This window comes from Coregonus lavaretus (genome assembly GCF_964263955.1).
Source record: "Coregonus lavaretus genome assembly, chromosome: 37".
Classification (NCBI taxonomy): Eukaryota; Metazoa; Chordata; class Actinopteri; order Salmoniformes; family Salmonidae; genus Coregonus; species Coregonus lavaretus.
In genome coordinates, this window is record NC_140024.1 from 18,206,659 (window position 1) to 18,278,000 (window position 71,342).

Genomic DNA, 71,342 nt, shown 5'->3' on the forward strand with positions numbered 1-71,342 from the left:
GTTTACAAAGACATTTACAAACAAATCTTTTTTGGGTTATGAATAATGATCAGATAAGACATTTTAATAACTATACGTTAATATGTATAATTTAAATAACCATTGAAAAGCTGTAAATATTGCAGGTTATACATTTGTGACACCAAATTTTCTAAAATATCAAATAAAACATTAGTGATGTATGACTTCTCAGTTTTTCCCGGTTTGTGGATTGGGCACATTGACCGCATATTGCGCAGAGGGATTGCGTCGATTGCGTGTCCTTGGCGCAACATCAATCCCCGTCAATAAAGATCTAATCTGTGGTTTATAGCGGAGTGGATAGTTTGCTAGCCTGATCATTTCTCCTGAAGAGTGTTGGATTTTGGCTATTATGGCTTCATTGGGGGAACCTGTCCGACTGGAAAGAGGTAACACGTCAAACCACACAGATTGCTTGATCAATAATAATAGTTAAACCGATGAAAATACACATACTAGCCAAACAGATGGCTAGCTAGTTAACAACTAGCTAATCTGGAATTGAATTTAGTTAACTAACTGTTAGATAACTAGCGCTAGTCATTTAATCTTCAAATAACTAGCCCTCTCAAAAGTCGAAAGAAAAATAGATTATGCCAATATCATCGCTTTAGTTTTCTGAAAGACAGATGGGCTGAGTTGCTAATGTTGTAGCCAGCTAGCAAATTTAGCTAACAAGATAGCCATCCTCAAAGGCGGGTAGGTTGCTTGTAGCGCCTAGTAATGTTAGCAATGTTAGCACCCAAACAAAAGTTCAGCGTCCAGTAAGTACGTTAGCTAGCTAGGTTAGTTTGGAAATGTTGCGTCCGAAAACCCGGACTATGTTGCTGCAGTCGTGATGATACAAGTTGTAAAGTTATGTCCCTGTCCGTTGATTTCTACCATGTGTTTACAAGCGGTGTGATCAAGATTTGGTAATGATCAGCTATGCCTGTATCATAATACCCTGTGCAGTGACATATTTACTTCATCAATCTACAAAATCAAAAACCAACAGACTCAATTGCTCTTGTGCTGGAGTGTTAGATCCTCTGCATAAAGCAAGTATTTCCCAAACCAAAGTCTCTAAATCGATGTGGTTAGTTATTGGTAAGATTTCTGACGTGGGTGGTCTCCATGTTTTCTCCCAACAGACATTTCTCGAGCCATTGAATTGCTTGACAAGCTCCAGAGGACGGGGGAAGTGCCACCCCAGAAACTGCAGGCACTGCAAAGGGTCTTGCAGAGCGAGTTCTGTAATGCTGTGCGAGAGGTGAGCTGAGACTATGCCATTAAATGCCCATCACACCCTTCAAAGTTCAACTCAAATTATGTGGCCAAATCTGGACCTCAAGGCCAGAAGTACTGCTGATTTTAATTCCAATCAGGGTGAGTGATTCAGACCTGGGGCACCAGGTGAGTGAAAAAAAAAAAAAAACAGCAGTACTCTGGACCTCCAGGCTCTGATTTGTGTACTCTTGTGAGATGGGTCTGACACAGACAGGCCTATAAAAAAATGAATTGTTTGATTGCTGCCTATAGGCTAGTTATTTGACTTCTGATGTAAGATTTGTCATTCCTTCAATGTCAGTGTATCACAAAGCATTATTTTCAATGTTGTGATTGATTACAAAATTAGCTATCCAGTCTGAGGATTAATTAATAGCTTGGAACCCTGGACAGCAAGAACTACCACGATCTCAACATTTAACATGTCAGACTTTTTGAAGGAAGTAATTCAGCTTTGCAGTTTGCATTTGACTATCCTTCTTTCTGCCTTTTCTAAACAACTCCCTAGGTGTATGAACATGTGTATGAGACAGTGGACATAAACAGTAGCCCTGAAGTCAGGGCCAATGCCACAGCCAAGGTATGTCAAAACAACAACAACCAATATTAAACAAAAACTCTGTAGGCAACAATCTGTTTCCGGGTTAACAACCTCTCCTCTCTTGCCCTGTAGGCCACAGTTGCAGCGTTTGCGGCCAGTGAGGGGCACTCACACCCTCGTGTGGTGGAGCTACCTAAGACTGAGGAAGGACTTGGCTTCAATATAATGGGAGGGAAGGAACAGAACTCTCCTATTTACATCTCACGCATCATTCCTGGGGGAATCGCCGACCGCCACGGGGGCCTCAAGAGAGGCGACCAGCTTCTTTCTGTCAATGGGGTGGTACGTGTCATTTATGCAGTCTGGCTGTGTCCGAATACCCGTAATTGCGTTCTAAATAGTAGGCATTTTGTGAAGGCGAAAAATAAAGTTTTATAGTATGTGAAATTTTGAAAATTGAGTATGCTTAAAAAATTCCAGGATGTCATACTCATTTTGGCTTTTTATCTAGTAGAATTCGCTGCACAATTGAGGAAAATAATCGTATTTCAAGGCCCACATGTCTGACAACAGCTGATAATCAGCTGAGGGGACAAGCTGTACCAAAATGAACGAATGTAGGGAATCAACGCAATTGCGCATTAGATGATGTAGGATGAGCCTAGTATGCTGTTATATTTTTCTGACTGAATTCGTTTTTACTAAACAGTACGTTCTTAATAGTATGTAGTACGATTAATACACAGTATGCAGTTTAAGTAAATAGTAGGTAAGCCAGATTTCGGACACGGCCACTATCAATATACATTTATCATATGCAGTCACATAATTTTGTTTGTTATTGAAATGAATCCTCCTTTTATCTATCTCTCTTTCTTTCCACAGAGTGTGGAGGGGGAGCACCATGAAAAAGCTGTGGAACTTCTCAAAGCTGCCCAGGGCACTGTGAAGCTGGTGGTCAGGTACACTCCTAAAGTCCTTGAGGAAATGGAATCCCGCTTTGAGAAGATGAGGTCTGCAAAGCGCCGGCAACAGAACAGCTATCCCCAGTAGTGTTTTTCATCACTGGCACACAATTCCCTTATCTTTCACCCTCTTCCAGCTATCTGTCACAATTTTAACTTTCTCCTAAAACTTAGCACACTAAACCAAGTTTAGTTTGTATCCACATATATTATATTTATACCTTTTCTACACCCTACCCCTGCAACTTCTTACACTGTCCTCCACACTACGACTCATTGCAAACACTAGATTTATCATATTTCTACAAGTAGTTGGTCATTCACGCTTTACATGTGCATTACATTTTGGACTGACATATTGGATGCCGTTTGAGGACCTGTGAGACCCACCACAAAGGTTCCTTTGACTAAAGAGATGTTTTTTGTTTTTTTACAGCCTTTATAAAGTGCCTCAGGGCAATACATATGTATTTAAACTTGTACTGTCATTCAAATTACCCTCATTTTAATTTGGGTACAAAACTAAGGTCAGATGATTCAACATTTCAACGCCAGGTTTACTAAGCATTTGCAGGAATGCAAACTTCACATCTGCTATTTTTGAGCGCGAAAGGAAAACTGGTTGAAATAGAACACATTTCTGGGATATAAGGGGTATAGAATATATATATATTATCGAAGAAATTAGGTATTGTGTGTAAATTGATATAGACATTTTGTGTTTACCAGTATATGAAGGCTAAATGGAGGCGGGTATGTTTTACCATTGTCTCTGTTTTGTTTTTCCTCCTGAAAATAACAGGTGTGAACGTTAGGTAGATCTCTGTTTAGTTTTTCCTCCTGAAAATAACAGGTGTGAACGTTAGGTAGATCTCTGTTTAGTGTTCTAATCTTAAATTGTTAAGGAATTAAATAATGCATTCTCTGAATTTATTTTTAACCTCATGCTGATGTTTTCACTGTCTTACAAGCTTAAAAAAATGATTTTGCTGTCTCATAAAATATTCAGCAACTTCTAAGTTTTGCATCCCATGAATGATTTAGAGCCTTCAAATGCATATGTTTTCAGTGGGCTGGGAGAAGGCTTACTGAGATGCTGTGCTGTCTTTTACAATTCAGATAACCTTTTCCCCTTATGACAGTAAGGGGGGACAGTATACCATTTTGAGACCTGAGGCAAACCTGACATTTTAAATATTTCAAAAGAGCAATAAGTCAGAACCTTTTGAAACCAGAGGGGTATTTCACGAACCGGGTCAGCAGAATTTGAGATTCCCCAAGAAAGCTGCATTCACATAGCCACATTTTTTTGCCTCATTTCTTTGAGTTACTTTGCTCTAATCACACTTCAATGGTGTGGCCAACTCATTCAAGGTGGGTTTACAGTAGGTCGGCCAACTTGTCGCAGTGACGACAAAAACATTCCAATGTTTTCCAACATAAACTGATGTTTCCAAAAAGTATAAACGAGAAAACGACAGTATTGCACTAGGGTGCTACATGCGATCTTTCAACATGAGTAAACCCATTATTGAATGGCATTCATTAAAAAATGCATGTGATCTACCGGTATGTGAAACCCACCTTCACTAATACAGTTAATAATAAAGACCAATAATGTTGCTATGCTGTTGCTGCGCTGTGGTTAAGTAAACAAAGCCATATTTTCGGTTGCTGACTTTCAGGTTCGAATGATTACTTGTTGATCTATAAAATCAGGTAAATGTGCCATTTGGGTGAACTATCCCTTTAAGATGTGAACTTAATTTGGCATCACTGATTTCAATTTCAGATATGCTCGTTTTCACCTGAATAGTATAGTTTGTCTTTTTATCTTATGATGGTCACCTCATGAATGTACTGTGCAATTCCAGTTATATTGATAAAATAGAAAGCCCATATGTGTATCCTTAAAATATGGATGATCATGTTCAAGTTGTTGGCTACTTTCAGCTTGAGATTCATAATATTCAGATAAACAGTTATGTGGGAAAGATCTGGCTCTGATAAAGGGCACTGCAAGAGGAGGATATCAGATTTTTTTATACACTTGGGGTCTTTATTTACTAATGTTTTAACGTTTTTGCTTAATTGAATAAAATGTATTAATCTAAATCATGAAACCTTTTATATTTCCTTATCTCTAAAGTTTTCTTCATTTCATAAATAAAATATTGTATGTTCTATTCATTCTTTTAAAAATATGTTTAAAAATAAGCAAAGGCTTAGCAGATTTGGCACCCAATAGCCAAATGGGGTCCGCTTGCCCCTCAATATGATAACTGAAATGTTGTCCTTGTGACTGACATTAATGGTTTCATCAGAATGTTCAGGACAGTTACCTTGCCAATTCCTAGAGCTTCGTGAAACACCCCTCAGGTTTCTACCTTCTTATATTTTGGAAGGGTCAATGGAATATTTTTGTAAGTGTTTTCTTTTGATATTTTTATTTTTTACAAGTGATTTTCATGAGAGAAAAAAATCTAGAAATGATTTGTATTCCTTTTCTGACTGTGTTATGTCCTTGTTTCGAGTACCAAGACCAAACTTGCAACATTTATCAGAACTATTTGATATCATATTGAATGTTTGCTTGTTTTGGACTGTTAGGCCTACTTACAAAATGTGCTGCTCTCAGTTTATTATTTCCATTTGTATTGTGTTACATTTATTGTGGATGTATATAATTATTTAGATCAAAATTATTTAGATTGAAAACTGCACAAAATAAATTATACCATGAAAATCTGTTATGTTGTTTATTTGCTTATTTTTATTCTCAACAACAAAAAATATTACTATCACTTTTATTGTGCATTTCCTTTAATGCATAAGTAGTTTTAACCTTTTTGTTTAGGAAGCCTACGTTTTTTGTTTGATACCAACTTTTGAAGATGCCATATTATCTCATATTGCAAGAGGCAATAATGGTACTATAGTAAGGGCTCTGTGCCCGTTCACAGAGTATGGCACTATGTTGGTACTAATGTAGTCCGAATTACGTGTCCGTTCTAAGGTCACAGCACAGTACCAGCTCCATCTGTCCAGGACCGTTATGGACCACAGAGTCAATGGCACTTTGCTGGACGGGACAGTGGACCAATCACTTACATGGGGCGCATCATTATCATCATGTAGTGATTCCAGTTTCCCTAAATGTTTTGTATTTTTTTTATCTGCCTGTCGCTCACATTTTCCTGACATTTTTCATTGTGTTGACGCCGCCCGGCCTCCAGACCCTCTCCTCACTTCGCCTTGCAAATCAAGTGCACCCTGTTGGTAATTTTCTCCTCCAATCAAAATTCATTCGATTTCCCCGCCCATCGAGCGTTTTTCCGTTTCCTCCCTGCCTTGGAACTTCCTTTCCGCCTGTGTAAATCTCGTCGTGAACACGCGTCTGCCTTCTCCGTGTTAAGTGAGTGTCTTCTAAAGACAATTTAGTATATATATATACCCTGTGAAAATAAGTCCAACACGGCACCATAACGTAGGCATTCCCTTCAAATATTTTTCTTACCCTAACCTAAAATTGGACAGCAAATAATGTATTGGAGATGAGTATGCTAGGCAGTTAGCATGCTACCTAACAGCCATGACATGTCACCATGTGTACTCGCTCTTACTGTTTGCCGCAAAGAAATAAGGCCCAAAACTACAGCTAGCTCATTGATTGGTAACGTTATTCGCGAGGGAGTTCTTCAATGACACATCTTAAAATTCTGATTGAAGAAACAACATTTATCAGTGACAACCTCACTAACTGGATCTTTGTGGACAGTGTGCTAGCTAGCTCATTTGCTAACCTCTTATCTAGTTAACGTTACTAGATGCTCTGGGGGCATGACATGGACAAGTGTTAATTGTTTCTGCATGTTATAGGGTTATTCTGAGTTCCCTTTTGAGACATATGTACATGTGTACTACTTGTGTTTGTCAAAAGTAACTTAACTGTATTGGATATTTTATTTTTTAATGCCCTCTTTTTTTTTTGGCATATGATGTATAACTGCATCATGATCTGTATTGCAGAATGCGTTACGTTGCTGCATACCTGCTCTCTGCCCTTGGTGGTAATGCCAGCCCACAGGCTGCTGACATCAAGAAGATCCTGGAAAGTGTCGGCATTGAGGCTGACAACACGCGCATGGAAAAAGTATGTTTAATATCACGTTTTACCTTATCTTAGTGTTGAGTGAAAGAGAACTTGTGTGTGTTCTGAAAGTTGAGCTCAAACAAAAGACACGCTTGTAATCTATGGAACACTAATTCCAGACCCCTATTATCTTCGCCTTCAGGTCGTCACTGAACTCGGTGGCAAAAATGTGGAGGAGGTGATTGCCCAAGGTGAGGCGCAGAACTGTCCACTGTCAATGCATAATGAAAAGTCACTGAAGAGAACACATCTACTTAAAATTAGAACCTGATGGTCAGTCTGGACTGAGCACACTGGTGGTTTAATCTAATAGAAACTCTAGCAAGGCTTTTCTGCCACTGTTTTAGTGTTATTAGTTATTGGTATATACATCACTAACATTGTAGTTAAATCCATTAACTGTAATTTCTGACAGGCTATGGTAAACTGGCCAGTATGCCAGCAGGTGGTGCTGTGGCAGTGGCCAGCTCAGGTGGAGCCGCTGCTGCTGGAGCCGCTGCCCCCGCTGCAGGTGAGCATACATCAGAGCCCACATGAGTGTTCTCCTTTTGGATGTCCATTAAATTATAGATATTAATGTGTGGGTCAGCTCAATACCGATGGGGCACTTGGTCAGTCGAGCTAAAGCTTATTTGCCATTACTAAATACATGGGAAATATTGTAGTACTTACCAGCATTAAAACCGTTTCATTGCGAAATGCATGCGTTTTTTAATTGGTGGGGGGTCATTAATTTTAGTTACATCAAGGCTGGTAGTATGGGATCATTTAAAAACAGGTCATTTTCGGGTTTGATAAATTGTTGATCAGCGCATTACTAGTACATAAAGGGTAGTTTATTTTGTTTATGAACATGTAGTTTGGTAAACTCTTTATTAGATTATTACTTTCACTATAGCTTTGAATATCTGTGTTTTCAGACAATGTATTTGGTAAAGATGGTATTGTTAATTGATTACTGTGATCTCTTTACAGCTGTGGAGAAGAAGGAAGAGAAGGAGGAGTCTGAAGAGGGATCTGATGACGACATGGGATTCGGCCTGTTCGACTAAACTTGTTCAAAATCAGAAATAAACTTTGTAAAAAAGGAAAAGGCTAAATGTTAAGCGTATTTTCTGCGTTGGGTATTTTGCTTAATGAAAGGATACCATTTTGTTTCCATCTGGACACAGTTGGCCACTGAAGCAGTTGGGTGCTGCATAGCCCTTGATCATGACTCCGTTCCATTACATTACAAGTACAGTGGGGGAAAAAAGTATTTAGTCAGCCACCAATTGTGCAAGTTCTCCCACTTAAAAAGATGAGAGGCCTGTAATTTTCATCATAGGTACACGTCAACTATGACGATGCTCAGTTTGAACATTAACATGCATCAATTGCGGTACTGTTTTGGAAGTATAAGTACCTCATCTTTCATCTCAGCTAGGAATGTAATGAAAACGAATGGTTAAATTGATACACTTTGTTTGTAGGGTTAGTGTTGCCACACCAACATACAGTATCATGTTACAGCGTGTGATTACGGAAAACAGATGGAAGGTCTACTACCTGTGCTAATTTGCCATCTGCGTCTCCTAACGTGTGTAAATGGAAGCCACAAATGGGTTGTTGAAGGAAAAATACTGTCGGCTGCAACTGTTTACGGTGTACAGCAAGTGTGTTGCATTTGTGAAATTATTTTGATGTGATATGAAAGTAGGGATTTATGTTTATAGAATTGTACCACAATTGAGAATCGATTCACGTTTAGATGGAGTATTTGGCTGTTTAGGCTTCCAGAGCCAATTCGCCTTTAAACAGAACATGTAAGGTCCTAGGACTATATGGAGTAACGTTAGGCTCCTTTAGTCCATTTTAGGGCTTGGTGCTGCAGTGCAGCCATGTAGGGGTGAAGATGCAAGTAGTCATTTGCTAGCTACTGTACATTTCTTTGACTCAAATTCTATTTTGTGAATTCTAGTCAAGGTGTGTGATGGTGGTATTGATTGTGGACTAGTTTGACTGCTACGACACTCAATGTTTTCGGTATTTGCTTGTGTGGTAAAAACAGCAGATGGCGCCATTTACCCTGTTGATACTGGCCCTGTCCAGAAACAACCACAGCCTCCCTCGGCACTTGTCTGAAAGTCTTGAATGGGTACTATAAGAAATGTTGAGCTCATGAGTCTGCATTTGGTATTTTATTTAGGATACCCATTAGCTACTGCTAAAGCAGCAGCTGCTCTTCCTAAGGTCCACATAAAATATGACAGGCTAATACATAGCATTAATAGACAAGGACAGAAATACATACATTTAATGTAAGTATACAGGCTTTCATACATTTATGCCTTCATAATCATGTGATTCATAGACACTACTGAATGCAAGTGCAACAAGTAAATCAAAATACAAAAACGAGGTGCGTTGCAAATAGGCTGCTGACACGTTACTAAATTCCCCTGATGTGAATGAAGCTACCTTGTTTCTATAGTTACTGCCCTTAATGGGTATCCTGGGTAAATGCTTTTTACAGTTACCACCCTCAATGGGTTTCCTGGGGTAACATGTAATGTCTTAAAGGTCCAATGCAGCTGTTATTATCTCAATATCAAATAATTTCTGGGTAACAATTAAGTACCTTACTGTGATTGTTTTCAATTGAAATGGTCCAAAAGAAACATATCTTAATAGCAAAGAGCAATTTCTCAAGCAATAATTTAGCTATGACTGTCTGGGAGTGGTCTGAGTGGGGAGGGGGAAAGGGAAAGCTAGCTGTTATTGGCAGAGGTTTGGAATGCTTTCTTATTGGTCTATTAACTAATTTACCACCAGGTTATGTCACCAGGCAGGCCAAAACTACATCCCACCAAAACAGGCAGAAATTTCAGGCAGTCTTTTCAAACAACTCTTACACTAAAAGGGCATTATCATAATTTTCACAATTTCACAGTATTATTCCAACCTCATAGTGTGGAAATATATATAAAACACAGGAAAATCACGTTTTTCACTGCACTGGGCCTTTAAATTTGTGGGCCTTTTGTTACAGCTACCACCCGCTATGGGTTTCATTAGGTAAAATACAGCATTGGTACCTCCTCCACACTTGACTAAAGGCGTCTGCATGCTTCCCAGCCGAAACAACATTTTGTGATGTTTTTGTTCATTTTGGACTTCAGCAAGGTTTGTTTTTGGTTGTTCGGGCACACAACATTTTTTCTTGAGGCAAGCCGAAGTCTACACCCCCTGTCGGCAATTGGTCAACAGTAGGGATTCTTCAATGAAGTGCCTGTTGTCATTCAAAGAGACGACTCCTCATGCACATTTTTTCACTTAAGAAATACTGCACCAAACATTCTAGTCAGATGCAAAATGATGTGACTAAGATCTCCTCTGCAAAAAACATCAAAATTAATGACAGATTTTATCTTAGATTAATTCTGACTAAATTGACAAACAGTACTATTGCTGCTTTTTTCTCATTTGTCAAGCGAAAGTCTTTTAAGGGAGTATGCGAGCAAACACGTTAGGTTCGGCTAGGCGCCAGCCGAATTGAAGCATGCTGACGCCTTAACACATGGGCCCCAGCCCTCTGCTGTACTCCCTGTTCTCCCATGACACCAACTCCATTATCAAGTTTGCTGACGACACAACGGTTGTAGGCCTGGAAAACAACAATGATGAGTCAGCCTATAGGGAGGTAAGTGAACTGGCATTGTGGTGCCAGGACAACAACCTCTCCCTCAACATCAGCAAAACAAAAGAGTAAATTGTTGACTTCAGGAAGCAGAGGAGGGAACATGCCCCAATCCACATCAATGGGACTACAGTAGAGTCACCAGTTTTAAGCTCCTCAACATCCACATCACCGAGGACTTGACATGGACCAACAACACCAACACTCTTGTCAAGAGGGCGCAACAGCGTCTCTACTTCCTAAGGCTGCTGAAGAAATTCTGCATGCCACCCCAGGTCTTCTCCGAATACGACCGCTGCACCATCAGAGTGTCCTGACCGGTTGCATCACGGCCTGGTACGAGAATTGCTCCGTCCATGACCACAAGGCCCTCCAGCAGGTGGTAAAGACAGCCCAGTACAGGACATCTACTCGAAACGATGCCAGAGGAAGGCCCGCAGCATCATCAAGGAACCCACACATCCCAGCTATGAGCTGTTCACTCCTTTACTGTCGGGCAGACAGAATTGGAGCATGAGGTCTGATACCAATAGGCTCAGAGATAGTTTCTATCTACAAGCCATCAGACTGCTGAACACTTCAACTGGACTGACCACCTGCTCTGATTTCCACACCTTAGCACACACCCACACACACAGTCGTGTTTAACTAACCTTGTGGGGACACACAATTAATAACCATTCAAAATCCTATTTTCCCTAACCCCTAACCCTAAACCAAACCCCAACCCTTGCCCTAACCCAACCTTAACCCCAAAACCTAACCTTAACCTAAAATCTCTAAAACTAACCCTAACTCCTAAACCTAATTCTAACCCTAACATTCTACCTTAACCCCCTAGAAATAGCATTTCAACTTGTGGGAACTAACAAAATGTCCCCAGTTGGTCCAATTTAGTTAGTTTACTATTCTTGTGGGGACTTCTGGTCCCCCTAAGTATAGTTAAACAGGTCCAGACATACACCACATGACCAAAGGTATGTGGACACCTGCTCGTCGAACATCTCATTCCAAAATCATGGACATTCATATGGAGTTGGTCCTCCCTTTGCTGCTATAACAGCCTCCACTCTTCTGGGAAGGCTTTCCACTAGATGTTGGAGCATTGCTGAGGGGAATTGCTTCCATTCAGCCATGAGACCATTAGTGAGGTTGGGCACTGATGTTGGGCGATTAGGCCTGGCTCACAGTCGGCGTTCCAATTAATCCCAAAGGTGTTCGATGGGGTTGAGGTCAGGGCCCAGTCAAGTTTATCCACACCGATCTCAACAAACCATTTCTGTATGGACCTCGCTTTGTGCACAGGGGCATTGTCATGCTCAAACAGGAAAGGGCCTTCCCCAAACTGTTGCCACAAAGTTGGAAGCACAGAATCGTCTAGAATGTAATTGTATGCTGTAGCGTTAAGATTTCCCTTCACTGGAACTAAGGGGCCTAGCCCGAACCATGAAAAACAGCCCCAGACCATTATTCCTCCTCCACAAAACGGTACAGTTGGCACTATGCATTGGGGCAGGTAGCGTTCTCCTGGCATCCTCCAAACCCAGATTCGTCCGTTGGACTGCCAGATGGTGAAACGTGATTCATCGCTCCAGAGAACACGTTTCCACTGCTCCAGAGTCCAATGGTGGTGAGCTTTACACCACTCCAGCTGACGCTTGGCATTGCACATGGTGATCTTAGGCTTGTGTGCGGCTTTTCAGCCATGGAAACCCATTTCATGAAGCAACAGACGAACAGTTATTGTGCTAATGTTGCTTCCAGAGGCAGTTTGGAACTCAGTAGTGAGTGTTGCAACTGAGGACAGACGATCTTTACACGCTACGCGCTTCAGCACTCGGCGCTCCCATTCTGTGAGCTTGTGTGGCCTACCACTTCGCGGCTGAGCCGTTGTTGCTCCTAGACGTTTCCACTTCACAATAACAGCACTTACAGTTGACCAGGGCAGCTCTAATATGGCAGAAATGTAACAAACTGACTTGTTAGAAAGGTAGCATTCTGTGACGGTGCCATGTTGAAAGTCACTGAGCTCTTCAGTAAGGCCATTCTACTGCCAATGTTTGTCTATGGAGATTGCATGACTGTATGCTCTATTTTATACACCTGTCAGCAACGGGTGTGGCTGAAATAGCCGAATCCACTAATTTGAAGGGGTGTCCACATACTTTTGTATATATAGTGTACATACAGTGGTGTGAAAAAGAGTTTGCCCCCTTCCTGATTTCTTATTTGTTTGCATGTTTGTCACACTTAAATGTTTCAGATCAAACAAATTTTAATATTAGTCAAAGATAACACAAAATGCAGTTTTGAAATGAAGGTTGTTATTATTAAGGGAAAACAAAATCCAAACCCACATGGCCCTGTGTGAAAAAGTGATTGCCCCCTACAACCTAATAACTGGTTGGGCCACCCTTAGCAGCAACAACTGCAATCAAGCGTTTGCGGTAACTTGCAATGAGTCTTTTACAGCGCTGTGGAGGAATTTTGGCCCACTCATCTTTGCATAATTGTTGTAATTCAGCCACATTGGAGGGTTTTCGAGCATGAACTGCCTTTTTAAGGTCATGCCACAGGATCTCAATAGGATTCAGGTCAGGACTTTGACTAGGCCACTCCAAAGTCTTCATTTTGTTTTTCTTCAGCCATTCAGAGGTGGACTTGCTGGTGTGTTTTGGATCATTGTCCTGCTGCAGAACCCAAGTTCGCTTCAGCTTGAGGTCACGAACAGATGGCCGGACATTCTCCTTCAGGATTTTTTGGTAGACAGCAGAATTCATGGTTCCATTTATCACAGCAAGTCTTCCAGGTTCTGAAGCAGCAAAACAGGCCCAGACCATCACACTACCACCACCATATTTTACTGTTGGTATGATGTTCTTTTTCTGAAATGCGGTGTTACTTTTACGGCAGATGTAATGGGACACACACCTTCCAAAAAGATCAACTTTTGTCTCGTCAGTCCACAGAGTATTGTCCCAAAGGTCTTGGGGATCATCAATATGTTTTCTGGCAAAAATGAGATGAGCCTTAATGTTCTTTTTGCTCAGCAATGGTTTTCGTCTTGGAACTCTGCCACACAGAAAGCGGCACAGGTCCTAATCCAGGCACTTGTCATCTCCCGTCTGGATTACTGCAACTCGCTGTTGGCTGGGCTCCCTGCCTGTGCCATTAAACCCCTACAATTTATCCAGAACGCCGCAGCCCGTCTGGTGTGAAACAATTTTTCACACAGAGTCATGTAGGTTTGTATTTTGTTTTCCCTTAATAATAACAACCTTCATTTCAAAACTGCATTTTGTGTTTACTTGTGTTATCTTTGACTAATATTTAAATTTGTTTGATGATCTGAAACATTTAAGTGTGACAAACATGCAAACAAATAACAAATGAGGAAGGGGGCAAACACTTTTTCACACCACTGTACATCCACACACACACATATACATTCATGCTACACACACATCACAACTGCTGCTACCAGACTATTATTATGATTGTTAAATACTGCACAATTTAAACACTTGCCTCCCAATCTCCCCTTCCCCAAAACACCTGTAAATATTGGACTATAAATTGTGCCTTTCTGTATTGTACTTGTTTAAAATGTTTATTCTATTCTACTGAGCCATTTACTTTATGTTCATATTCTTATCTTTTAATATTTCTTATTGTTGTTGCATTGTCGAGAAGGAACCTGCAAGTAAGCATTTATTTGGAAGGTGTATACCATGTGTAACCTGTACATACGACTAATAAAACTTGAAACATTCATGAACATGAAATAATCAGGCCTTGAATATTGAGGCTTGTTACAGTCTATCGCCCTTAACGGGTTGGCTGAGATATAGTGTAATGTGTTACAGTCTACCACCAATGAAGGGTTAGCTGAGGTATTGTGCTGGGCTTTGGACCTGCTCATAAAATGAACAAGGTCCTCGTGAATCCGTTTTTGTTACGCTCCTGCTCATATAAAATGAACCAGAATCAGATGGTAGTTTCACCTAAGGTTGAGGCTTTCACCTCAGCCACCGTGATCAGAGTTAACAGACGTGAACGCAGCATCCTTGAATCGTGTGTAGTTTCCTCCCTCTAAAGTTTTAACTTCATGATTTCCACCTCACCAATTTTTCTTACATTTCCACCTTCATTCCCCTACACCACATTCACACCCAGCAGCGTCCACCAGTCACACACATATCAGTACATACTTACAGTGCATTTGAAAAGTATTCAGACCCCTTGACTTTTTCCACATTTTGTTACATTACAGCCTTATTCTAAAATGGATGAAATAGTTTTCCCCCCTCATCAATCTACACACAATACACCATAATGACAAAGCAAAAACATGTTTTTAGAAATTTTTGCAAATTTATTACAAATAAAAACCGTAAATATCACATTTACATAAGCATTGAGAACCTTTACTCAGTACTTTGTTGAAGCACCTTTGGCAGCGATTACTGCCTCGAGTCTTCTTGGGTATGATGCTACAAGCTTGGCACACCTGTATTTGGGAAGTTTCTCCCATTCTTCTCTGCAGATCCAATCAAGCTCTGTCAGGTTGGATGGGGAGCGTCGCTGCACAGCTATCGGGTTCAAGTCCGGGCTCTGGCTGGGCCACTCAAGGACATTCAGAGACTTGTCCCGAAGCCATTCCTGCGTTGTCTTGGCTGTGTGCTTATGGTCGTTGTTCTGTTGGAAGGTGAACCTTTGCCCCAGTCTGAGGTCCTGAGCGCTCTGGAGCAGGTTTTCATCAAGGATCTCTCTATACTTTGCTCTGTTCATCTTTCCCTCGATCCTGACTAGTCTCCAAGTCCCTGCTGTTGAAAAACATCCTCACAGCATGATGCTGCCACCACCATGCTTCACCGTAGAGATGGTGCCAGGTTTCATCCAGACGTGATGCTTGGCATTCGGGCCAAAGAGATCAATCTTGGTTTCATCAGACCAGAGAATCTTGTTTCTCATGGTCTGAGAGTCTTTAGGTGCCTTTTGGCAAACTCCAAGCGGGCTGTCATGTGCCTTTTACTGAGGAGTGGCTTCCATCTAGCCACTCTACCATAAAGGCCTGATTGGTGGAGTGCTGCAGAGATGGTTGTCCTTCTGGAAGGTTCTCCCATCTCCACAGAGGAACTCAGGAGCACTGTCAGAGTGACCATTGGGTTCTTGGTCAACTCCCTGACTAAGGCCTTTCCCCTTTGATTGCTCAGTTTTGCCGGGCGGCCAGCTCTAGAAAGACTCTTGGTGGTTCCAAACTTCTTCTATTTAAGAATGATGGAGGCCACTGTGTTCTTGGGGACCTTCAATGCTGCAGACATTTTTTGGTACCCTTCCCCAGATCTGTGCCTTGACACAATCCTGTCTCGGAGCTCTACAGACAATTCCTTCGACCTCATGGATTGGTTTTTGCTCTGACATGTACTGTCAACTGTGGGACCTTATATAAACTGTGGGACCTTATATAGACAGGGGTGTGCCTTTCCAAATCATGTCCAATCAATTGAATTTACCACAGGTGAACTCCAATCAAGTTGTAGAAACATCTCAAGGATGACCAATGGAAACAGGATGCACCTGAGCTCAATTTCGAGTCTCATAGCAAAGGGTCTGAATACTTATGTAAATAAGGAAGTTCTGTTTTTAATTTTTAGTACATTTGCAAAAATCTCTAAAAACCTGTTTTTGCTTTGTCATTATGGGGTATTGTGTGTAGATTGATGAGGGGAAAACATTTCATTAATCCATTTTAGAATAAAGCTGTAATGTAACAAAATGTGGAAAAAGTCAAGGGGTCTGAATACTTTCCGAATGCACTGTAGGTATCAAGGACAGAACTTGATTTAAATAAGAATACACACGTTATACACTTATGCCTAATATTCCATACATCAATAATACTTTGCTCTACTGAGGCAGGCCCTGATATCCTAATGTCACTGCACCAATGTTCTTTAAACAACCTGAGAGATTCTCACAACATCAGTTACCCACTGGGCACAGATGTCAATTCCACATTGGTTCAACATAATTAAAGCTATTTAGGTCAGATGCATTGTTATGTGCTGTTTTATTCGTTTGTTGCTGAAAAGTTGCTCTCTGATGGTCCAATTACCCTTTATGTTGAATGAGTGAGAGTTGCAGATAAGTGAGAACTGCGTTAATGTCAACTTATGTTAAGTTGTAAGAGTTGGTAAACGTAATAACAACACATCTGTCAGCATTGGTGTGCTTTATCAGCAGCTACTGGTTGTTGGGCAGGTGTTAAATTGGCTGTGCCAAATAATCATCGAAGTTGTTTGTGCCTGCACTAGCCCCAGTAAACACAATTTGCTGAGTCAGAACAATGCAGGAAGGAATTAAACATAAGATGGACTTTACACCCAATTACATTTTATAACCTATGTTTCAATGCCCACATTAACTGTTAGCCCAGGACATCACTGAGTGTACAAATTACAGTGGGGAAAAAAAGTATTTAGTCAGCCACCAATTGTGCAAGTTCTCCCACTTAAAAAGATGAGAGAGGCCTGTAATTTTCATCATAGGTACACGTCAACTATGACAGACAAATTGAGGGAAAAAAATCCAGAAAATCACATTGTAGGATTTTTAATGAATTTATTTGCAAATTATGGTGGAAAATAAGTATTTGGTCACCTACAAACAAGCAAGATTTCTGGCTCTCACAGACCTGTAACTTCTTCTTTAAGAGGCTCCTCTGTCCTCCACTCGTTACCTGTATTAATGGCACCTGTTTGAACTTGTTATCAGTATAAAAGACACCTGTCCACAACCTCAAACAGTCACACTCCAAACTCCACTATGGCCAAGACCAAAGAGCTGTCAAAGGACACCAGAAACAAAGGCTGGGAAGACTGAATCTGCAATAGGTAAGCAGCTTGGTTTGAAGAAATCAACTGGGGCTCCACGCAAGATCTCACCCCGTGGGATCAAAATGATCACAAGAACGGTGAGCAAAAATCCCAGAACCACACGAGGGGACCTAGTGAATGACCTGCAGAGAGCTGGGACCAAAGTAACAAAGCCTACCATCAGTAACACACTACGCCGCCAGGGACTCAAATCCTGCAGTGCCAGACGTGTCCCCCTGCTTAAGCCAGTACATGTCCAGGCCCGTCTGAAGTTTGCTAGAGTGCATTTGGATGATCCAGAAGAGGATTGGGAGAATGTCATATGGTCAGATGAAACCAAAATATAACTTTTTGGTAAAAACTCAACTCGTCGTGTTTGGAGGACAAAGAATGCTGAGTTGCATCCAAAGAACACCATACCTACTGTGAAGCATGGGGGTGGAAACATCATGCTTTGGGGCTGTTTTTCTGCAAAGGGACCAGGACGACTGATCCGTGTAAAGGAAAGAATGAATGGGGCCATGTATCGCCAGATTTTGAGTGAAAGCATTTCAAGGTCCTGGAGTGGCCTAGCCAGTCTCCAGATCTCAACCCCATAGACAATCTTTGGAGGGAGTTGAAAGTCCGTGTTGCCCAGCGACAGCCCCAAAACATCACTGCTCTAGAGGAGATCTGCATGGAGGAATGGGCCAAAATACCAGCAACAGTGTGTGAAAACCTTGTGAAGACTTACAGAAAACGTTTGACCTGTGTCATTGCCAACAAAGGGTATATAACAAAGTATTGAGAAACTTTTGTTATTGACCAAATACTTATTTTCCACCATAATTTGCAAATAAATTCATAAAAAATCCTACAATGTGATTTTCTGGATTTTTCTTTCTCATTTTGTCTGTCATAGTTGACGTGTACCTATGATGAAAATTACAGGCCTCTCTCATCTTTTTAAGTGGGAGAACTTGCACAATTGGTGGCTGACTAAATACTTTTTTCCCCCACTGTATATATATAAATACATATACATACACATATACATATCCTTTAAAAAAAATTTTTTTTCCCTTTATTACTTTCCAACCCCACCACCTCTTCCCTAATTGGAGTCAACTAGTGAACAACAATGCTTAGGCCTCTACTTCCAGCTTATACATACTATATACATTTTATGGACACAGTCAATTTTACAATAATTCTATTTTGTTTGTTTTTACTCCTGAACTTCCTCTGTTTAGACTTCTTTGTAACAATGTATAGCCCATTTCAGTTGTGGGTGACGCAGCATAGCCAGTTCTTCTAAATCTTCAAATAATTAAAATTGTATCCATGCCTGAATTCGTCATCAATCCTGTATAAATACAGGTGGAAATGAAAGGCATATCTTAATTATTATCACTTAAGGTAACCTTGTCCCCAGGCTAATATATTGCATATGATATGCTTCCGAGCAATGGGAGGAAGTGTCTGGTGAATGAGATTACTTGGAAGGTGCAAATGACAGACTGTGAGACCTAGTGGCAAAGGAAACAAGACAGTTTTATTAATGGGTTGGATTTTCAACCAGTGTTTATTGCATTATGTTGCAGTATTTTCTGTTGTGATTATATGATACACTGTATGCAATGACCCAACAGTCCTCTGCTCTGGATGGCTGACTGTCTGCTACACACAGCGGTTATTAACTGTGTGTAGCATACCAGACAGCCAGAGAGAACTGTGGTAATGATAGTACTGTTTATCTGCTACAGCTGTTCAGTGTCATGGAGTGTCAGTATTTAGTCACATGGTAATGGTTCTTCCCATTATTTCAAATTAAGTCTAGCCTGAAACGTATAGCCACGCCACTGTAATCGAAGAATTTATAATGGTCTTGTAAAATTTTCTGAATTTGCCCTATTTTTCCACCATGATAATGCCAATCAGCTAAGTAGGACTACACCATAAATAGGTCATTTCACTGATGATAGCTCATTCATGTGGCCACAGTTAGACTCTCAGAACTTATGGTTTATCGATATGGTCTCTGTTACAAAGTGATTTTAATGTGTGGTACCCATTGTGCTTGGCATTCTGAGAAATTTTGTGTCGATCAGACTATGACATCTGTTCTGCTGTTGTCACTTCTGGGAAATTTAAATACCCCCTTCAAAATACCCCTGTTACGCAATATCATGAGTGTCAGCATCTCTGCTAAGAACATTTGGTCTACGTGATTGTTTAGTGTATTGTTTAGTTCCTTATCTTAGTAATCCTGTTTATTGTGTAAGACCAGCAGTTTTTAAAGTGTGATCTAACTAGGGAAAAACCCTGGGTCCATCCTTGAAAACCTTAGCCTATATGTTTTTTTGGGGTCATGTCTGGTGGTCTGGAAAAACTCTAGGCCAGGGATCATCAACTAGATTCAGCCGCAGGCCGATTTCTTCTTGAGCGGATGGTCGGGTGTGTGTGTGTGGGTGGGGGTGGGGGGGGGGGGGGGGGGTCGGAACATAATTACAAAGAATTTGTAGACTGCAAATTGACCGCAAGAAGCCCAAACACATTTTTACATGATCACGTGTCTCTCCATTATGCGTGAAAATACACTACCAGTCTAAGGTTTGGACACACCTACTCATTCAAGGGTTTTTATTTCTTTTAACAATTTTTTACATTGTAGAATAATAGTGAAGACATCAAAACTATGAAATAATGCATATGGAATCATGTAGTAAACAAAAAAGTGTTAAACAAATCAAAATATATTTTATATTTGAGATTCTTCAAATAGCCACCCTTTGCCTTGATGACAGCTTTGCACACTCTTGGCATTCTCTCAACCAGCTTCATGAGGTAGTCACCTGGAATGCATTTCAATTAACAGGTGTGCCTTCTTAAAATGCGTTTGAGCCAATCAGTTATGTTGTGACAAGGTAGGGGTGGTATACAGAAGATAGCCCTATTTGGTAAAAGACCAAGTCCATATTATGGCAAGAACAGCTCAAATAAGCAAAGAGAAACGACAGTCCATCATTACTTTAAGACATGAAGGTCAGTCAATACGGAACATTTCAAGAACTTTGAAAGTTTCTTCAAGTGCAGTTGCAAAAACCATCAAGTGCTATGATGAAACTGGCTCTCATGAGGACCGCCACAGGAATGGAAGACCCAGAGTTACCTCTGCTGCAGAGGATAAGTTCATTAGAGTTACCAGCCTCAGAAATTGCAGCCCAAATAAATGCTTCACAGAGTTCAAGTCACAGACACATCTCAACATCAACTGTTCAGAGGGGACTGTGTGAATCAGGCCTTCATGGTCGAATTGCTGCAAAGAAACCACTACTAAAGGACACCCATAAGAAGAAGAGACCTTCTTGGGCCAAGAAACACGCGCAACGGACATTAGACCGATGGAAATGTGTCCTTTGGTCTGGAGTCTAAATTTGAGATTTTTGGTTCCAACCGCCGTGTCTTTGTGAGACGCGGTGTGGGTGAACAGATGATCTCTGCATGTGTAGTTCCCACCGTAAAGCATGGAGGAGGAGGCGTTACGGTGTGGGGGTGCTTTGCTGGTGACACTGTCTGTGATTTATTTACAATTCAAGGCACACTTAACCAGCATGGCTACCACAGCATTCTGCAGCGATACGCCATCCCATCTGGTTTGGTCTTACTGGGACTATCATTAGATTTTCAACAGGACAATGACCCAACACACCTCCAGGCTGTGTAAGGGCTATTTTACCAAGAAGGAGATTGATGGAGTGCTGCATCAGATGACCTGGCCTCCACAATCCCCCGACCTCAATCCAATTGAGATGGTTTGGGATGAGTCGGACGGCAGAGTGAAGGAAAAGCAGCCAACTAGTGCTCAGCATATGTGGGAACTCCTTCAAGACTGTTGGAAAAGCATTCCAGGTGAAGCTGGTTGACAGAATGCTAAGAGTGTGCAAAGCCGTCATCTTAATGACATTTTAGTCATTCGGTAGATGCTCTTATCCAGAGCGACTAGGGTTAAGTGCCTTGCTCAAGGGCACAGACAGATTTTTCATCTAGTCGGCTAAGTGATTCAAACCAGCCATGTTTCAGTTACTGGCCCATTTTACATTTTAGTCATTTAGCAGACGCTCTTATCCAGAGCGACTTAGTTAGTAAGTGCATACATTTTTCATACTGGCCCCCGTGGGAAACGAACCCACAACCCTGGCGTTGCAAGCGCCATGCTCTACCAACTGAGCTACAGCACTCATAACCACTAGGCTACCTGCCACCCAGATTTCCCAAATGTGATTCACTAGGAGCTGATTTCTTGGTGTTTTTACAGTTTTATGTCCAACAATGAAAATTCGACAGAACATTCTGGGGGCCACTTTGGCCCGCGGGCAGCCAGTTGGGGTTGGGCTCTAGGCTCTTCTCATGTGATACCATTTTAATCTGTTTGCTATGTCTCACTGAGTAAGAAAGGATTTCAAACAAGTGTATTGCTTTGCCATATCGTTTACAAAGGGTTGACCAAATAGAGTAATATTTCATATAAATTAAGAAATTATGTGCTTTGACAGTCACTTCTTGCGCCAGTCTCCTCCCCTTACTGCTTTTGACGACGTCATTCCCTATTTACCCACTTCGCAACCTACACCACTCCCGCATATCAGTTTCTAGACGAGAGTTAAGGTTACCTGCTTCAACAGTGCTTGAACGGCAACCTTATACTCGTTTGAAGCAATTTCATTTTTATTCAATTCTGTCATCCCTTTTAAGAACCAAATTAGATCAAGCTATCCATAACATTTCGGAACATCGTTGAAACGAACAATTCGAATCACTCACACCACCTCTTCGGACCAGAAAAACCACAAGGTAAGACAAATAACATATCTAGCTAGTTAGCTAAGAATAAATACGTTTCTAAACTTAGCTGGTTGGCATAATAGTTGGATGGATGATGTAACTTAACGTAGCTAGCTAGCCACTACCGCCCAAGGCCGTAGTGAGGGTGGCTAACTAAATTAACTACGTTAGGTAACAAGCTACGCTAGCTACTGTAGCCAGCTAGCTAACGTTAAGCTTGCGACGATGTCAAATGCGTTGTAACGTTTGTAACGTTAGTGTAACAAGGGTGGGCTAAATTTAGATTATTTTACAATGTTAAAATAACTAACTAACAATCGTCAATGTTATGATGGCGGTGTTTTTCGATATTATGGTTGTTTACTTCATATGACCTTGTTTTGCCAAATAATGGCGTCTGGCGCCCAGTATTGGCAACTATTTTTCTGTGATCGGCTCCTTGATTTGGGGGCGGCAGGTAGTTTAGTGGTTAAGAGCGTTGTGCCAGTAACCAAAAGGTCGCTGGTTGTAATCCGACTAGGTGAAAAATCTGTCGATGTGCCCTTGAGCAAGGCACTTAACCCTAATTGCTCATGTAAGTTGCTCTGGATAAGAGCATCTGCTAAATAACTAAAATGTAATGACGGCACCAATTTGACTTGCTGCAGTCCCAGACGTAGCGTTTTCTCCCCCTCTCCTGCGCACATCGCGTCCTTTGTTCTTCTGTGCCTGTGTGCGCGCCGTTACTGTGACTTCTGTTGCACAGACAGCTTCTCGTTTTCGGCAGAAGTGGGGAAAAGTCGCTAAATGCTATCAAAACTAGAAACCCTCGGTGTCAACTCCCAAAAGTCAGTTTGAAAACGAACTAACATCAATTCCCTCGTAACAACCTAAACATTGTGAAACTTATATTCGATCAAATAAGCTTCACCTATCAAAATAGCAATTCAGTTCAATCTTGACCAAATTCGACTCATTGTCTTCCCCCACCCCATTAAAAATAACCCCCTCTTCACTTGGTCTTAAAGAGAAACTGCCCCTAAACCAACTTCTAATTTTTAAAACATCCTAGGTGGCATCGATATAATGTCAAACTTGTATTCTACTGTCAAAATTGACTGCAGTATAAATAGGATCATTTTGGTCAGTCAAGTCAAACAGAGTTTTGTGAGACTTGTGGTCGTGACTGCATCACAATGTAAATTTAAGGTTGGGTTTGTTACAATTCTGCCCACAGCTTGTGGCAGAATTGGCATGTGACCCAATCGTAATGCCCGTTGTAAATGTGGGTTTAGTTTGGATATCCCTACAGGGCTAGTTGGGGACCATCAGTAAATTACAGTGTACTGTATATGGGACTATGTTAATTCCAATATTTCCACATTTCAATGACTTAACCTCAAACGAACTAAATTGTAGAAATGTATATACACATATTGAAAGCATTTAATGAGAACTAAAAGGTGTGCAAAATGAAAATATTGTCCCCATTTACACCAATGTATTGACGGTCCCGAAGTAGCCCCAGAGAGAGGTTTATCCGAAGTCTAACCAAATTCGCTATGGTCGCACACCAGCTGGCTGAAGCTAATTGGCGAAATAATAATTTGGCTAACTCTTCCCACCAATATCAAACCACACGCCGGAACCAATTCTCGTTTGAATTCAGTCATAGCCGCTAGCATTGCTTAATGAACCAAATCTAAAACCAGGCCAAATCAGGAAGTGCCGTCAACCGTAAAGCAGAAAGTCTGCTTAATCTGCGTGTACATATTTTGGGCGGTGTCGACCCTCTCGCTTCGCCTCTTCCTCTCTGGGTGCGATGTGCATAGATAACGTCAGAGTAGCAAGCTAAATAGAGAAATATATTTTAGTTGTTTTACTAGTTAGTGGCAGCAAGATTTACAATGACAACCACCTGCCCATCGTGTTGAAATACGCCACTGTCACAGTAGTATTTTGGGTCATGTTTTGATGTGTTAGTTGGACACTGACACTGCATGTGTGGAGATGTGCATGCTTCATAAAGTCAAAATACCTGCGAGACTCATGCTCAACTAGCCAACTAAAGGGTTACAGTGATGCCTCTCTCATAACTAAACAAACCATTTATCTATTTAATGGAATATGACCGGATAGCGCCAACCTTCTGTAACGTTAGACTATTAATTATTGAAGAGTCGGACAATCTTCTTCACTTTGGCATCAGGGCTCTCTCTCCATGCTGTTTTTAAAGGTGCCTGGATTCATTGAACCATTGAACCAAAAAGTGTGCCCTCCTCTCCTTTTTTGACATTTGATGTATTTCCTTTTCAGAAACATGACTTCTCAGGTGAGACAGAACTTCCATCCGGACTGTGAGGCTGCCATCAACCGGCAGATCAACCTGGAGCTGTACGCTTCATATGTCTACCTGTCCATGGTAAGAGCAAGAAAGACTGGTAGGGGAATGGAGAGAAAGTAGGGAAGAAGGGTAGTCAAGGACACCAGTATGACCAATTGAATAACTGATGTTTAGTTTACAGGAACATGGAGTCATGTGGTGTAAAAGGTTTACGGTGCAGATCCAGTAGGACCACGTGAATGACTGATGTTTAGATTACAGGAACACTGAGTCATGTGGTGTAAAAGGTTTACTCCCCATGACGGTGCAGATGGGTGTGTTTTCAACACTCTGGCCTCTTGCATCCCATTTAATAACATGGCTGGGCAGTATGGCCTAAATCATCTCTATTTGTTTTCAACCTTGTGGGTGATTCACTATTTTATTTATATATGTATACATACACACACTCTGAATAAGCTTTGTTGTACAATTTAAAGGTAAAAATCACTGCATTTCAAACAGTCAGCAATAATCTAATGATTTCAGGGCTTGTGAATTTTTTTCTAGGCTAAAGATAAGCCTTCCACAACCATAAGACTCACTAATAATTTAATAATTTCATCAAAATCGTTTTTAAAGTGCTTTTTTTTTGCAATAATCATAGATAACAGGGGAGGTTAGCATTTTTGGGGGGGTATGATATTTATGCCTCTAACTTTCTCACTCATTTCACGATTCATTCAGGACTATCTGTAATCATGGTAGCATCCATATTAATGTAGAAGTGTTTAGAAACATTCTATTCTTAATTAGAATAAAAGTGACTCCAAAATGACAATGCATTATTTACCATTCAGTTCTATTGGGCACAAAATAATCTGAAACAAACAGCAAATGCATCCAACACATTTGTAGAGTCACAAGCTTGATGTAGTCATTGTGTGCTAGGAATATGGGACCAATTACTTAACTTCTTTAATACACATATAAGTGAATTTGTCCCAATACTTTTGGTCCCCTAAAATGGGTGGACTATGTATAAAAAGTGCTGTAATTTCTAAACGGTTGACCCGATATGGATGAAAATACCCTCAAATTAATAGTCATTGTATCATTTCAAATCCAAAGTGCTGGAATACAGAGCCAAAACAACAACAAATGTGTCACTGTCCCAATACTTGTGGATCTCATTTTATCTGCCTACTGATAGCGCAGTGATCATTGTAAACACACATTGATTCCACTGATAGCCAGGCACTTCCTATGTCAAGATAATCATTTTGATATTGGGCTTTTGATTCGGCAAACAAAGTTAAGGTCTTGTGATCAGCCTTTCCTGACGCAGAACTGGAACCAGCCAGGTAGCGTTGCCCTCACTCTTTATTTACTTCCTCTTGTCTTTCTCTGTTCTCTCCGTCTCAGGCGTACTACTTTGATCGTGATGACCAGGCCCTGCACAACTTTGCCAAGTTTTTCAAGAACCAGTCCCACGAAGAGCGTGAGCACGCTGAGAAGCTGATGAAAGTTCAGAACCAGAGGGGAGGGAGGATCTTCCTGCAGGACATCAGGGTGAGTGTGATTGTGTGTGCTGAGTGCTTGCGTGTACGGCCATGTTTCGCCTGTGTGCAAATGTATGCTTTCAGTGGGAGTTTAGTGTGGGGATATGATATTGCCCATCTAGGGAGGGCCGACAGAGGGAGGAGATTGAGGGTGTGGACCCCTTATCTTTCACAGACATTTAAACCGCTGCGAGTGTCATAGAAACTGTCAGAGATAATGTACGGTTGCAACGGGCGTGGAGAGAACGTTAAACAGCAGCCATACTGAATCATAGAGAAGAAAGACCGACTTTGCTTACAGATAGAGTAAAGCAAGGAGAGGTTAAGAAAACACACTGACACAACAGTGATATTTAAACTTGACTGATTGGCTTCTTAATAACCAATGTGTACTTTTGTCTGACATAAGCCAGTGGGGGGGATAGTGGTTTGTGTAGAAGTACTACTGCTGCTCTTTCTAACAGAGTATGTATGGCTTGTTCCAGAAACCAGAGAAGGATGAGTGGGATAGTGGTGTGGCGGCCCTTGAGGGTGCCCTGCAGCTGGAGAAGAGTGTGAACCAGTCCCTGCTGGACCTGCACACGGTCTGCTCTAAACACAACGACCCACACGTGAGTATATGGAGACAAGAACTATACAAAGGCAAAACACCTTCATGTTATTTGAACTGCAAGACGTTTTTAAGAATTTGTCTGAAGATTTTAAATCCGAATCTAATCCACCCACATTTCACATATAATTCAGGATATCATAAACGAGGCCCCAAATATAAAAAACCTGACGGACTTCAGGTGTTTGCGGTGTACACTTTTCTCAGTGCCAAGTCCACTGGGTCACATGACGGTTTTACTACTCTGGGGTTGTAAAAACACTTTTGTTCTAGTGTCTGGAAAAACACTAGAGATGATTAATCCTTGTTCTGTTTGTCTGAGGGCATCACTCCACTGAGTTTTGCTTACCTTTTTGTCCTTTCTCTTTCTTTCTACACCTATATTCCTCTGCCCCCCCCCCCCCCCCCCCTCCCCCTCCCCCTCCCCCTCAGATGTGTGACTTCATTGAGACACACTACCTGGACGAGCAGGTGAAGTCCATAAAGGAGCTGGGTGACTGGGTGACCAACCTCCGCCGCATGGGTGCCCCCCAGAACGGCATGGCCGAGTACCTGTTTGACAAACACACTTTGGGGAAGGAGAGCGCATAGATGGACCCTCCATTTTCTTGCTATATCCTATAGCTGTATTTCTCTGTCTTGCTTGATAGTATATCTATAAGACTGGTCTGTTTTTCTGTCAGGGACTGGCATCAATCAAGTTTATTCTTGAATCCTTAGTTTGCACTTAGTTTGCACTATGTTATTCCCTCCAGTTTAACCTCCAGTTCCTATAAGCCATTTCCCCAGGCCAGTAGCCCTTCTCATCTCTCTTCCAATTGACTGTCTAGCCTGCTTGTGTTTTGAAGGCAGTTGTCATCAAACCAAATAAATGAAACCCTCTGGATTCTGATAGGCCTCTTTGTCATATTTCTGCTGAGGTGTGTGTATATAAAGATTAGTCTAAATGGTCTCATCATTCAGACATAATTTAGTTAAACACTGATCAAAACTGGTCTGATGACACAATGAATGGAATAAAGACAATTCAATGATGATATTTGAAGCAGACTGATATTTATAAGATGGAATATTAAAACAAACTACTGCAAATTCAGCCGATTCACACTTCAATAATATGTATGCATGAGCAGAGAGCTCTAGTGACTCAATGCTCCTGTTAAGAAACCTCAGACACTTGAGTATATCTGAAAGGATTTTATATACTGTGTGTGTGTATATATATATATATATACACTGCTCAAAAAATAAAGGGAACACTAAAATAGCACATCCTAGATCTGAATGAATGAAATAATCTTATTAAATACTTTTTTCTTTACATAGTTGAATGTGCTGACAACAAAATCACACAAAAATGATCAATGGAAATCAAATGTATCAACCCATGGAGGTCTAGATTTGGAGTCACCCTCAAAATTAAAGTGGAAAACCACACTACAGGCTGATCCAACTTTGATGTAATGTCCTTAAAACAAGTCAAAATGAGGCTCAGTAGTGTGTGTGGCCTCCACGTGCCTGTATGACCTCCCTAGAACGCCTGGGCATGCTCCTGATGAGGTGGCGGATGGTCTCCTGAGGGATCTCCTCCCAGACCTGGACTAAAGCATCCGCCAACTCCTGGACAGTCTGTGGTGCAATGTGGCGTTGGTGGATGGAGCGAGACATGATGTCCCAGATGTGCTCAATTGGTTTCAGGTCTGGGGAACGGGCGGGCCAGTCCATAGCATCAATGCCTTCCTCTTGCAGGAACTGCTGACACACTCCAGCCACATGAGGTCTAGCATTGTCTTGCATTAGGAGGAACCCAGGGCCAACCGCACCAGCATATGGACTCAGAAGGGGTCTGAGGATCTCATCTCGGTACCTAATGGCAGTCAGCTAACATGAAAACAGCCTAACCAGCTCTGCTAAGGTGAGTAAAATGATCAGAGTGAGCTGTTCTCTCATTTGTGTCTGGAAGTAGCTAGCAAGCTAGCCAACGTTAGCCAGTTAGCTTGGGTGCTTGACTGCTGTTGTTAGGTCAGAACACTCAAATCAACCCTACTCCTCGGCCAGAGTGTCCTGAATTTACGAATGGAAATCTGACAATGCTCTGAATTTAGGAATGCCCAGAGTGCACTGAGCGCACTCTGGCACCCCAGAGTGAATTTACGAACACACCCTTAGTGTACAGGGGGGTCTATGACATCATCCTATCTAGGGTTCTATATCTATGATCACCAATGTGTCATTTGTACATATACATTTGTCACATTTGACAGTAAAACCTTGCAGTGCTACTGTTTTCTCTGTGAGTGAGGTGGATATATGGTATTTTGCAACAAAATATGATAGTCTCTCTGAAATGAAACCATCTAATAATAGATTTCAAACAAATACATGTCTGTCATTTAATAACCATACCCTGATTAGATGGGGTAAAACACACCAATCTCTCTCTTTATGTAATCATGTCAACTGTCTATTTGGGGCTACGGTTTGTTTTGGACAGAACCATAGTAACAGTGTCAAAAACAGGATGTGATGCTGAGAAAATTCCCAAGTTTCATTTCCAGTCAGAACTGTTTTTATTAGTCAGGAAAGGAGAACTGGCCACGCAGCTGGCATTCACTGCCAACAAAACATTACTGTGCTGCAAGGTTATAATAGAAAACGAAAACGAATCATGAAAAAACTGTTGCTCAAACACATATGCACATGCATTTATTCTGACTCTACACACACACACTTACATACAATCATCATATACACTGCTACTAGTCTGTTTATCATATATCCTGATGCCTAGTCACCTTACCCCTATACACAGTTGTAGTATTTTTTTCTAAACTTTGGGCAAATATTTCATGTGGTTTTCAAGCTTTTGGGGGGGGTTTCAAGCTGCTGAATCTGGCAGGTAAATGCGTCCAGGAGATTCAAAAAGGTGTAGCTTGAGTATCACTCACTATCTATCACTAGCTAACAAGGGAGAAAAAACGTCTAGGTAGCAGCTTACTTGTACTACTAAAGTTGAAAAGCATTAGATTGGTGTAAACATGGGCGAGATAGTTTACTTCTACCATATTTTTTGCACCAGTCTGGACACTATTCCTTTTAAATCCAAGTCAGATTGAGATTTACTTTATAATTTAAACCTAACCTTAGCTCTTGAGAACCAAAGGCCATCCAGCCATGGGTTCTCATTTGAACAATAACAGCGGGGTCAATGTTATGTGTAACTGTTAATATTCACCGCGTGCAATATGGTTTTGGAAACCTCTACTTTCATATCACCCCAAAACTATTTTACAAATATAAAAGATACACAGATTCCCACTGAGGTGTTTTGCATTGCACTTCCTGAACAAACAAAAAAAATGTTGGCTTGAATCTGTTACACAGAACACCTCAGTGGAAATCTGTGGTAAAACAGCTAACAGTAAGTGTATCTTTTGTGTTTGTAAAGTTATTTTTGGATAATTAAGTTGAGTGTTCAAGGTTTCCAAAACCATATCACAATCACGGATTAATTGATTCTAGATAGAGTGTTTCACACTTGACCAAATCACTTCAGCTAATCAAAAGGGACATGGAATGACTCCAATGTAGCATTGGAGTCATGAGAAGGGCTAACCTAACCTATGACCTGACCAATCACTTTATGTATTACTGCCCCCCGTTGTGACATCCCAAAAAACACACAAAGAAACTGTACAACCCAAATTTATCCTAGCCTCCCACACATGCTTTATGTTCTTAACACTAAAACTGAAACTAAAAATACATATTTTTTATACAACTTAAACTAAATAAAAACTAGGAAATCAGGTCTGAAAACTAACTGAAACTAAACTGAATTCAAAATAAAAATGTAAAAATGTAAAATATAATAATAATAATTGTTTTGTTACTGTCACACCCTGGTTCTGGGACTCATTATGTTGAGCCAGGGTGTGTGCAGTCTATGTGGTTTTGTTCTATGTTGGGTGTCAAAGTGTTGTATTTCTAGGTTTGGTCAATGACTCCCAATCGGAGGTAACGAGTGTCAGCTGTCGGCTCGTTATCTCTGATTGGGAGCCATATTTATTTCTGTATGTTTTCCTGTGGGGTTTGTGGGTTATTGTTCCGTGTTTCAGTCGTTGTACTGTGGACTTCACGAGTCGTCTTTTGTTTTGTATTTTACGTGCTTTACTCTTATTAAAGTCATGTTCGTTCAACGCGCTGCGCTTTGGTCTCCTTCACTCCTAGACGATCGTGACAGAATAACCCACCAAAGAAAGACCAAGCAGCGTGTCCAGGAGCAACAGGATCCACCTACACAGGATTTATATCCACCCATAAAGGATTCATGGACATGGGAGGAGATTCTGGATGGTAAGGGACCTTGGGCACAACCGGGAGAATATCGCCGTCCTCGGGAAGAGCTGGAGGCAGCTAAAGCCGAGAGGCGGCGATATGAGGAGGCAGCACGGAGGCAAGACTGGAAGCCTGTGGGTACTACCCAAGAATTTCTTGGGGGGGGGCTAAGAGGGAGTGTGGCGAAGTCAGGTAGGAGACCTGCGCCTACTCCCTGGACTGACCGTGGAGAGCGAGAGTACGGGCAGACACCGTGTTACGCAGTTGAGCGCATGGTGTCTCCTGTACGCAGGCATAGCCCGGTTCGGTACAGTCCAGCTCCACGTATCGGCCGGGCCAGATTGAGTGTTGAGCCGGATGTCATGAGGCCGGTCCCACGCAGCAGGTCACCAGTGCGTCTCCTCGGGCCGGCGTACATGGCACCAGCCTTACGCATGGTGTTCCCGGTTCGCCCACATAGGCCGGTGCGGGTTATTCCACCTCCCCGTACTGGTCGGGCGACGGGGAGCATCAACCCAGGTAAGGTTGGGCAGGCTCAGTGCTCAAGGGAGCCAGTACGCCTGCACGGGCCGGTATTTCCGGCGCCACCTCCTCGCTCCAGCCCAGTACCACCAGTACCTACACCACGCACCAAGCCTCCTGTGTGTCCCCAGAGTCCTGTGCGTCCTGTTGTTGCTTCCCGCACTAGCCCTGAGATGCGTGTCCTCAGCCCGGTACCTCCTGTTCCGGCACCACGCACCAGGCCTACGATGCGCCTCAGACGGCCAGAGTCGGCCGTCTGCCCAACGGGGCCTGAACTGTCCGTCTGCCCAACGCCGTCTGAACGGCCCGTCTGCCCAACGGAGCCTGCAAAGCCGCCCGTCTGCCATGAGCCTTCAGAGCCTTCCGCCAGACCGGAGCCGCTAGAGCTCTCCGCCAGACAGGATCAGCCAGAGCCTTCCGCCAGACCGGATCAGCCAGAGCCTTCCGCCAGACAGGATCAGCCAGAACCTTCGGCCAGACAGGATCAGCCAGAGCCTTCGGCCAGACAGGATCAGCCAGAGCCTTCCGCCAGACCGGATCAGCCAGAGCCTTCCGCCAGACCGGATCAGCCAGAGCCTTCCGCCAGACAGGATCAGCCAGAGCCTTCGGCCAGACCGGATCAGCCAGATCCGTCGGCCAGCCATGAGCAGCCAGATCCGTCAGCCAGCCATGAGCAGCCAGATCCGTCAGCCAGCCATGAGCAGCCAGATCCGTCAGCCAGCCATGAGCAGCCAGATCCTTCAGCCAGCCATGAGCCGTTCAGCCAGGATCCGCCAGAGCCGTCCAGCCAGGATCCGCCAGAGCCAACCAGCCAGGATCCGCCATTGAGTCAGGGGCTGCCCCTTAGTCTGGTGCTGCCCCTTAGTCTGGTGCTGCCCCTTAGTCCGGTGCTGCCCCTTAGTCCGGTGCTGCCCCTTAGTCCGGTGCTGCCTCTTAGTCCGGTGCTGCCCCTTAAACCGGTGGGGGTCATTTGGAGGAACCTACGTAAGCGGGTAGTGACTATGGTGGGGTGGTGGTCTAGGCCGGAGCCAGAACCGCCACCGAGGAGGTATGCCCGCCCAGCCCTCCCCTGTTTGGGGGTTTTGAGGCGCGGTCGCAGTCCGCGCCTTTAGGGGGGGGTACTGTCACACCCTGGTTCTGGGACTCATTATGTTGAGCCAGGGTGTGTGCAGTCTATGTGGTTTTGTTCTATGTTGGGTGTCAAAGTGTTGTATTTCTAGGTTTGGTCAATGACTCCCAATCGGAGGTAACGAGTGTCAGCTGTCGGCTCGTTATCTCTGATTGGGAGCCATATTTATTTCTGTATGTTTTCCTGTGGGGTTTGTGGGTTATTGTTCCGTGTTTCAGTCGTTGTACTGTGGACTTCACGAGTCGTCTTTTGTTTTGTATTTTACGTGCTTTACTCTTATTAAAGTCATGTTCGTTCAACGCGCTGCGCTTTGGTCTCCTTCACTCCTAGACGATCGTGACAGTTACCTTTCAAAATTCAATTATTTGTTAACACTTCACACTAAGATACTATTTTAAGTGTGTTTTAAGTACAGGTAACACCTGAGTAAATGAGGGATACAAAGTATATTGAAAACAGGTGCTTCCACACGTGTGATTCCGGAGTTAATTAAGCAATTAACAAATACCATCATGCTTAGGGTCATGTATAAAATGCTGGGCAGGCCATTATTTTGTCTACCATGGCTATGCCCCCGTAGGATGGCAATGCCCCCATCCACAGGGAACAGTGGTCACTGATCTGGTTGGCTGATGTGACGAGTACTGAGGATACGAAGAGGCAGGACGCAGACGTAGGAATCAACAATGTAAAGGTTTACTTAACACTGAGCAAGAGAACAACAAAGAGCAAGTACACGACATAACACTAACAATCACACACAACACTGAACAGTCCAGGGCTATATAGGGGTGGTGATGAGATGAGGTGCAGGTGCGCTGGAGGTGATTAGGATGCGTTGGGTTTCCATTCCGGTGTTGCCAAGGTATGACACATGAAAAGTGGGTGAGACACGGTAGTGAGGGGGAAGGAGCAGCCGGTACGATACCTAATTTATCTGCCGGAGGACCTTAAACGGCCCCACAAACCGGGGGCTCAGTTTCTTGCAGGGCAGGTGGAGAGGAAGGTTTTTAGTGGACAGCCAGACACGATCACCAGGCTGGAATACGGGGGCCTCACTGCGGTGGTGGTCGGCTTGGTCCTTCTGCCAACGAATGGCCCTCTGGAGACGGACATGGGCGGCGTTCCAGACCTGCCCGGCCCTGCGGAACCACTCATCGACAACGGGCGCATCGATCTGGCTGGGTGTCCCAAGGGGCCAGGGCCGGCTGGTACCCCAGGACGCACTGGAATGGAGTGAGCCCCATGGAGGAGTGAACAAGGGAGTTCTGGGCATTTTCTGCCCAGGGAAGAAACCTCGCCCACTCACCCTGCCGGTCCTGACAGTGGCAACGAAGAAACCTCCCCAGCTCCTGGTTCATGTGCTCCACCTGCCCATTCGACTGAGGCCTATACCCAGAAGTGAGGCTGGCCATGACCCCTATCTTCTCCAGGAAAGCCTTCCACACTCGGGAAGTGAATTGGGGGCCACGGTTCGAGACGATGTCCTCCGGAAGTCCATAATCCCGGAAGACCTCAGCGACCTGGAGAGCAGAAGGAAGAGCAGTTAGTGGCAAAAATCTGCATGATTTGGAGAACTGATCTACGACCACCAGGACTGTGGTGAAGCCATCAGAACGTGGGAGGTCGGTGACAAAGTCTATGGACAGGTGTGACCAAGGTCGCTGAGGCACTGGGAGAGGAACTAGTTTGCCTGCCGGGGCATTCCGAGGTGTCTTCGTTTGGGCACATATGGAACAGGAGTTGACATAGCGGGAGATTAAAGTAGCCAAGGTGGGCCACCAGTAATTTAGAGAGAGAGAATTTAGGGTGCGCGTAATACCGGAGTGCCCTGCCGTAAGGGTGGTTTGCACCCAGATCAGCAGTCGGTCACGGACCCTGGTGGGTACATACATGTGCCCCAGAGGGGCGTTGGCAGACGCTGGGTCCTCCTGAGTCGCCAGGCGGATGTCTTCGTCCACATCCCAAACGACAGGTGCCACGATGAGAGACAGAGGCAGGATAGGACCCCCCAGATCCTTCCTTTCTCCAGTATGGTGCATCCTGGAGAGTGCATCGGCTTTCACATTCTGGGATCCTGGGCGGTAGGACAGAATAAACTGAAAGCGAGTAAGAAATTGGGCCCACCTGGCTTGACGAGAGTTCATCCATTTTGCTGCCTGTATATGCTCCAAATTCCGGTGGTCAGTGAGAATCCGGAATGGATGGACTGCGCCCTCCAGCCGGTGTCTCCATTCCTCCAGAGCGAGGACCACCGCCAACAGCTCCCTGTCTCCAACTCCATAGTTCCTCTCTGCGGGGGTAAGCTTTTTTGAGAAAAAGGCACAGGGATACATTTTCTCTGGCTTACCTTGCCGCTGGGAGAGGACCCCACCCACGCCCCCCTCAGATACGTCCACCTCCAGGATGAAAGGACGAGCTGGATCTGGGTGTTTTAGGATGGGCTCTGTGGTGAACCTCTCCTTCAGCCTCTTGAAGACAGCGTCAGTCTCAGGGTTCCAGGCCAGCTTCTGAGGCCCACCCTTAAGGAGAGAGGTGAGCGGGGCGGCTATGGAGCTGAAGGACCTGATGAAACGCCGGTAGAAATTTGTGAAGCTCTGTAGGCCCTTGATGGTGGTGGGGACTGGTCATGACCTGACTGCGTCCGTCTTCGCTATTTCCATGAACACCCCCTGAGGACTGATCCTGTATCCAAGGAAGGAGATAGCCTGTTGGTGGAAGTTGCATTTCTCGCCCTTCACCAACAGGCTGTGTTCCCGGAGGCGGAGTAGGACCGCTCGGATGTCCCTGACGTGCTCCTCGAACATAGGCGAGTAGATCAGGATATCGTCGATGTACACCACCACCTGCCTACTCAGCATGTCTCGGAACACGTCATTGACGAAGGACTGTAACACGGAAGGTGCGTTGGCGAGGCCGTAGGGCATGATGCAGTATTCATAGTGGCCTGAGGTAGTGCTGAATGCCGTCTTCCACTCGTCTCCTTCCCGTATTCGGATCAGGTTGTAGGCACTCCTCAGGTCCAACTTGGTAAAGTGCCGGGCCCCTCGTAGCTGCTCGATGGCCGACGGAACCAAAGGGAGGGGGTACCGATACTTGGTGGTGACTGCGTTTAGCCCCCGGTAGTCAATGCACGGCCTCAGTACTCCGTCTTTTTTGGCCACGAAGAAGAAGCTGGCGGAGGCAGGAGAGGTAGAGCGTCTGATGAACCCCTGTTTCAGGGTCTCCAACACATACTTCTCCATGGCCTCAGTCTCCGCTATGGAGAGGGAGTAAATGCGACTCTTCGGGGGGTGTTGTCCCTCCAGCAGGTAAATGGCGCAGTTCAGGGCCTGTGAGGAGGGAGACACTTAGCCTTGGAGGCAGAGAAGACATCGGAGAGATTTACATACTCACGTGGAATGTTGGGCTGGAGGGCGGACTCCGGACTCTCCACTGACGTGGAACAACAAACCACCGGCAGGCAGGTCTTCCGGCATGAGGGGGACCAGGCTATGATCCTCTTGGTGATCCAATTGATTGTGGGGTTGTGTAGTCTGAGCCAGGGCAATCCCAAGACGATCTGGTGAAGGGGTGATGTGACGATGTGGAAGGACAGCTCCTCGTGGTGCTCCGGTAGTGTGGGAATGGTGATGGTGATGGGGAGAGTGACGTGCGTAATGGTGCCTGATCCAAGTGGTTTATTGTCCAGCGAGGTGACGTGTAACGGAGAAGGTATTGGCACGGTGGGCAACCCCCATTTAGAGACCAGCTCCCTAACGATAAGGTTCCTCGCTGATCCGGAATCTATCATTGCCGTACGGAGCGGTGACGGGAGTCATACCGCTTAGATAGGGAGCCGCCAGGAGATCTGTGGTCCGTGGTGGTGTAGGGGATGCTGCCCACCTCCATGGGTGAGGACTCGGAGGCAGGGCGGCTTCCATAGCTCAGATGGGGTGAGCGTCGAGGCTCCGGGTGGTGTTGGGAATGCCGTCGGTCTCTCAACATGTAGTCAAGATGAATGGACATGGCGATGAGGGTATCAAGGTCCATCTCGACATCCCGACATGCAAGTTCCGTCGTGATGGCCTCTCGTAAGCCTCTCCTGAAAGCCGTGCGCAAAGCACGCTCATTCCAGCCGGAAGACGCCCCCATCGTGCGAAAGCTGAGGGTGTACTCAAACGCGGCCTCCTCTCCCTGTTGTAGCCGGAGGAGACGCTCAGCCCAGTCCTTTCCCTTCGTGGGATGATAGAACACCGCCCTGAATCGAGCGAGGAAGGTAGAGTAGGGAAGCGCCGCGGCCTCACCTCCTTCCCAGACTGCCGTGGTCCAATCCAGCGCCTTTCCCTTCAGTAGCGAAATCACCAGCACTATCCTGGCTTGGTCCAATGGAGATGCCCCACGCTGACGCGCCAGATACAGTGAAACCTGTAACAGGAAGCCTCTACATTTAATCGTTTTTCCATCATAGCGCTCCGGCAGGGCAAGGGGTCCCTCAGACGTTGGAGATAGCATGGGAGGAGGTGGACTGGGTGCACTCGCCACTCCCTGAGGTGGAACCGGAGCGATGGTTAGTTTATGCAGCGTTTGGAGCTCTTCCTGCATGGCGGCATTCTGCTGGGCAAACTCCAGGAGGATTGCCTGCTGCATCCATCTTCGTGATTGGTGTGTGATTCTGTGATGAGTACTGAGGATATGAAGAGGCAGGACGCAGATGCAGGAATCAACAATGTAAAGGTTTACTTAACACTGAGAAAGACAACAACAAAGAGCGTGTACACGACATGACACTAACAATCACACACAACACAACACTGAACAGTCCAGGGCTATATAGGGGTGGTGATGAGATGATGAGGTGCAGGTGCGCTGGAGGTGATTTGGGTGCGTTGGTTTTCCATTCCGGTGTTTCCGAGTTGGTGCGTTCAGACTGGTGGCTCAGTAGACCAGCGAATCAGAGCGCCGGAGGAGAGCAACGGGAGGAGACGTGAAAGCTGAGCATGAAAATGATGTAAACCAAATGCCATGGCCGTTTCAGTGACCAGATCTCAACCCAATTGAATACTTATAGGAGATTCTGGAGCGGCGCCTGAGACAGTGTTTTCCACCACCATCAACAAAACACCAAATGAAGGAATTTCTCATGGAAGAATGGTGTCGCATCCCTCCAATGGAGTTCCAGACACTTGTAGAATCAATACCAAGGCGCATTGAAGCATGTTCTGGCTCGTTGTGGCCCAACCCCCTATTAAGACACTTTATGTTGGTGTTTCCTTTATTTTGGCACTTACCTGTAGTTTATAAACATTTAACAATAGCTAATATGTAGTTTATAAACCACCAATAGTTCATTGGATTAAATTGTATGAATGTCATTTATTTGGCTAGCTACTGTACGTAGTGAGCTTTTATGGGGCATACTGCAACAACAACAAAAAATTATATGGATAGTTTAAAGTACATAGGCCTCTTAGCATGTAGTGATTTTGGAAGCTATAGAAATGCATTTATTAATGTGTACATTTGTTTTGACACGTTTATTCTATTACAGACACTTTCATGCATACTTTTGCATTATATTATGTGAGCTAAACATCTTTTATATAGACAGTGGGGAAAAAAAGTATTTAGTCAGCCACCAATTGTGCAAGTTCTCCCACTTAAAAAGATGAGAGAGGCCTGTAATTTTCATCATAGGTACACGTCAACTATGACAGACAAATTGAGAATTTTTTTTCCAGAAAATCACATTGTAGGATTTTTTATGAATTTATTTGCAAATTATGGTGGAAAATAAGTATTTGGTCACCTACAAACAAGCAAGATTTCTGGCTCTCACAGACCTGTAACTTCTTCTTTAAGAGGCTCCTCTGTCCTCCACTCGTTACCTGTATTAATGGCACCTGTTTGAACTTGTTATCAGTATAAAAGACACCTGTCCACAACCTCAAACAGTCACACACCAAACTCCACTATGGCCAAGACCAAAGAGCTGTCAAATGACACCAGAAACAAAATTGTAGACCTGCACCAGGCTGGGAAGACTGAATCTGCAATAGGTAAGCAGCTTGGTTTGAAGAAATCAACTGTGGGAGAAATTATTAGGAAATGGAAGACATACAAGACCACTGATAATCTCCCTCGATCTGGGGCTCCACGCAAGATCTCACCCCGTGGGGTCAAAATGATCACAAGAACGGTGAGCAAAAATCCCAGAACCACACGGGGGGACCTAGTGAATGACCTGCAGAGAGCTGGGACCAAAGTAACAAAGCCTACCATCAGTAACACACTGCGCCGCCAGGGACTTAAATCCTGCAGTGCCAGACGTGTCCCCCTGCTTAAGCCAGTACATGCCCAGGCCCGTCTGAAGTTTGCTAGAGTGCATTTGGATGAACCAGAAGAGGATTGGGAGAATGTCATATGGTCAGATGAAACCAAAATATAACTTTTTGGTAAAAACTCAACTCGTCATGTTTGGAGGACAAAGAATACTGAGTTGCATCCAAAGAACACCATACCTACTGTGAAGCATGGGGGTGGAAACATCATGCTTTGGGGCTGTTTTTCTGCAAAGGGACCAGGACGACTGATCCGTGTAAAGGAAAGAATGAATGGGGCCATGTATCGTGAGATTTTGAGTGAAAACCTCCTTCCATCAGCAAGGGCATTGAAGATGAAACGTGGCTGGGTCTTTCAGTATGACAATGATCCCAAACACACCGCCCGGGCAACGAAGGAGTGGCTTCGTAAGAAGCATTTCAAGGTCCTGGAGTGGCCTAGCCAGTCTCCAGTTCTCAACCCCATAGAAAATCTTTGGAGGGAGTTGAAAGTCTGTGTTGCCCAGCGACATCCCCAAAACATCACTGCTCTAGAGGAGATCTGCATGGAGGAATGGGCCAAAATACCAGCAACAGTGTGTGAAAACCTTGTGAAGACTTACAAAAAACGGTTGACCTGTGTCATTGCCAACAAAGGGTATATAACAAAGTATTGAGAAACTTTTGTTATTGACCAAATACTTATTTTACATCATAATTTGCAAATAAATTCATTAAAAATCCTACAATGTGATTCTCTGGAAAAAAAATTCTCATTTTGTCTGTCATAGTTGACGTGTACCTATGATGAAAATTACAGGCCTCTCTCATCTTTTTAAGTGGGAGAACTTGCACAATTGGTGGCTGACTAAATACTTTTTTCCCCCACTGTATATTTATATAAACTCAGCAAAAAAAGAAACGTCCCTTTTTCAGGACCCAAAATTCCAAACAACTTCACAGATCTTCATTGTAAAGGGTTTAAACACTGTTTCTCATGCTTGTTCAATGAACCATAAACAATTAATGAACATGCACCTGTGGAATGGTCATTATGACACTAACAGCTTACAGATGGAAGGCAATTAAGGTCACAGTCAAAACTTAGGACGCTAAAGAGGCCTTTCTACTGACTCTGAAAAACACCAAAAGAAAGATGCCCAGGGTCCTTGCTCATCTCTGTGAACGTGCCTTAGGCATGCTGCAAGGAGGCATGAGGACTGCAGATGTGGCCAGGGCAATAAATTGCAATGTCCATGCTGTGAGACGCCTAAGACAGCGCTACAGGGAGACAGGACGGACAGCTGATCATCCTCGCAGTGGCAAACCACGTGTAACAACACCAGGACAGGATCGGTACATCCGAACATCACACCTGCGGGACAGGTACAGGATGGCAACAACAACTTCCCGAGTTACACCAGGAACGCACAATCCCTCCATCAGTGCTCCGACTGTCCGCAATAGGCTGAGAGAGGCTGGACTGAGGGCTTGTAGGCCTGTTGTAAGGCAGGTCCTCACCAGACATCACCGGCAACAAAGTCGCCTATGGGCACAAACCCACCGTCGCTGGACCAGACAGGACTGGCAAAAAGTGCTCTTCACTGACGAGTCGCAGTTTTGTCTCACCAGGGGTGATGGTCGGATGCGCGTTTATTGTCGAAGGAATGAGCGTTAAACCGAGGCCTGTACTCTGGAGCGGGATCGATTTGGAGGTGGAGGGTCCGTCATGGTCTGGGGCGGTGTGTCACAGCATCATCGGACTGATTTTGTTGTCATTGCAGGCAATCTCAACGCTGTGCGTTACAGGGAAGACATCCTCCTCCCTCATGTGGTACCCTACCTGCAGGCTCATCCTGACATGACCCTCCAGCATGACAATGCCAACCGCCATACTGCTCGTTCTGTGCGTGATTTCCTGCAAGACAGGAATGTCAGTGTTCTGCCATGGCCAGCGAAGAGCCCGGATCTCAATCCCATTGAGCACGTCTGGGACCTGTTGGATCGGAGGGTGAGGGCTAGGGCCATTCCCCCCAGAAATGTCAGGGAACTTGCAGGTTTCTTGGTGGAAGAGTGGGGTAACATCTCACAGCAAGAACTGGCAAATCTGGGACAGTCCATGAGGAGGAGATGTACTGCAGCACTTAATGCAGCTGGTGGCCACACCAGATACTGACTGTTACTTTTGATTTTGACCCCCCCTTTGTTCAGGGACACATTATTCAATTTCTGTTAGTCACATGTCTGTGGAACTTGTTCAATTTATGTCTCAGTTGTTGAATCTTGTTATGTTCATACAAATATTTACACATGTTAAGTTTGCTGAAAATAAACGCAGTTGACAGTGAGTGGACGTTTCTTTTTTTGCTGAGTTTATATATAGTACCAGTCAAAAGTTTGGACACACCTACTCATTCAAGATTATTATTATTTTTAAAACTATTTTCTACCATAGCAACACCCACCCGTAGTCTGTGCTCCAGCAGGTATATTTCACTGGTCATCCCCAAAGCCAACACCTCCTTTGGCCGCCATTCCTTCCAGTTCTCTGCTGCCAATGACTGGAACGAACTGCAAAAATCTCTGAAGCTGGAGACTCTTATCTCCGTCACTAACTTTAAGCGTCAGTTGTCAGAGCAGCTTACCGATCACTGCACCTGTACACAGCCATTCTGAAATTAGCCCACCAAACTACCTCATCCCCATATTGTTATTTATTTTGCTAATTTTCACCCCAGTATCTCTATTTGCACATCATCTTTTGCACATCTACAGTGAGGGAAAAAAGTATTTGATCCCCTGCTGATTTCGTACGTTTGCCCACTGACAAAGACATGATCAGTCTATAATTGTAATGGTAGGTTTATTTGAACAGTAAGAGACAGAATAACAACAAAAAAATCCAGTAAAACGCATGTCAAAACTGTTATAAATTGATTTGCATTTTAATGAAGGAAATAAGTATTTGACCCCTCTGCAAAACATGACTTAGTACTTGGTGGCAAAACCTTTGTTGGCAATCACAGAGGTCAGACGTTTCTTGTAGTTGGCCACCAGATTTGCACACATCTCAGGAGGGATTTTGTCCCTCTCCTCTTTGCAGATCTTCTCCAAGTCATTAAGGTTTAGAGCCTGACGTTTGGCAACTTGAACCTTCAGCTCCCTCCACAGATTTTCTGGCTAGGCCACTCCAGGACCTTAATGTGCTTCTTCTTGAGCCACTCCTTTGTTGCCTTGGCCGTGTGTTTTGGGTCATTGTCATGCTGGAATACCCATCCACGACCCATTTTCAATGCCCTGGCTGAGGGAAGGAGGTTCTCACCCAAGATTTGACGGTACATGGCCCCGTCCATCGTCCCTTTGATGCGGTGAAGTTGTCCTGTCCCCTTAGCAGAAAAACACCCCCAAAGCATAATGTTTCCACCTCCATGTTTGACGGTGGGGATGGTGTTCTTGGGGTCATAGGCAGCATTCCTCCTCCTACAGACACGGCGAGTTGAGTTGATGCCAAAGAGCTCGATTTTGGTCTCATCTGACCACAACACTTTCACCCAGTTCTCCTCTGAATCATTCAGATGTTCATTGGCAAACTTCAGATGGACCTGTATATGTGCTTTCTTGAGCAGGTGGACCTTGCGGGCGCTGCAGGATTTCAGTCCTTCACGACGTAGTGTGTTACCAATTGTTTTCTTGGTGACTATGGTCCCAGCTGCCTTGAGATCATTGACAAGATCCTCCCGTTTAGTTCTGGGCTGATTCCTCACCGTTCTCATGATCATTGCAACTCCACGAGGTGAGATCTTGCATGGAGCCCCAGGCCAAGGGAGATTGACAGGTCTTTTGTGTTTCTTCCATTTTTGTCACCTTCTCACCAAGCTGCTTGGCGATGGTCTTGTAGCCCATTCCAGCCTTGTGTAGGTCTACAATCTTGTCCCTGACATCCTTGGAGCGCTCTTTGGTCTTGGCCATGGTGGAGAGTTTGGAATCTGATTGATTGATTGCTTCTGTGGACAGGTGTCTTTTATACAGGTAACAAAATGAGATTAGGAGCACTCCCTTTAAGAGTGTGCTCCTAATCTCAGCTTGTTACCTGTATAAAATACACCTGGGAGCCAGAAATCTTTCTGATTGAGAGGGGGTCAAATACTTATTTCCCTCATTAAAATGCAAATCAATTCATAACATTTTTGACATGCGTTTTTCTGGATATTTTTGTTGTTATTCTGTCTCTCACTGTTCAAATAAACCTACCATTAAAATTATAGACTGATCATTTCTTTGTCAGTGGGCAAACATACCAAATCAGCAGGGGATCAAATACTTTTAATTTCTTAGCCAATTTATTTGCAGTTTGCATGTTCTGGAATATCTGTACAGTTCACTCTGTCATTTGGGTTAGTATTTTTGGAGTAACTACAATGTTTTTGATCCATCCTCAATTTTCTCCTATCACAGCCATTAAACTCAGTAACTGTTTTAAAATCACTATTGGCCTCATGGTGAAATCCCAGAAAGGTTTCCTTCTTCCCCGACAACTAAGTTAGGAAAGACACCTGTATCTTTGTAGTGACTGGGTGTATAGATACACCATCCAAAGTGTAATGAATAACTTCACCATTCTCAAAGGGATAGTCAATGTCTGCTTTTTACATTTATTTTTATCCATCTACTGTATCAATAGGTGCCCTTCTTTGCGAGGCATTGGAAAACCTCTCTGGTCTTTGATGTTGAATCTGTGTTTGAAATTCACTGCTCGACTAAGGGACCTTACAGATAATTGTATGAGTAGGGTACAGAGATTAAGTAGTCATTCAAAAATCATGTTAAATACTATTATTGCACACAGTGTGAGTCCATGCAGCTTATTATGTGACTTGTTAAGCACATTTTTACTCCTGAACTTATTTAGGCTTGCCATAACAAAGGGATTGAATACTTATTGACTCAAGACATTTCAGCTTTTCATTTTTTATGACTTTGTAAAAGTTTCTAAAAACTTTGACATTATGGGGTATCGTGTGTAGGCCAGTGACACAAAATCTCAATTAAACCATTTAAAATTCAGTCTGTAACACACACAACAAAATGTGAAAAAAGTAAATGGCTGTGAATACTTACTGAAGGCACTGTACCTGTCGACAGCAGAGGGAGCACACCCCCATCCACATCGACGGGGCCGCAGTGGAGAAGGTGAAAAGCTTCAAGTTCCTCGGCGTGCACATCACTGACAATCTTAAATGGTGCACCCACACACAGACAGTGTGGTGAAGAAGTTGCAAGAGTACCTCTTCAACCTCAGGAGGCTGAAGAAATCCATCTTGGCTCCTAAGACCCTCACATACTTTTACAGATGCACCATTGAGAGCATCCTGTCGGGCTGTATCACCGCCTGGTACAGGGAACTGCATCGGCCGCAATGGCAGGGCTCTCCACAGGGTTGTGCGGTCTGCCCAACGCATCACCAGGGTCACACTGCCTGCCCTCCAGGACACCTACAGCACCCGATGTCAAAGGAAGGTCAAAAAGATCATCAAAGACGTCAACCATCCGAGCCATGGCCTGTTCACTTTGCTATCATCCAGAAGGCAAGGTCAGTACAGGTGCATCAAAGCTGGGCCCGAGAGACTGAAAAACAGCTTCTATCTCAAAGCCAACCGACTGTTAAATAGCCATCACTAGCCGGCCTCCACCCAGTACCCTGCCCTGAACTTAGCCGGCTAGTGACAGTTACTACCACCCGGTTACTCAAACCTGCACCTTAGAGGCTGCTGCCCTATGTACATAGACATGGAATCACTGGTCACTTTAATAATGGAAAACTGGTTACTTTAATAATGTTTACATACTGTTTTACTCATTTCATATGTATGTACTGTATTCAAGTCAATGACGTCCCATTCAACTATTGCTGTATATATACTATTGTCCTACGTATTCTACAGATATACTACATATTCAATCCACATACTGTCCATAATGTCTATACATCCCATCACATATATATATATATATATATATATATATATATATATATATATATATATATATATATATATATATACATACATATTTATACTCCGGACTCCGACATTGCTTGTCGTAATATTTATATATTTCTTATTTCCAATCTTTTACTTTTAGATCTATGTGTGTTGTTGTGAATTGTTAGATATTACTGCACTGCTGTAGCTAGGAACACAAGCATTTTGCTACACCCACAATAACATCTGCTAAATATGTGTATGCGACCAATACAATTTGATTTAAATTTGATTTGTAAACAAGAGTAATAGTGACCAGTAGCAGGATAAATAGATAGATACTAATGGTAATGGCAATCAATAATCGATGAACAGCAGCATAGGTGTGAGGGGAGCAGTAGTTGTGTAATCTGTAAAATAAAGGTGCAATCCGTCAGATGTGGACATGCAAATTGCCTTTCATGTCTATGTCTATTAAATACCTGTAGTCTACCATACTATAGTAGTCTATAATGAATCATATCATAAGGAATGATTCTCTCATATCAGGTGAGAGGCAAACTTTTGGAACCTCATCCATCATGACAATTACGACTTTAAAAGTTGAAAAACAAACCGCATTTCCCCCATTAGATTGAATTATTTATACACAGTCTTATTAATGCTGACACATCACATTTTGATGCCTTGGTTTTTTAAGCAGTAGGCCTAGTTACACAATTGAGGAGTATTTTCCTTATTGCCTAAGGCTTCAGAGCAGGTCCTCTAATTCATCTTGTCATGACCTGGAAATTCCTGATCTTGTGTACCGGGCAGAGACTTCTGATCGTAATAGCCTGGTAGGACGAAGTTAGGGAATTCCAGCTGTTGGAAAACTCAACTCCTCCCTGGTCTGGGTGGAATATAAGAACAAGCTGCGGACCACAAACCAACACAAAACACGAGGGAGTTCAAACTGCCTGACTGACTAACTAACTAAGGAGCTGTAAGGTAAGAGATGACTCTGTAATATGATGCAGTCGCAGTTTAAGTCAGATAAATGATCTGTAAATATGTTAGCAATTCATATCGTAGCCTACGTTCTCTCTCACTCTTTCCATGTTTCTTTCAGTCTGTCACATCTGCAAGTATGAAGGTGCTTCTAGCTGGACTTGTTCTGACCCTTGTTGTGGGGGCTCAGGCCCAGTGGTACCGCTTCCCTGGTGAAGCTGCTCGAGGTCCGTTTTTACACTTTAATCATTGTTTCTTCATTGTTGACAGAAATAGATACAGAAATCAAGAGCAAAATTTGATGACTCCTTTAAAGTAATTGTTATTTCTTGAGGCTAGTGGTTTGAAAAGTTGTAATGTTCTTTGTAAGTGTCACACTCAACATCGGTGTACTCCTGACCCTGCAGGTGCTAAAGACATGTGGCGTGCATACGGCGACATGAAGGACGCCAACTGGAAAAACTCAGACAAGTACTTCCATGCCCGGGGCAACTATGATGCTGCCAGGAGAGGACCAGGGGGCAGGTGGGCAGCAGGAGTCATCAGGTGGGTGATTCTCAAATATCTGAGAGACGCTTATAATGTGGTTCAGTTGGTCATCAACTGATCTCACAAAAAGTTTCTCCTTTCTCTATTTAGTTCTTTATGACACTTTTTGTTTAAAAAAGTGTCTGGTCAGAGAGACAATTTTACCATTATTCGTTCACTGTCATTGACGAGTAACTTATGTAATATTTATGCTCTCTCAGTGATGCCCGGGAGATGGTTCAGGGTTCCAGTGGTCGAGGACACGAGGACTCAGCAGCTGACCAGGCGGCTAACCGCTGGGGACGCAATGGAGGTGACCCCAACCGCTACAGACCCAAAGGACTCCCCAAGAAGTACTGAATCAAAAATAAAATGAGATTACTAGCCAAACTGAAAGGACCACATTCCAAATAAATATATTGCACTTAATTACTGCTTTTGGTAAAAATGTAATATTCTCAAAAATAATTTTGCCCAAATGTTCTGCTAATAGACAGGTACATGGTAGTGAAACTTAGTGTACACTGTATTTCAAAAGTGTTGCAAAAATAAAGTGATTACACAACTAGAGACCGATTATCTTTCTGTAGTCAGTATGATACGACTGGGAAGGTTGGAAAGAAATGTTGAAATCCTGAAATGTACACTCAAATGATCTGGTGTTTACATTTTCCCTGCTTGCAACTGGCAACCGGTCAGCCCTTTACAACTAGTAACAGGGACTTTTGGACAGTGGGGCAGCCGTACATAGTACATGTTTTTCATAGGATAGGCATAGAAGAAGCTGAGAAAAACATAGGAGACATAGAAGAAGCTAAGATGAATGCAGGTGACGTAGTGACGTGAACTTTGAGGGTGCAACAACAATTCGGAGCCGCTAGAGGTCATTCAATTCTTTGCCTCTGCTCATCCCCAAGCTCCCTCCCTCCTGCCAACACAACACACACCGTGTCCTCCCCTCCTCACTTACAATAGATGCTGGTTTAATTGACCACTGATCCACCAGGCCAATTTGTTGAGTGTAGCGATATAGCAGGGAATCCTGCTATTAGTGGGGCAGGGCAGGTAAGGAGGCCTGCAGGTACAGTATAGGCTTGAACATGTGGTCCAGGAGGATAAAAAGTTGGAGACCGTCAGTTCATGACAAATGACAATTATAATATTGATATCTGCCACTTCCATTTCAGTATATTTGTTAATCATTGAGGGTTACTGATGAAATCATTGTGAAAATAGAGACATGCTCTGGAACAAAACTGGTACCAGGCTTTCCTTGTTGTGACATCACAGGAGAAACATTGGGAGAGAGGGCAAAAGGGAGAGGATGGATGCCCCTACTGTTAATCAATGGAACATGACAGTTTGAATTAGGATTTCATTTAACATACTGAGCAACTCTATAAAGACTGGTGTAAGCGTCTAGGTGTTAGTTTGAGTGTGTGAGTGAGTATGTGAACAAGAGTGGCAATATAGGTGTGATAGGCAGATATATATGTAAACAGGGCTGGAAAGTGACTGGTAGCAAGAATATATAAATATGTATGGTAATATACCAGTGGTAATATATACAGTGCCTTCAGAAAGTATTCAGACCCCTTGACTTATTCCATATTTTGTTGTGTTACAGCTTGAATTCAAAATGGATTAAAACAAATTAAACAATGCTCACCGATCTACACACAATACCTCATAATAACAAAGTGAAAATATGTTTTTAGAATTTTTTGCAAATGTATTGAAAATGAAATACAAAAATATCTTATTTACATAAGTATTCACACCCCTGAGTCAATACATGTTAGAATAACATTTGGCAGCGATTACAGCTGTGAGTCTTTCTGGGTAAGTCTCTAAGAGCTTTGCACAGCTGGATTGTACAATATTTGCACATTATTCTTTAAAAAAATCTTAATGGTCTGTCAAGTTGGTTGTTGATCATTGCTAGACAGCCATTTTCAAGTCTTGCCATAGATTTTCAAGCCGATTTAAGTCAAAACTGTAACTAGGCCACTCAGGAACATTCAATGTCGTCTTGGTAAGCATCTCCAGTGTATATTTGGCCTTGTGTTTTAGGTTATTGTCCTGCTGAAAGGTGAATTTGTCTCCCAGCGTCCGTTGGAAAGCAGACTGAACCACGTTTTCCTCTAGGATTTAGCCTGTGCTTAGCTCTATTCCATTTCTTTTGATAAAAAAAAAAAACTCCCTAGTCCTTACCAATGACAAGCATACCCATAACATGATGTAGCCACCACCATGCTTGAAAATATGAAGAGTGGGACTCAGTGATGTGTTGTGTTGCATTTGCCCCAAGCATAACACCTTGTATTCAGGACATACATTTCATTTCTTAGCCAATTTATTTGCAGTTTGCATGTTCTGGAATATCTGTACAGTTCACTCTGTCATTTGGGTTAGTATTTTTGGAGTAACTACAATGTTTTTGATCCATCCTCAATTTTCTCCTATCACAGCCATTAAACTCAGTAACTGTTTTAAAATCACTATTGGCCTCAAGGTGAAATCCCAGAAAGGTTTCCTTCTTCCCCGACAACTAAGTTAGGAAAGACGCCTGTATCTTTGTAGTGACTGGGTGTATAGATACACCATCCAAAGTGTAATGAATAACTTCACCATTCTCAAAGGGATATTCAATGTCTGCTTTTTACATTTATTTTTATCCATCTACAGATTTTCTCCAGAAAATCACATTGTAGGATTTTTTATGAATTTATTTGCAAATTATGATGGAAAATAAGTATTTGGTCAATAACAAAAGTTTCTCAATACTTTGTTATATACCCTTTGTTGGCAATGACACAGGTCAAACGTTTTCTGTAAGTCTTCACAAGGTTTTCACACACTGTTGCTGGTATTTTGGCCCATTCCTCCATGCAGATCTCCTCTAGAGCAGTGATGTTTTGGGGCTGTCGCTGGGCAACACAGACTTTCAACTCCCTCCAAAGATTTTATATGGGGTTGAGATCTGGAGACTGGCTTGGCCACTCCAGGACCTTGAAATGCTTCTTACGAAGCCACTCCTTCGTTGCCCGGGTGGTGTGTTTGGGATCATTGTCATGCTGAAAGACCCAGCCACGTTTCATCTTCAATGCCCTTGCTGATGGAAGGAGGTTTTCACTCAAAATCTCACGATACATGGCCCCATTCATTCTTTCCTTTACACGGATCAGTCGTCCTGGTCCCTTTGCAGAAAAACAGCCCCAAAGCATGATGTTTCCACCCCCATGCTTCACAGTAGGTATGGTGTTCTTTGGATCCAACTCAGCATTCTTTGTCCTCCAAACACGACGAGTTGAGTTTTTACCAAAAAGTTATATTTTGGTTTCATCTGACCATATGACATTCTCTCAATCCTCTTCTGGATCATCCAAATGCACTCTAGCAAACTTCAGACGGGCCTGGACATGTACTGGCTTAAGCAGGGGGACACGTCTGGCACTGCAGGATTTGAGTCCCTGGCGGCGTAGTGTGTTACTGATGTTAGGCTTTGTTACTTTGGTCCCAGCTCTCTGCAGGTCATTCACTAGGTCCCCCCGTGTGGTTCTGGGATTTTTGCTCACCGTTCTTGTGATCATTTTGACCCCACGGGGTGAGATCTTGCGTGGAGCCCCAGATCGAGGGAGATTATCAGTGGTCTTGTATGTCTTCCATTTCCTAATAATTGCTCCCACAGTTGATTTCTTCAAACCAAGCTGCTTACCTATTGCAGATTCAGTCTTCCCAGCCTGGTGCAGGTCTACAATTTTGTTTCTGGTGTCCTTTGACAGCTCTTTGGTCTTGGCCATAGTGGAGTTTGGAGTGTGACTGTTTGAGGTTGTGGACAGGTGTCTTTTATACTGATAACAAGTTCAAACAGGTGCCATTAATACAGGTAACGAGTGGAGGACAGAGGAGCCTCTTAAAGAAGAAGTTACAGGTCTGTGAGAGCCAGAAATCTTGCTTGTTTGTAGGTGACCAAATACTTATTTTCCACCATAATTTGCAAATAAATTCATAAAAAATCCTACAATGTGATTTTCTGGATATTTTTTTCTCAATTTGTCTGTCATAGTTGACGTGTACCTATGATGAAAATTACAGGCCTCTCTCATCTTTTTAAGTGGGAGAACTTGCACAATTGATGGCTGACTAAATACTTTTTTCCCCACTGTATCAATAGGTGCCCTTCTTTGCGAGGCATTGGAAAACCTCTCTGGTCTTTGATGTTGAATCTGTGTTTGAAATTCACTGCTCGACTAAGGGACCTTACAGATAATTGTATGAGTAGGGTACAGAGATTAAGTAGTCATTCAAAAATCATGTTAAATACTATTATTGCACACAGTGTGAGTCCATGCAGCTTATTATGTGACTTGTTAAGCACATTTTTACTCCTGAACTTATTTAGGCTTGCCATAACAAAGGGATTGAATACTTTTTGACTCAAGACATTTCAGCTTTTCATTTTTTATGACTTTGTAAAAGTTTCTAAAAACTTTGACATTATGGGGTATTGTGTGTAGGCCAGTGACACAAAATCTCAATTAAACCATTTAAAATTCAGTCTGTAACAAACACAACAAAATGTGAACAGAGTAAATGGCTGTGAATACTTTCTGAAGGCACTGTACCCGTCGACAGCAGAGGGAGCACACCCCCATCCACATCGACGGGGCCGCAGTGGAGAAGGTGAAAAGCTTCAAGTTCCTCGGCGTGCACATCACTGACAATCTGAAATGGTCCACACACAGACAGTGTGGTGAAGAAGGTGCAACAGTACCTCTTCAACCTCAGGAGGCTGAAGAAATCCATCTTGGCTCCTAAGACCCTCACATACTTTTACATATGCATCCTGTCGGGCTGTATCACCGCCTGGTACAGGGAACTGCATCGCCCGCAACCACAGGGCTCTCCACTGGGTGGTGCGGTCTGCCCAACGCATCACCGGGGGCACACTGCCTGCCCTCCAGGACACCTACAGCACCCGATGTCAAAGGAAGGCCAAAAAGATAATCAAAGACGTCAACCATCGGAGCCATGGCCTGTTCACCTTGCTATCATCCAGAAGGCAAGGTCAGTACAGGAGCATCAAAGCTGGGACCGAGAGACTGAAAAACAGCATCTATCTCAAGGCCTGTTAAATAGCCATCACTAGCCGGCCTCCACCCAGTACCCTGCCCTGAACTTAGTAACTGTCACTAGCCGGCTACCACCCGGTTACTCAACCCTGCACCTTAGAGGCTGCTGCCCTATGTACAGTGTCTTGCAAAAGTATTCATCCCCCATGGCGTTTTTCCTATTTTGTTGCATTACAACCTGTAATTTAAATGGGTTTTTAGTTGGATTTCATGTAATGGACATACACAAAATATTCCAAATTGGTGATGTGAAATGAAAAAAATTATTTGTTTCAAAAAATTGTAAAAAATAAATAACGGAAAAGTGGTGTGTGCATATGTATTCACCCCCTTTGCTATGAAGCCCGTAAATAAGATCTGTTGCAACCAGTTACCTTCAGAAGTCACATAATTAGTTAAATAAAGTCCACCTGTGTGCAATCTAAGTGTCACATGATCTGTCACATGATCTCAGTATATATTCACCTGTTCTGAAAGGCCCCAGAGTCTGCAACACCACTAAGCAAGGGGCACCACCAAGCAAGCGGCACCATAAATACCAAGGAGCTCTCCAAACAGGTCAGGGACAAAGTTGTGGTGAAGTACAGATCAGGGTTGGGTTATAAAAAAATATCAGAAACTTTGAACATCCCACGGAGCACCATTAAATCCATTATTAAAAAATTTAAAGAATATGGCACCACAACAAACCTGCCAAGAGAGGGCCGCCCACCAAAATTCACGGACCAGGCGAGTAGGGCATTAATCAGAGAGGCAACAAAAAGACAGAAGATAACCCTTAAGGAGCTGCAAAGCTCCACAGCAGAGATTGGAGTATCTGTCCATAGGACCACTTTAATCTGTGCACTCTACAGAGCTGGGCTTTACGGAAGAGTGGCCAGACACTTAAAGACAAAAATAAGCAAACACGTTTGGTGTTCGCCAAAAGCCATGTGGGAGACTCCCCAAACATATGGAAGAAGGTACTCTGGTCAGATGAGACTAAAATGGAACTTTTTGGCCATCAAGGAAAACGCTATGTCTGGCGCAAACCCAACAACTCTCATCACCCCGAGAACACCATCCCCACAGTGAAGCATGGTGGTGGCAGCATCATGCTGTGGGGATGTTTTCATTGGCAGGGACTGGGAAACTTGTCAGAATTGAAGGAATGATGGATGGCGCTAAATACAGGGAAATTCTTGAGGGAAACCTGTTTCAGTCTTCCAGAGATTTGAGACTGGGACAGAGGTTCACCTTCCAGCAGGACAATGACCCTAAGCATACTGCTAAAGCAACACTTGAGTGGTTTAAGGGGAAACATTTAAATGTCTTGGAATGGCCTAGTCAAAGCCCAGACCTCAATCCAATTGAGAATCTGTGGTATGACCTAAAGATTGCTGCACTCCAGCGGAACCCATCCAACTTGAAGGAGCTGGAGCAGATTTGCCTTGAAGAATGGGCAAAAAGTTGCTAGATGTGCCAAGCTTATAGAGACATACCCCAAGAGACTTGCTGCAAAAGGTGGCTCTACAAATTATTGACTTTGGGGGGGTGAATAGTTATGCACGCTCAAGGTTTCAGTTTTTTTGTCTTATTTCTTGTTTGTTTCACAATAAAAAATATGTTGTATCTTCAAAGTGGTAGGCATGTTGTGTAAATCAAATGATACAAACCCCCCAAAAATCTATTTTAATTCCAGGTTGTAAGGCAACAAAATAGGAAAAATGCCAAGGGGCTTTGCAGCTCCTTCAGGGTTATCTTTGGTCTCTTTGTTGCCTCTCTGATTAATGCCCTCCTTGCCTGGTCCGTGAGTTTTGGTGGGCGGCCCTCTCTTGGCAGGTTTGTTGTGGTGCCATATTCTTTCCATTTTTTTATAATGGATTTAATGGTGCTCCGTGGGATGTTCAAAGTTTCTGATATTTTTTTATAACCCAACCCTGATCTGTACTTCTCCACAACTTTGTCCCTGACCTGTTTGGAGAGCTCCTTGGTCTTCATGGTGCTGCTTGCTTGGTGGTGCCCCTTGCTTAGTGGTGTTGCAGACTCTGGGGCCTTTCAGAACAGGTGTATATATACTGAGATCATGTGACAGATCATGTGAGAATTAGATTGCACACAGGTGGACTTTATTTAACTAATTATTTGACTTCTGAAGGTAATTGGTTGCACCAGATCTTATTTACGGGCTTCATAGCAAAGGGGGTGAATACATATGCACGCACCACTTTTCCGTTATTTTTATTTTTTTATTTTTTTGAAACAAGCTATTTATTTCATTTCACTTCACCAATTTGGAGTATTTTGTGTATGTCCATTACATGAAATCCAAATAAAAATCCATATAAATTACAGCTTGTAATGCAACAAAATACGAAAAACGCCAAGGGGGATGAATACTTTTGCAAGGCACTGTACATACACATGCATATACACATACAGTGGGGAGAACAAGTGTTTGATACACTGCTGATTTTGCAGGTTTTCCTACTTACAAAGCATGTAGAGGTCTGTAATTTTTTATCATAGGTACACTTCAACTGTGAGAGACAGAATCTAAAACAAAAATCCAGAAAATCACATTGTATGATTTTTAAGTAATTAATTTGCATTTTATTGCATGACATAAGTATTTGATCACCTACCAACCAGTAAGAATTAAGGCTCTCACAGACCTGTTCGTTTTTCTTTACGAAGCCCTCCTGTTCTCCACTCATTACCTGTATTAACTACACCTGTTTGAACTTGTTACCTGTATAAAAGACACCTGTCCACACACTCAATCAAACAGACTCCAACCTCTCCACAATGGCCAAGACCAGAGAGCTGTGTAAGGATATCAGGGATAAAATTGTAGACCTGCACAAGGCTGGGATGGGCTACAGGACAATAGGCAAGCAGCTTGGTGAGAAGGCAACAACTGTTGGCGCAATTATTAGAAAATGGAAGAAGTTCAAGATGACGGTCAATCACCCTCGGTCTGGGGCTCCATGCAAGATCTCACCTCGTGGGGCATCAATGATCATGAAGAAGGTGAGGGATCAGCCCAGAACTACACGGCAGGACCTGGTCAATGACCTGAAGAGAGCTGGGACCACAGTCTCAAAGAAAACCATTAGTAACACACTACGCTGTCATAGATTAAAATCCTGCAGCGCACGCAAGGTCCCCCTGCTCAAGCCAGTGCATGTCCAGGCCCGTCTGAAGTTTGCCAATGACCATCTGGATGATCCAGAGGAGGAATGGGAGAAGGTCATGTGGTCTGATGAGACAAAAATATAGCTTTTTGGTCTAAACTCCACTCGCCGTGTTTGGAGGAAGAAGAAGGATGAGTACAACCCCAAGAACACCATCCCAACCGTGAAGCATGGAGGTGGAAACATCATTCTTTGGGGATGTTTTTCTGAAAAGGGGACAGGACGACTGCACCGTATTGAGGGGAGGATGGATGGGGCCATGTATCGCAAGATCTTGGCCTTCCCTCAGTAAGAGCATTGAAGATGGGTCGTGGCTGGGTCTTCCAACCCGAAACACACAGCCAGGGCAACTAAGGAGTGGCTCCGTAAGAAGCATCTCAAGGTCCTGGAGTGACCTAGCCAGTCTCCAGACCTGAACCCAATCGAAAATCGTTGGAGGGAGCTGAAAGTCTGTATTGCCCAGCGACAGCCCCGAAACCTGAAGGATCTGGAGAAGGTCTGTATGGAGGAGTGGGCCAAAATCCCTGCTGCAGTGTGTGCAAACCTGGTCAAGACCTACAGGAAACGTATGATCTCTGTAATTGCAAACAAAGGTTTCTGTACCAAATATTAAGTTCTGCTTTTCTGATGTATCAAAAACTTATGTCATGCAATAAAATGCAAATTCATTACTTAAAAATCATACAATGTGATTTTCTGGATTTTTGTTTTAGATTACGTCTCTCACAGTTGAAGTGTACCTATGATAAAAATTACAGACCTCTACATGCTTTGTAAGTAGGAAAACCTGCAAAATCGGCAGTGTATCAAATACTTGTTCTCCCCACTGTATATACATTTAAATACACATACATACAGTTGAAGTCGGAAGTTTACATACACTTAGTTTGGAGGCATTAAAACTCGTTTTTCAATCACTCCACTAATTTCTTGTTAACAAACTATAGTTTTGGCAAGTCGGTTAGGACATCTACTTTGTGCATGAGACAAGTAATTTTTCCAACAATTGTTTACAGACAGATTATTTCACTTATAATTCACTGTATCACAATTCCAGTGGGTCAGAAGTTAACATACACTAAGTTGACTGTGCCTTTAAACAGCTTGGAAAATTCCAGAAAATGATGTCATGGCTTTAGAAGCTTCTGATAGGCTAATTGACATCATTTGAGTCAATTGGAGGTCTACCTGTGGATGTATTTCAAGGCCTACCTTCAAACTTAGTGCCTCTTTGCTTGACATCATGGGAAAATCAAAAGAAATCAGCCAGGATCTCAGAAAAAAAATTGTAGACCTCCACAAGTCTGGTTCATCCTTGGGAGCAATTTCCAAACACCTGAAGGACTTTGTGAAGATGCTGGAGGAAACAGGTACAAAAGTATCTATATCCACAGTAAAACGAGTCCTATATCGACATAACCTGAAAGGCCGCTCAGCAAGGAAGAAGCCACTGCTCCAAAACCACCATAGAAAAGCCAGACTACGGTTTGCAACTGCACATGGGGACAAAGATCTTACTTTTTGGAGAAATGTCCTCTGGTCTGATGAAACAAAAATAGAACTGTTTGGCCATAATGACCATCGTTATGTTTGAAGGAAAAAGGGGGTTGCTTGCAAGCAGAAGAACAGCATCCCAAACGTGAAGCATGGGGGTGGCAGCATCATGCTGTGGGGATGCTTTGCTGCAGGAGGGACTGGTGCACTTCACAAAATAGATGGCATCATGAGGAAGGAAAATCATGTGGATATATTGAAGGAACATCTCAAGACATCAGTCAGGAAGTTAAAGCTTGGTAGCAAATGTGTCTTCCAAATAGACAATGACCCCAAGCATACTTCCAAAGTTGTGGCAAAATGGCTTAAGGACAACAAAGTCAAGGTATTGGAGTGGCCATCACAAAGCCCTGACCTCAATCCTATAGAAAATGTGTGGGCAGAACTGAAAAAGCGTGTGCGAGCAAGGAGGCCTACAAACCTGACTCACCATCTCTGTCAGGAGGAATGGGCCAAAATTCACCCAACTTATTGTGGGACACTTGTGGAACGCTACCTGAAATGTTTGACCCAAGTTAAACAATTTAAAGGCAATGCTACCAAATACTAATTGAGTGTATGTAAACTTCTGACCCACTGGGAATGTGATGAAATAAATAAAAGCTGAAATAAATCATTCTCTCTACTATTATTCTGACATTTCACATTCTTAAAATAAAGTGGTGATCCTAACTGACCTAAGACAGGGAAGTTTTACTAGGATTAAATGTCAGGAATTGTGAAAAACTGAGTCTAAATTTATTTGGCTAAGGTGTATGTAAACTTCCGACTTCAACTGTACAGTGAGGGAAAAAAGTATTTGATCCCCTGCTGATTTTGTACGTTTGCCCACTGACAAAGACATGATCAGTCTATAATTTTAATGGTAGGTTTATTTGAACAGTGAGAGACAGAAAAACAACACGAAAATCCAGAAAAACGCATGTCAAAAATGTTATAAATTGATTTGCATTTTAATGAGGGAAATAAGTATTTGACCCCTCTGCAAAACATGACTTAGTACTTGGTGGCAAAACCCTTTTTGGCAATCACAGAGGTCAGACGTTTCTTGTAGTTGGCTACCAGGTTTGCACACATCTCAGGAGGGATTTTGTCCCACTCCTCTTTGCAGATCTTCTCCAAGTCATTAAGGTTTCGAGCCTGACGTTTGGCAACTCGAACCTTCAGCTCCCTCCACAGATTTTCTATGGGATTAAGGTCTGGAGATTGGCTAGGCCACTCCAGGACCTTAATGTGCTTCTTCTTGAGCCACTCCTTTGTTGCCTTTGCCGTGTGTTTTGGGTCATTATCCTGCTGGAATACCCATCCACGACCCATTTTCAATGCCCTGGCTGAGGGAAGGAGGTTCTCACCCAAGATATGACGGTACATGGCCCCGTCCATCGTCCCTTTGATGCGGTGAAGTTGTCCTGTCCCCTTAGCAGAAAAACACCCCCAAAGCATAATGTTTCCACCTCCATGTTTGACGGTGGGGATGGTGTTCTTGGGGTCATAGGCAGCGCATTCCTCCTCCTCCAAACACGGCGAGTTGAGTTGATGCGAAAGAGCTCCATTTTGGTCTCATCTGACCACAACACTTTCACCCAGTTCTCCTCTGAATCATTCAGATGTTCATTGGCAAACTTCAGACGGCCCTGTATATGTGCTTTCTTGAGCAGGGGGACCTTGCGGGCGCTGCAGGTTTCAGTCCTTGACGGCGTAGTGTGTTAGCAATTGTTTTCGTGGTCACTATGGTCCCAGCTGCCTTGAGATCATTGACAAGATCCTCCCGTGTAGTTCTGGGCTGATTCCTCACCGTTCTCATGATCATTGCAACTCCACGAGGTGAGATCTTGCATGGAGCCCCAGGCCAAGGGAGATTGACAGTTCTTTTGTGTTTCTTCCATATTGCGAATAATCGCACCAACTGTTGTCACCTTCTCACCAAACTGCTTGGCGATGGTCTTGTAGCCCAATCCAGCCTTGTATAGGTCTACAATCTTGTCCCTGACATCCTTGGAGAGCTCTTTGGTCTTGGCCATGGTGGAGAGTTTGGAATCTGATTTATTGATTGCTTCTGTGGGCAGGTGTCTTTTATACAGGTAACAAGATGAGATTAGAAGCACTCCCTTTAAGAGTGTGCTCCTAATCTCAGCTCGTTACCTGTATAAAAGACACCTGGGAGCCAGAAATCTTTCTGATTGAGAGGGGGTCAAATACTTATTTCCCTCATTAAAATGCAAAATCAATTTATAACATTTTTGACATGCGTTTTTCTGGATTTTGTTGTTGTTATTCTGTCTCTCACTGTTCAAATAAACCTACCATTAAAATGATAGACTGATCGTTTCTTTGTCAGTGGGCAAACGTACAAAATCAGCAGGGGATCAAATACTTTTTTCCCTCACTGTATATATACATATCATTTAAAAAATATAAATGTCCCTTTATTACTTTCCAACCCCACCACCCCTTCCCTAATTGGAGTAAACTAGTGAACAACAACGCTTAGGCCTCTACTTCCAGCTTCTACATACTATATACATTTTATGGACATAGTCAATCTTACAATAATTATATTTTGTTTGTTTTTACTCCTGAACTTCCTCTACCCTCAACCTCTCCGATCATTTTTATGACGTCCATCCGGTTTGCTTCTATATGCCATATCTTTCTAACTGTGCTCTTTCACAAAAGCTCTCAACCTATAACCTATATACTTATTATGGACACAGTATGCTTTACATTAGTTATCTTGTTGTTATTAGTTGTTTTTAGTTGTTATTAGTCCCATCCTTCAGCTCAATTCAACACCTCCCATCTATCTCTTAACACCATTCATATTGGATTTATATTTGCCATATATTTTTCAACTGTACTGAGATGTTTCACAAAAGTTCTGAACCCTTCTATTCTCATTGTTAATATACAGATTGTAAATTAAAAATAAATATTTTTGCCAAAAGTATTATTATATTATTGATCGATTGACTATGACTTTTCAGATCACCCAGTAGTGCTATCTGCAGGATTAGCTCCAGGTAAATATTGCAATCCTTCAGTCTTTCCTGTGACCAAAAACAAGCTACAAATGGACAGTACCAAAACAAATGATCTAATGATTCTGTCTCTTCGCAGCAAAATCTGCAGAGCTGGGAAGATTGTATCCCCCATATAAATACAATTATATTGGTAGCAAGAATTTTGTATAATAATTTAAATAAAAAAATTCTAAGTTTTGAATCCGGCATCGTTTTGCGGATCAGTTCATAAACACTATGCCATGGAATTGGTGCTTCAAAAATCTCTTCCCAACTATTTTGCAATCTATATGGGACAGCTGTCAATCCTTTGGTCGTTAAATGAAACTGGTGTACTTTTTTATTTATCACAATTTTCTTTAACCAATTATGTTCTTTAATGCAGGGCCGACAGACAAGTTCCTTACTTTTTCCCCCAGTAATGCTGCAATTATTTGGTTGTAATTTTGGGTAGAGCAGACATTTCCATATGTTTTTGTTAGCTGCATGTGCGACATAACTCCACCAGTCCTACCTATGATATCATTTACGAATATTATACCTTTTTTAAACATTTTTTAAAACATAATGTGTTTTTTCAATTAGCATATTTGAGTTTAACCACAATATTTGTTGTATTATTTGTTCTGTCATTTCTAGAGGATAAAATTGAAATTGCAACCAACTTTCTATGGCTTGTTTTAGAAATAGTGATATTTGGGAGATGATTTCCTTTTCAAATAACTGAAAGTGAGAGGTTGTAATCTGAATAAAGGGGAAAAGGCCATTCTTGAACATGAGGTGAGACAATCTTACTAATTTGCTAGAGAACCATTTTGGATTTAAGAATAACTTTTGTATGACTGAAGCTTTTAGTGATAGGTCTAATGCTTTAATATTTAATCATTTCTGTCCTCCGAATTCATATTAATTATATAAATAGGCCCGTTTAATTTTGTCTGGCTTGCTGTTCCAAATAAAATTGAATATTTTTTACTCATATAATTTAAAAAACAGTTTGCTAGGCGTAGGCAAGACCATAAGCAAATAGGTAAACTGGGACAATACTAAAGAGTTAATCAGGGTGATTTTTCCACAAATAGACAGGTATTTACCTTTCCATGGTAGCAAGATCTTATCTATTTTTGCTAACTTTCTATTAAAATGTATTGGAGTGAGATCGTTTATTTCATTTGGGATATGTATTCCGAGTATATCCACATCACCATCAGACCATTTTATTGGTAAACTACATGGTAATGTAAAATTGTTTTTTTTTTGTGATCCAATATGTAATATAGTACATTTATCATAATTTGGTTGTAACCATAGAGGTTAGAAAATGTATCTAGATCCTCTATGAGGCTGTGGAGGGTTTCAAGTTGTGGATTTAAAAGAAAACATCAATCATCAGCATACAATGACACCTTTGTTTTTAAGCCCTGGATTTCTAATCCCTTGATATTATTGTTGGATCTGATTTTAATAGCTAACATTTCGATGGCCATAGTGGACAACCTTGTTTTACTCCTCTTGACAGTTTAAAACTTTCAGAGAAATAGCCATTATTTATTATTTTACACCTAGGATTACTATACATGATTTTAACCCACTTTATAAGAGATTCTTCAAAATTGAAATGATCCAGGCATTTATATATAAACTCCAGTCGTACTTTATCAAATGCCTTCTCAAAATCTGCTATGAAGAGCAGGCCTGGTTTCCCAGATTTTTCATAGTGTTCTATTGTTTCCAGTACTTGCCTTATATTATCTCCAATGTATCGTCCATGTAAAAAACCTGTCTGATTAGAATGAATAATGTCCGACAATACCTTTTTAATTCTATGTGCTATACATTTTTCTAGAATTTTTGCATCACAACACTGAAGTGTAAGGGGCATCCAATTTTTTTAATAGACTGGATCTTTATATTTCCCACTTGTATCCTGTTTCAGTAATAATTCAATCAGACCTTCTTCTTGAGTGTCTGATAATCTACCATTTACATAGGAGTTGTTAAAACATGCTAATAACGGTCCTCTGAGTATATCAAAAAAGTTTTGGTATACCTCGACTGGTATGCCAGATGCTGGTTTAATTGACCACTGATCCACCAGGCCAATTTGTTGAGTGTAGCGTTATAGTAGTTAATCCTGCTATTAGTGGGGCAGGGCAGGTAAGGAGGCCTGCAGGTACAGTATAGGCTTGAACATGTGGTCCAGGAGGATAAAAAGTTGTAGACCGTCAGTTCATGACAAATGACAATTATAATATTGATATCTGCCACTTCCATTTCTGTATATTTGTTAATCATTGAGGGTCACTGATGAAATCATTGTGAAAACAAAACTGGTGCCAGGCTTTCCTTGTTGTGACATCACAGTAGAAACATGGGGAGAGAGGGCAAAGGGGAGAGGATGGCTGTACCTACTGATATTCAATGGAACATGACAGTTTGAATTAGGATTTCATTTAATATACTGTGTATCTCTATTGAGACCGGAGGTTAGATGAATAGGCTATGTATAAGTTAACGCAGATAGATAATATTAGTGTATAGAATTAGCATACAGTTAGGCTTTTGAACATAACAACTCATTATTACAGAATGCAGAATTGCAGGCATACTGTAAAATATGCACAGACACATAATGTATTGATGAGCCTGACCACACATCCACACAAGCAACCAATGAGAGTATGGTCCAAAGTTACCACCTTCTTTGGAACAGACTTTGATCAGAGACAGAGAGAGAGAGAGAGAGAGAGAGAGAGAGAGAGAGAGAGAGAGAGAGAGGTGAGCTGAGACACCCACACAGAGGAATTGTAACTCAGGTACAGTGCATTCGGAAAGAATTCAGACCCCTTGACCTTTTCCACATTTTGTTACATTACAGCCTTACTCTAAAATGGATTTAGTTTGTAAAAAATCCTTATCAATCTACACACAATACCCCATAATGACAAAGTGAAAACAGGTTTTTAGAAATGTTTGCAAATTTATAACAAATAAAAAACAGAAAAACCTTATTTACATAAGTATTCAGACTATTTGCTATGAAACTCGAAATTGAGCTCAGGTGCATCCTGTTTCCATTGATCATCCTTGAGATGTTTCTACAACTTCATTGGAGTCCACCTGTGGTAAATTCAATTGATTGGACATGATTTGGAAAGGCACACACCTGTCTATATAAGGTCCCACAGTTGACAGTGCATGACAGAGCAAAAACCAAGCCGTGAGGTCGAAGAAATTGTCCGTAGAGCTCTGAGACAGGATTGTGTCGAGGTACAGATCTGAGGAAGGGTACCAACAAATTTCTGCAGCATTGAAGGTCCCCAAGAACGCAGTGGCCTCCATCATTCTTAAATGGAAGAAGTTTGGAAACACCAAGACTCTCCCTAGAGATAGCCGCCCAGCCAAACTGAGCAAACGGGGGAGAAGGGCCTTGGTCAGGGAGGTGAACAAGAACCCGATGGTCACTCTGACAGAGCTCCAGAGTTCCTCTGTGGAGATGGGAGAACCTTCCACTCCACCAATCAGGCCTTCATGGTAGAGTGGCCAGACGGAAGCCACTCCTCAGTAAAAGGCACATGACAGCCCGCTTGGAGTTTGCCAAAAGGCACCCAAAGGACTCAGACCATGAGAAACAAGATTATCTGGTCTGATGAAACCAAGATTGAACTCATTGGCCTGAATGCCAAGCGTCACGTCTGGAGGAAACCTGGTACCATCCCTACGGTGAAGCATGGTGGTTGCAGCATCATGCTGTTGGGATGTTTTTCAGCGGCAGGGACTGGGAGAAACTCCTCAAACACAGGTGTGCCAAGCTTGTAGCTTCATACCCAAGAAGACTTGAGGCTTTAATCGCTGCCAAAGGTGCTTCAACAAAGTAAAAAATATATATATACGTATATGCCATTTAGCAGACGCTTTTATCCAAAGTGACTTACAGTCATGCGTGTATAAAGTTTTGTGTATGGGTGGTCCCGGGGATCGAACCCACTACCCTGGCATTACAAGCGCCGTGCTCTACCAGCTGAGCTACAGAGGACCACTGAGTAAAGTACTGAGTAAAGGTTCTGGATACTTATGCAAATGTTATATTTCAGTTTTTTAATTTATTAGGTTGATGAGAGAAAAAAACGATTTAATTAATTTTAGAATAAGGCTGTAACGTAACAAAATGTGGAAAAAGTCAAGGGGTCTGAATACTTTCCGAATGCACTGTATATGGCTTTCCTAGGCTTTTCTCTTTTTGTCACACTTAATTTGAAAATATGAACTTTAGGGCTCAAAGTGCGGTCAATAGCAATAGATATTGCAATATCAATATCATAGATTTAGCAATATATTGATAAACTTCACCTGAGATGTGTAGCAACAGGGTTCAGCTTCACCAAGTGGAAGTAAGTAGATGAGCATCAGCAGTTTTACTCAGCATCGATGTGCTGAGCCTTGAAATAACAGCTAGGAATACATAAGCATCATGTCTTGATCACCTGATCTGTGTATTTTTATTTTAAAAAATCTTTATTTAACTAGGCAAGTCAGTTAAGAACAAATTCTTATTTACAATGACGGCCTACACCGGCCAAACCCGGGCGACGCTGGGCCAACTGTGCGCCGCCCTATGGGACTCCCAATCACGGCCGGTTGTGATACAGCCTGGAATCGAACCAGGGGGTCTGTAGTGACGCCTCAAGCACTGAGATGCAGTGCCTTAGACCGTTGAACCACTCGGGAGCACATATATACATCTCTGGAAAAAATTAAGAGACCACTGCAAAAATATAAGTTTCTCTGGTTTTACTATTTATATGTATGTTTTTGGGTGAAATTAACATTTTTGTTTTATTCTATAAACTACTGACAACATTTCTCCCAAATTCCAAATAAAAATATTGTCATTTAGAGCATTTATTTGCAGAAAATGACAACTGGTCAAAATAAAAAAAATTATGCAGTGTTGTCAGACCTCGAATAATGCAAAGAAAATAAGTTCATGTTCATTTTTAAACAACACAATACTAATGTTTTAACTTAGGAAGATTTCAGAAATCAATATTTGGTGGAATAACCCTGATTTTCAATCACAGCTTTCATGCGTCTTGGCATGCTCTCCACCAGTCTTTCACATTGATGTTGGGTGACTTTATGCCACTCCTGGCGCAAAGATTCAAGCAGCTCGGCTTTGTTTGATGGCTTGTGACCATCCATCTTCCTCTTGATCACATTCCAGAAGTTTTCAATGGGGTTCAGGTCTGGAGATTGGGCTGGCCATGACAGGGTCTTGATCTGGTGGTCCTCCATCCACACCTTGATTGACCTGGCTGTGTGGCATGGCGCATTGTCCTGCTGGAAAAACCAATCCTCAGAGTTGGGGAACAATGTCAGAGCAAAAGGAAGCAAGTTTTCTTCCAGGACAACCTTGTACGTGGCTTGATTCATGCATCCTTCACAAAGACAAATCTGCCCGATTCCAGCCTTTCTGAAGCACCCCCAGATCATCACCGATCCTCCACCAAATTTCACAGTGGGTGCGAGACACTGTGGCTTGTAGGCCTCTCCAGGTCTCCGTTTAACCATTAGATGACCAGGTGTTGGGCAAAGCTGAAAATTGGACTCATCAGAGAAGATGACCTTACTCCAGTCCTCTGCAGTCCAATCCTTATGGTATTTTGCAAACCTCAGCCTGGCTCTTCTTTGCTTCTCATTGATGAAGGGATTTTTTCTAGCTTTGCACGACTTCAGCCCTGCCCCTCGCCATGCACTTCACTCCAGCTGCCGTTTGCCATTCTTTTTGTAGGTCACTTGATGTCATCCTACGGTTGTTGAGTGACATTCGAATGAGTTGGCGGTCATCCCGGTCAGTAGAGAGTCGTTTTCGCCCTCTGCCGGTCTGTAGGTTTGTTGTCCCCAATGTCTGCTGCTTGACCTTGTTCTTATGAACCGCCGTCTTTGAAATTTTAAGGATGGAAGCAACCTAACGCTCACTGTATCCCTCTGCCAGTAAAGCCAGAATTGAACCCTTCTTTTCCTCACTCAAAACGTTCCTTTTCAACTCTTTTGGCATGGTCAATAGTTATTTTTTGATTAATATTACTTTTGAGGTACTATTAGCACTGTTTTTGCCATCCAGCTGGTCCTATTGCAAGAGGATAGTGATAACCACAGCAGTGGTTTTTATACTTTTCCTCGTTAAATAAGATTTGGTTCAGGTGATCACCTAATCAGTACCTAATTCAGTAGAATGAGGTGTGCCTGTGTTGGAATTCAACAGACACTGGAATGGAATGGCTGTCATACATGTAGTGATGCTGATTTAAGAAAAATATTCAGTGGTCTCTTAATTTTTTCCAGAGCTGTAAATACAAGTATGTTGAAGGTTCACTGAATGTGCAATGATATGTAGTTAATGGGTGAACTACGTTAAGTCAGGTTTAGCTGACAATCACACTAAAATCTGAACGTGCATGGCAGATAGGTGGTGGGAAGGGTATAGTGTTATGTTGATGTATTCATTCATGATTTATTAACAAACTAGATGTGGTAAGTCTCTCCATTTCCACATGTAATCCGTTCCTGGCAATGAAAAATACATGAACTCATACTGTAGATATAAATGAAAAGCAGACATTGAGTAGACAGACCACTCCTGTTGCTCCTCTTCTGTACTATTCTATACCAAGGTTTTGTCCCCCCCCCCCCTCCCTACACACACACACATAGCACATAGCACAGTAGATCCTTTTATAAGGACAACAAAGCAAAATGTTCGGTCAAAGGTATATTGTTACAAACCTGCAAAGAGAGAAGGAGTGCCGTGAGCTGACAGACTAGACCTCAAACAGATATACACCCATATTTCTAATCACAGTATTGAATGTCCCATCTCCCTCTCTCTTTCTCTGCTTTCTCTTGCTCCATTCAAATACAATGTACACACACACACACACACACACACACACACACAAATCAGGAGAGATTTGGGAGGAGTAGGAGTAGAGGAAATCGAAGAAGGAGTGGAGGTTAGAATTAGGGTTGAGGGAGGGGTGGAGGGGAAGGATTGATGTGATTGGTCCAGAAGGAGGGTGGATGTACTATCTGCTTCTTCTGAAAACATGGCTCAATGAATGAACACTCTTCATTTCAGGTAGCCAGCCAACACAACATTGAGGTAAATGCTATTATGCCCAGGGATAAGCCAAGTACTTTCCATGCATAGATGTTTCTCAAAGCTTTAACTGAGGGTCAGATTACTGTTCTGATATGGATTTGTACTCTGTTCTTTTCCAGTTCTCCTCCACAGCTGGCCAATTATTTGACTGACGGACGGACTGACTGACTGACTGACTGACTGACTGACCAACTGATTGACTGACTGACTGAAACTGACGGCTGAACATTGGCTGGTTGACCGAGTTATTCTCCATCTATCTTCCACCAATCCACTGTTTTCCTTAAACACGGAGGTGAATATCACATTTAGAGATACACAGACAGAGGAACTGCCAGAGTAACTGTGTCTCAGATAGATGGCTGACAAGCAGATCAGGTAAGTACGGATAAGGACATTTAGATGGAAACAGAAGAATCTGAGAGGGTTTTATCAAATGTTTTAATTGATGTTTTAGATTGAATCTTGAACTAATTCCTCCACCATTTTGTTATTCTCTTTTGTTATTCATTGGTCATTCTAACCTTTTTCACCCCTTCTCACCCTTCTCTCTTTCTCTCCCTCTCAGTTTACCTGCCAAATTGATCAATGGGGGAATTGCTGGACTGATTGGTGTGACATGTGTATTTCCTATTGACCTGGCCAAGACCCGTCTCCAGAACCAGCAAAATGGTTCCCGTCTCTACACCAGCATGTATGTACAATGCTGTTCAACACACACTTTTAACCAGTCTCATTTAGAAATTCTAAAACAAACGATTCACTTGTAGTATCTGCTTACCTCTGGTTGATTCTCTGAGGTCTTTGCACAGTAATCTTCTGTGTTCACTACACAGGTCAGATTGCCTTATCAAGACCATCCGATCAGAGGGATACTTTGGCATGTACAGAGGTAGGACAAAAGAGTCTGTCTGTGTGTGTGTGTGTGTGTGTGTGTGTGTGCACACAGGTTTGAGTATGTTCTTTGTTTATTACTCTGTGTCTCTCTATTTATTTGACCATTAGGTGCTGCTGTGAACCTGACTCTGGTCACTCCAGAGAAGGCCATCAAACTAGCTGCCAATGACTTCTTTAGACAGCACCTGTCCAAGGATGGGTGAGTAGGGCTCAGAGGCCTCTTTCAAACACCTGCCTGTCAAATACTATCATACACCAGTCATAACTGACTGGCACATCAACCTCTTGCCCACTCTGATCTCCTTGAATTGATGTACTTGAAAGATGTAGTGTATACTATATCAACTTAACTAACTTCTTGTTTGGATTTGATATAAATATCACTTCAGGATGCTAATAATATCTTCACTATGTGCTTTGATCCAGTGGTAATGCATTAGAGGTATAAATATTTTGTAAACATACAGCATGGATGATAGGACCAATCCCATAAGCCCCTGCAGCATTGTCCGCATGACATACCTGGGCTATCTTTAGCGTCCCTCAACACTTCCATGGCGACCAAGAACATGGCTGATAAATTATTGAGTGACCTGCGCTAGCGAACTGGTGAATTATTAACATGTTTCTAAGACTGTGTGAGTATGTGTGTGTGTGTTTCTAAATGTTTCTATATGTGTATCACTAATGGTATGTTTATTGTTTTATGCATGTTTATAGTCTTGTCCTATGTGTTGTGGCAGATCAGGGGGTTGGGTCAAAACGTTTACACAGATCAGACACAGACAGAGTATGAGTAGCTCGGTTTCAAGGGTGTTTATTAATAAAATAATCAAAAGAAAAGGTTAGGTCTCCCCCATGAGACCCTCTCCAGGATACTGTCTCCAACTCCATGGAAGTTACCTTCCTTCCCCCCAGTCCTCTCTCATGTGCTGCCCTTCTGGCAGCTTTATGGGCCTTGCACAGCTGGTGAGCAATCCGCCCTTAATTACTCACCAGCTCCCAATCAGCCCCAATTAGTCCTGTCTGGGGAGCCCGTCAAGACCTGGCACGTCCAGCAGATGGAGCCACCGCCTCGTGATGTAAACTCCATCTGTTACCAGGCCTCGACGAGTCTCCCCCTGGTGGCTGACCTGCTGTACGCAACACCCCTCCCTTAGCTATGTCGGGGAGGGGACGGTCTTCAGTGCAACGTCTGTCTCCCTTCTCGGTAGGGCATCCGCGTTTCCATGCTTCGCCCCTGACCTGTGCACAACAGAAAAAGAGAAGCGTTGAAGGGACAAGAACCACCTGGTGACCCGATCGTTTGTGTCTTTACCCCTGGCCAGGGGAGCATGGTCCGTGACCAGGGTGAAGTGGGTACCTAACAGGTAATACTTGAGAGTGTCTAGCACCCACTTCACCGCCAGACACTCTTTCTCAACAATTTAGTATTTCTATTCTCTCGGTATCAGCTTTCGGCTGATGTACATAATGGGGTGCTCCTCCCCATCGTGTATCTGGGACAGAGCGGCCCCTTGTCCCGTATCACCTGCATCTGTCTGGACCACCATCGGCACCTGGAAATCGGGCGTTATGAGAATCGGATGGGAGCACAGCGCTTCCTTCAGACGGCTGAACGCTGCTTCTGTCTCGTCCGTCCATTTCACTGTTTTCGGGAGGCGGGCCCTGGTTAGATCGGTGAGAGGGGAAGCTATAGCCGCAAAGTTGGGGATAAACCGGCTATAGTATCCTGCCAGTCCCAGGAAGGACTTGACCTGTGTCTTGGTGCGTGGAACGGGCCAGTCACGTACCGCGTGAACCTTCCTCTCCTGGGGCTTGACGTTCCCCCGTCCGATCAAATACCCCAGGTACTCCACCTCCTCGAACCCTAGCTTGCATTTCTTGGGATTTGCGGTCAACCCAGCTTGCTTGGAGGCGCGTCAGGTGCTCCTCCCAACCTTGGCTGTGGATGATAATATCATCCAGATAGGCCGCTGCGTACTGCTGGTGGGGTCGAAGCACTCTGTTCATCAGTCGCTGGGATGTGGGCGGGTCTCCGTGGAGACCGAACGGGAGCACCCGGTACTGGTACAGACCGTCTGGTGTCGAGAACGCCGCCTTCTCCCGGGAGGAGGCTGCCAGTGGTACCTGCCAATATCCTTTGGTCAGGTCAATGGTGCTGATGTACTGGGCCTTTCCCAATCGGTCGATTAGCTCGTCCACCCTCGGCATGGGGTAGGCGTCGAATACGCTTATGTCGTTCACACCCCGGAAATCATTACAGAAGCGGAGGCTACTGTCCGGTTTGGGCACCAACACAATGGGGCTGCACCATGCACTGTGGGTCTCTTCAACGACCCCCATCCTCAGCATAGCCTCCACTTCTTTCATGGCCTTCCGTCGGGCCTCCGGAATTCAATACGGCCTCTTTCTTACCGTTTCCCCGGTGGTGTTCAATGAGGGTCGTGCAGCCCGGCTTCTCAGAGAACACCGGCGTGTTCCGATCGACAAGCTCCCGGAGCTCTTGCTTCTGGGCCGGGTCGAGGTCCTCACTGCTCGGGACCACCACTGGTACCGTTGGCGTCCTGGGTCCCGACCATAACACGGCCAAGGCTATCCTCTCGTGCCACTTCTTCAACAGGTTCACGTGGTAAATCTGTTGAGGTTTCCGTCTCCCCGGTTGCCGTACGTGGTAGTTGACAGGTCCCAGTTTCTCGACCACCTCGTATGGTCCATGCCATGTGGCCAGGAACTTACTTTCGGCTGTGGGGATCAACACCAACACTCTGTCTCCCACCTGGAATTCTCTGGGCTGGGCTCCCCGATTGTAGACCTGGGCTTGGGCGCGTTGGGCCTTCTCCATATGTTCCCTCACGACTGGCCGTATGGCTGTCATCTGCTCCCGCATCGTCTCCACGTGCTCTACCACGCTGCGTAAGGGTGTCGGTTGGGCTTTCCACACCTCCTTGGCGAGGTCCAGTAGGCCACGGGGCCTCCTCCCGTAGAGGAGTTCAAACGGGAAAAACCCAGTGGAGGATTGGGGTATTTCTCGGATTGAGAACATTAGGTGGGGTAGCAGCTGGTCCCAGTTCTTCCCGTCCTGCTCGATGACCTTCCGCAGCATCTGTTTGAGCGTTTTGTTAAAGCGCTTGACGAGCCCATCCGTCTGCGGGTGAAAAACGGAGGTCCGGATCTGCTTGATCTGCATGAGGGCACACAACTCTTTCATGAGGCGGGACATAAACTCTGTACCTTAGTCTGTCAGGATCTCGTTCGGGATGCCCACCCGGCCTCGACGAGTCTCCCCCTGGTGGCTGACCTGCTGAACGCCACCGTGTATAGAAACAGGGAGTTAGCATGATGCATTTATGTTGTGTGCGTTTTGTTTAATGTATGTAAAACCCCTGAGATAGCACCAGACCATCCAGAGAAAGAAGTAATTGAACCAAAATAATTATGACATTTCTTCTCTCTCACAGTCAGAAGCTCACCCTGCTGAGGGAGATGCTGGCGGGTTGTGGTGCTGGTACATGTCAGGTAAGCTCAGCCAGGGTATCAGCCTCAGACAGCTCTCTACTACAGCCTTGTGGCTCAACAGTAGTTATGCACACTAGTAGTGTGTCTGCCTGGGTATTTGAACTCTTCTGAAATGAAGTCACACTCTGTCTCTCCATCTCTTTGTCTCTTTGTCTCTCCATCTCTTGATGCAGGTCATCATCACCACTCCCATGGAGATGCTAAAGATCCAGCTACAGGATGCAGGGCGGATAGGTGAGAGATGGGTAGAAGAAGGGGAGAGCAGGTTGTATGTTCCCCTGTTCCCAG

At 43.3% G+C, this 71,342-nt stretch overlaps 5 protein-coding genes across 5 annotated transcripts in view; all 5 read left to right on the forward strand.

Annotated features, from left to right (window-relative positions):
- The first annotated feature begins 286 nt into the window (after nt 1-286).
- lin7c (lin-7 homolog C (C. elegans)) lies at nt 287-5,546 on the forward strand. Its single transcript, XM_084154544.1, has 5 exons — nt 287-410; nt 1,155-1,273; nt 1,799-1,870; nt 1,964-2,173; nt 2,717-5,546. The coding sequence occupies exons 1-5, from the start codon at nt 374-376 to the stop codon at nt 2,882-2,884; spliced, it is 606 nt and encodes a 201-aa protein (XP_084010670.1). The 5' UTR covers nt 287-373; the 3' UTR covers nt 2,885-5,546.
- Nucleotides 5,547-6,135: 589 nt separating this feature from the next.
- On the forward strand, nt 6,136-8,042 carry LOC311111436 (large ribosomal subunit protein P2-like). The gene is made up of 5 exons (XM_084154154.1): nt 6,136-6,211; nt 6,826-6,949; nt 7,092-7,140; nt 7,365-7,460; nt 7,925-8,042. Exons 2-5 carry the CDS (start codon nt 6,827-6,829, stop codon nt 7,999-8,001), a joined length of 345 nt encoding a protein of 114 aa, XP_084010280.1. The 5' UTR covers nt 6,136-6,211; nt 6,826; the 3' UTR covers nt 8,002-8,042.
- Nucleotides 8,043-22,072: 14,030 nt separating this feature from the next.
- Nucleotides 22,073-27,696, forward strand: LOC311111635 (ferritin, heavy subunit-like). Its single transcript, XM_084154409.1, has 5 exons — nt 22,073-22,339; nt 24,626-24,731; nt 26,058-26,204; nt 26,680-26,805; nt 27,237-27,696. Exons 2-5 carry the CDS (start codon nt 24,630-24,632, stop codon nt 27,393-27,395), a joined length of 534 nt encoding a protein of 177 aa, XP_084010535.1. The 5' UTR covers nt 22,073-22,339; nt 24,626-24,629; the 3' UTR covers nt 27,396-27,696.
- Nucleotides 27,697-45,889: 18,193 nt separating this feature from the next.
- On the forward strand, nt 45,890-47,161 carry LOC311111620 (serum amyloid A-5 protein-like). Its single transcript, XM_084154392.1, has 4 exons — nt 45,890-46,063; nt 46,185-46,290; nt 46,471-46,609; nt 46,813-47,161. The coding sequence occupies exons 2-4, from the start codon at nt 46,203-46,205 to the stop codon at nt 46,949-46,951; spliced, it is 366 nt and encodes a 121-aa protein (XP_084010518.1). The 5' UTR covers nt 45,890-46,063; nt 46,185-46,202; the 3' UTR covers nt 46,952-47,161.
- Nucleotides 47,162-66,555: 19,394 nt separating this feature from the next.
- Nucleotides 66,556-71,342, forward strand: part of LOC311111112 (mitochondrial glutamate carrier 1-like) — a 7,472-nt gene continuing 2,685 nt past the window's right edge. Inside the window, exons 1-7 of the mRNA XM_084153785.1 lie at nt 66,556-66,638; nt 66,758-67,016; nt 67,207-67,332; nt 67,475-67,530; nt 67,644-67,734; nt 70,997-71,054; nt 71,228-71,288. Coding sequence (XP_084009911.1) covers nt 66,997-67,016; nt 67,207-67,332; nt 67,475-67,530; nt 67,644-67,734; nt 70,997-71,054; nt 71,228-71,288 — 412 coding nt within the window. The 5' untranslated portion in view covers nt 66,556-66,638; nt 66,758-66,996. The remainder of the gene's footprint in view (nt 66,639-66,757; nt 67,017-67,206; nt 67,333-67,474; nt 67,531-67,643; nt 67,735-70,996; nt 71,055-71,227; nt 71,289-71,342) is intronic.

Excerpts from the sequence above, each read along its gene's own strand:
- lin7c (XM_084154544.1), top strand. The coding sequence starts at position 374 with ATGGCTTCATTGGGGGAACCTGTCCGACTGGAAAGAG. Across the intron at positions 1,274-1,798 it reads TCTGTAATGCTGTGCGAGAG|GTGTATGAACATGTGTATGA; the intron begins GTGAGCTGAGAC and ends ACAACTCCCTAG. Across the intron at positions 2,174-2,716 it reads TTCTTTCTGTCAATGGGGTG|AGTGTGGAGGGGGAGCACCA; the intron begins GTACGTGTCATT and ends TTCTTTCCACAG.
- LOC311111436 (XM_084154154.1), top strand. The coding sequence starts at position 6,827 with ATGCGTTACGTTGCTGCATACCTGCTCTCTGCCCTTGGTGGTAATGCC. Across the intron at positions 7,141-7,364 it reads GGAGGAGGTGATTGCCCAAG|GCTATGGTAAACTGGCCAGT; the intron begins GTGAGGCGCAGA and ends AATTTCTGACAG. Across the intron at positions 7,461-7,924 it reads AGCCGCTGCCCCCGCTGCAG|CTGTGGAGAAGAAGGAAGAG; the intron begins GTGAGCATACAT and ends ATCTCTTTACAG.
- LOC311111635 (XM_084154409.1), top strand. The coding sequence starts at position 24,630 with ATGACTTCTCAGGTGAGACAGAACTTCCATCCGGACTGTGAGGCTGCC. Across the intron at positions 24,732-26,057 it reads CATATGTCTACCTGTCCATG|GCGTACTACTTTGATCGTGA; the intron begins GTAAGAGCAAGA and ends TCTCCGTCTCAG. Across the intron at positions 26,806-27,236 it reads CTAAACACAACGACCCACAC|ATGTGTGACTTCATTGAGAC; the intron begins GTGAGTATATGG and ends CCTCCCCCTCAG.
- LOC311111620 (XM_084154392.1), top strand. The coding sequence starts at position 46,203 with ATGAAGGTGCTTCTAGCTGGACTTGTTCTGACCCTTGTTGTGGGGGCT. Across the intron at positions 46,291-46,470 it reads CCCTGGTGAAGCTGCTCGAG|GTGCTAAAGACATGTGGCGT; the intron begins GTCCGTTTTTAC and ends CTGACCCTGCAG. Across the intron at positions 46,610-46,812 it reads TGGGCAGCAGGAGTCATCAG|TGATGCCCGGGAGATGGTTC; the intron begins GTGGGTGATTCT and ends ATGCTCTCTCAG.